The sequence below is a fragment of the Arachis hypogaea genome, chromosome 10, assembly GCF_003086295.3.
Source record: "Arachis hypogaea cultivar Tifrunner chromosome 10, arahy.Tifrunner.gnm2.J5K5, whole genome shotgun sequence".
Classification (NCBI taxonomy): domain Eukaryota; kingdom Viridiplantae; phylum Streptophyta; class Magnoliopsida; order Fabales; family Fabaceae; genus Arachis; species Arachis hypogaea.
Window position 1 is genome coordinate 102,061,820 of NC_092045.1, and position 72,089 is coordinate 102,133,908.

General features: G+C 33.5%; 3 protein-coding genes and 1 long non-coding RNA gene across 4 annotated transcripts; 1 reads left to right on the top strand and 3 right to left on the bottom strand.

Annotated features, from left to right (window-relative positions):
- Positions 1–1,194: 1,194 nt before the first annotated feature.
- LOC112718326 (uncharacterized) lies at positions 1,195–3,425 on the top strand. The gene is made up of 3 exons (XR_003160764.3): positions 1,195–1,767; positions 2,957–3,037; positions 3,204–3,425. It is a non-coding gene; the product is annotated as an uncharacterized lncRNA (long non-coding RNA).
- Positions 3,426–20,547: 17,122 nt separating this feature from the next.
- LOC140175728 (serine/threonine-protein phosphatase 7 long form homolog) lies at positions 20,548–22,116 on the bottom strand. The gene is made up of 3 exons (XM_072204274.1): positions 21,410–22,116; positions 21,227–21,317; positions 20,548–21,129 (listed from the first exon to the last, which is right to left on the bottom strand). Exons 1-3 carry the CDS (start codon positions 22,114–22,116, stop codon positions 20,548–20,550), a joined length of 1,380 nt encoding a protein of 459 aa, XP_072060375.1.
- Positions 22,117–23,879: 1,763 nt separating this feature from the next.
- LOC112716175 (uncharacterized) lies at positions 23,880–35,971 on the bottom strand. Its single transcript, XM_025768037.2, has 21 exons — positions 35,755–35,971; positions 34,716–35,659; positions 33,639–34,290; positions 33,392–33,478; positions 32,232–32,278; positions 31,773–31,882; positions 31,580–31,680; positions 31,078–31,170; positions 29,757–29,840; positions 29,284–29,367; positions 28,960–29,028; positions 28,644–28,703; positions 27,851–27,922; positions 27,620–27,727; positions 27,321–27,397; positions 27,112–27,195; positions 26,069–26,183; positions 25,879–25,968; positions 25,238–25,303; positions 24,866–24,961; positions 23,880–24,440 (listed from the first exon to the last, which is right to left on the bottom strand). The coding sequence occupies exons 1-21, from the start codon at positions 35,851–35,853 to the stop codon at positions 24,309–24,311; spliced, it is 3,270 nt and encodes a 1,089-aa protein (XP_025623822.1). The 5' UTR covers positions 35,854–35,971; the 3' UTR covers positions 23,880–24,308.
- Positions 35,972–42,373: 6,402 nt separating this feature from the next.
- LOC112717841 (uncharacterized) lies at positions 42,374–44,216 on the bottom strand. The gene is made up of 3 exons (XM_025769772.1): positions 43,187–44,216; positions 42,643–42,732; positions 42,374–42,549 (listed from the first exon to the last, which is right to left on the bottom strand). Exons 1-3 carry the CDS (start codon positions 44,214–44,216, stop codon positions 42,374–42,376), a joined length of 1,296 nt encoding a protein of 431 aa, XP_025625557.1.
- Positions 44,217–72,089: the final 27,873 nt, after the last annotated feature.

Consider the following 72,089-nt stretch of genomic DNA (forward strand, 5'->3'; position numbering starts at 1 on the left):
ACCCCTTGCAGGGTGCATCTTCAGCAACAGCTACAAAGTTTGCCAATTTGATGAAATTCATCCCAACGCCAGGAGTTAAGCCACCAAGAAAGAAGAACCGAAGACTTTTGATAAATCTACTTAGGAGTTTCTGTTTTGTGTAATTAGTCTTTTTCATCATACAATGACTATATGGTGAATTCTGATCCAAAGGCGTTTTTGAGATGCATTGCTTTTGATGAAACTACAAATAGCAGCATTCATGGTCCTTGGCTGCCTTTTATCTTTGTCTTTTGTTGTTTTTGATAAACAATGAAATTTATCTTAATACAATATGCTTTGTGGTTTACCAATCACTTTTCTTGCCTTATTCGGCCTTTACTGATGGCGGTTCATTTCATGCACAAACATAAATAACAACAGTTTCATACTTAACAGCATAAATAACAATAGTTTCATAGTCAACAGCATTTTCATTCCATCAACAAGCAGTTTTTTATATCTGTTGCTAATAGATAACCATAAACCACCAACTCATTCATCATTTACAATACAGGATCACCAACAACACTATTAGTACAAACATAGCTAATACTAACAACTGGGTAATCACTTTTTGCATATGGACATCCTCCTCCAACCTCCGAAACCTCCAATTAAAGTTCATCTTTGCTTCATAATCATCACTACAAGATTCTGACTTATCAACATGTTCCTCATTCACAGAATCTGCCCACACAAAAAAGCTTGCACCATCTTTTCCTACTTGTCTATAACCAACAAACAATCAAAGTTCAGAGAGGAAAAATAGAAGAATAGTGAGGGAGAGGACAATCATAACAACACAAGTAATTATTCTAACCCACATTATAAGTTGGGTAGCCATAAAATGGTTTGTTCGGATTCGTATCTGTGCCAAACCATCTGAGAACCGGCTAGCAGCCACAGCCGCACCATTCTGGCAAGACCGATCTTCTGCTCTTCGTTTTCATTCTCGTCCAGTTCCAGCTCGATGGGGAACGGACGGAGCTTCCACCTACAGTGCTATCACCACCCATCATCGACATGAGTAGCGGCTCCAGACATAAATGTATGAACAGAAAGCAGTGTATGAGAAAAAAGAAGAAGAGATGAAGACGAGGAAGAGATGAAGTGTTTGAAAAATTGGGGATTTAGGTTTATATATAATAGGAAGGACCAATATGGATACAAATTGAAAATTAGCCAGCTCAACTAGCCGTTAGACCCTCAAGCGTGGCAAATCGAGTCCACGTCAGCACTTCAGTGATGACTCATCACCAGAAATATGTCCAGGATCACTTTCAGTGCTCAGAGTTCTATCTGGAGAACTACAATGGAGAAATAAAGAATTACATTGGTTATTTGCGCGAATCTCAGGGACGACTAAGGGTATTTACTCGTTTTCTCAAAGGAAAAGAAATACGATGCAGAGAGAAAGGTCTTCGTCCAAATGAGCTTAGTTTCAGTGAAGTGGTGTGGTTGCGATGTCTCCATCGAATGAACTTCCGACACGAATTTCTGAAAATTGAAGCAATTTAAAGTGCCTTATCAACTGTGTGGTGTATTTTCCTTTTGTTTCTCGAGAAAGTGTGTTAGATAGAGGAAGAGAACACGATGGAAAAGATGAACAGAGCCTTCGAGAATGTGAAGATCATGGTAGGAATGGAAGTCGAAGATGAAGAGCAGCGAGCTACTGCATTGGACGACAGCAGCTCTTACGCATTCATGGACGAATTCAACCGTAACTGCACCTTGTCCATCAAACAGGTATTCCTTTCGAGTTTCGATTCAACCGTTTTTTGTTGCTTGTTTTTTGTGTCTGAGATAAAATCATAAAACAACGTATTATGAGCTGAGAAAGGAAAATAGAAGGGAAAAAATCGAGTGAAATTTGCTTATTCGATATTCGAAATGTAAGTGTTAGCTGGATCTGTGCTTCAGTTGTGGAATTTTTGACATTGCGATCTCGTAGCGTGTGATTATGCATCTGTGTCATTTTCAACATTCAGAGGATTTAATATTTTAGCTTAATTTTACTGTTGTTATATTTGGATGTGTGTGTAGTGTTGATTTAGTAGATAGATGCATGGAAATTGTGGATCTGAGTGTCGTTGGACGAGAAATGTTGCTCTAATTAGGGAGTTAATCTCGGTGAAATTTTGGTTGGTCTTCAATGCTTTAATTATGAATGAGCTGGATGCAATATAGAGGTAGAGAATTGCATGGTCAGCGATGATTTAAGGAAGAAGATGTTGCTGTGTTTTTATCCTTGGACAATATCATATTGGGAAATTAATCAAGTGACATGGCGACTGGGTACTTGAGATATCCTTTTTGTTCTAGAAATGTTATGTGTTGAATTTTGTGTTGTTAGAAGATAATTTATGCTGGAGTTTAGGTAATGCGTGAAAATTGTTAGCGGGTCGTTTGTAGAGAAATTATGAATATCTTCACCAAAAATGCTTTGGGAAATATTTCTTAGGAAATCTATGAACTGGATGAGTCATGAATACAGTACTTTTGTTATTGGGTCTACCTTTTGGTTTACATTAGAATGGATTTTGGAGTTCACTTTCTCTATCTCTCTCTTTCTCACTCCTCAGTTAGTGTTTGTGATAGCTTTATGGTTCGTAATGCATTTTTGTGTATACTGCTTTTGTATGCACAGTGCCCACCTTACTTCTGCTTCAAAATGGCAATTCCTTTTGTTCTTATAGACTCCAAAAGAGCCAAAGATAATCATCAATTCTTCATGCAAAATTACTCACTGAAGCTGCTTTTTACTTGGATACTAGTACTTACTTTTATTTAATCTTTTTTTTTGTGGGTAAATAAAATGAAATTATTATTATTATTATTATTATTATTATTATTATTATTATTATTATTGTAAGTAGTTAAGTACTATCTTATGATTTGTTTCTTTTAGTTTTATATGATGTGTTTAAAATTCCAGGGACATAGATTGAAGACTAAATGCATCAGATGAATCTGAAATTTTTAGAAGGGTATACTGTGTTTGAAGCTTGCTAATGAGGTAAACTATTGATGATTTATTATCTATTTTATAGGTATTCTATTTTTGTTATTGTAAGGTTTGTGAGTCACATTTCCAGTTTGGTGTATTACTTAAAGTCTCACTAATTGATTGGGCTTGTAATTGATGATAATTTTTGTGGTGTGACTTGATTTTGAATTGGCAGAGAATCTCACTAATTGTACGGATGTTCAGCTGCAGGAAAACAAAAAACGTATGCAGTCACTGTTATCATCATTACAAAATGTATGCTCTTTGACATAAATTTTGTATTGCTAATATACCATTTCTCTTTAGGATTTTGGAATGTACCTTTACTACCCTATGTTCTGACTTGCATTCTTAGTTATTACTCTAATGAAAAATATAAAGTAAGTAGAGACAACAAGTTTTCTGATTTTGTTTGTAACCAGATAGTCAAGAATGAAACTATAAGCAAGATGATCAGATCCCGAAGATTGTAAATTAAAAAGAACTAGTGTATGAACCCGTGCTCAACACGGAAAAATTTATAAAAGTGAAAAAAATTTATATGTTTAGATATTTAAATAAAAACACAAAATAATTATTATGTTAAGAAATTTATAAAATTATTATCAAAATCAAAGTTTAATTTAAAAATAGCGAGTAACAATTATTTTACATTTTTTAAGTAAAATAATTATACAATATACATTGATACAGAATTTAAAATAAAATTAAAATATTTATATTAGAATCTTATTATTTCAAAGATTTTTCTATAAACAACATTGATGGTTGAATTTGCAGACATTCCTACGTGATTCATAAGTAAAATTTTTAAACCTCTCTTACTCTTAACTCTTGAAAGTGCCACATATAGTTGGCCATGTGTAAAAACTGGTTTGGACAAGTACAATCCAACATGAGATAAAATTTGTCCCTGAGACTTATTAATTGTCATGGCAAATGATACTATTATAAGAAACTGTCTTTGTTGGAATCTAACTGGGACGGTTTCATTTGTTGGTACCATATTCATTCTTGGAATCAAAGTAATATGACCAACATTGTTACCCGTTAAAATTTCACATTCTATGACATGATTTCCAAGTTTCTTAACGTGTAGCCTTGTACCATTACAAAGACCACTGGATTGGTCAATTCCTTAGTAACATCACCGGAACACCAATCTTGAGTATTAATTTATGTGGAGTCAAATCAGAGCAATTTATGCTATTCAGTAATTCAAGACCATAGAGATCTAGTTGACTCTCCATATTTTCTTCATCCATACAAATTGAATCCGAACTAAGATATAATTTTTTTCTCTAGGAATGATAGCCATCAGATGGTTGTTGACATCTTCAACGATGTCCAGCGTGGGAGCCAATATAGTTGTTGCTTTGAAAAAATCCTTTGAGGACATGTTATCTAAAATATTTGGATAAGAAAAATGAACCAACTTATCAAATGCCTGGTCCGAAGAAGGAATAACAATATCTCCTGGAAGACATATCTCATATTCACCATCCATATTGTCACATATTAGACCATCATAAACTTTCAATAAGCACTCACCAAATTGCTCTGTCTCATCTTGATCTGAAATAGTCATTCCTACAGAGAGTCTCATATTTTTGTTAGTTTAAGCACCTGATAAAACTTCCAAAGGTAAGACTAATTTGTCCCGATCCTCGTGAAATGATAGAAAGTCGAATTTGTTTAAGTCTCCACCTAGTACAACCATTCCTCCAAAGGAAAAATCTTTGTTATATGTTGGAGAAAATCTCATGATATCACCTAAGCATTTATCAAGCGCTTTATAGCAGTACCTAATAACTATTGGAGTCTCATCCCAAATTATAAGTTTGGCTTTCAACAGCAACATTACTTGAGGGAAACCAAGTTTGATGTTACATACAAAATTCTTAGTTATATTCAGCGGTATTTTGAACCTTGAGTGTGTCGTTCTTCCATTGGGGAGAAGTAAAGATGCAATACCACTTGAAATAATATTTAACACAATATCACCCCTTGAGCGAATCTCAGCAGACATAAGGTTCTAGAGAAATGTTTTTCCAGTACCCCCATGACCATACACAAAGAAAAAACTCCTTCATCATAATACACAGCTGTAACAATTTCATCATAATATTTCTACTTAGGTGTTGCGATGGCTAACATGTCTGAGGTATTTTTCTTTAAATCATCCCTATTAAAGTTTAGCTCTTCCTTGATAATCCTTTTGGTTAACAAAGAACTATCAACTTCAGTTGCTAAAGACATAGGAGGATAGTCTTTCAAGGTTTTACCAAAGGAATGTAAGATCTTGTCTATATCCATTAAGCACAACTAATTAATCTCATCATCTGACATTGTTAACTCTGCATATTATACGATACTGTAAAAATTCAACCAAACTAAAAATGATCAATAATGAAGAACTTTTATAATTGCAATTATAAAAACTTACCCCTCATGTTCATCATGGTTCTCTATCGATACAAAATATCATTTGAGAGTTCATGCCAACATCTATCCCAGACATGTTCTAGTCTTGAGATATTGTTGGATGTTAATAGAATGACAAATAACCTTCTAACATATGATCCTGAGACTCACGAGCATGCTTCCTTAATTGCATCCATGAATTCTCTGTCATCTTGCAAGAGTCCAAGGACAAAGCATGCATCTCTATACGTAGCATAAATTGTTCCTCCTACTATTCTTATATCTCAAAAATTCATACATCCTCTTTGAGTATTCAAGAGAAGTCGTTGGTAATATTCTTCGGTATTTGCTGCAAAAAACTTGGTTAAAATCTCACTTTTAAATTGCTAAATGGATTAGGCTATGCGATTTTAATTATTATGTAGCTACACATCCGTATAAGATTAATTTTTCTAAAAAATATAGAACAATTCTAAAAGTGTATAATCTACAAATAATAACTGCTGAAAGTTATTTGAACATTTGTTTTCTAGTGTAGATAAATTGAATAAAATGGACGTAGGGTACATGCTGTTAAGATTTTAAATTTAAATCATCAAATAAATAAGATCAAAACTGAATATAAACTTGTCATTACCTGCAGATACATGAGTCAACCTTCCAATTGTGAAGCCTTGCTTTCAAGGAAACCACTTTAAAGCATCGTCCTTCCAAACAAACTTGGTTAGAAACTCAGCATAAGTCAGACTTCGAGCATAGGGATATGACATGTTCGCCGCCATCCATCTCAAAAACATGGACTTAAGATATTGCTCTTTCGACGATATCATTCACATTAGAAGTTTCACTATAGAAAAATGCTACTTGTACAATAAAATTCAGCCTTTGTTCAGTTTTTAATATTATTTAATTATTTTTTTTATTAAAACATATTCCTATTTTTAGGATACATATTTATAGTTAAGATTAATTTATATTTTAAAAATTAAAATTTCTCTAACTTTCTACCCATTTTATAGTTAGTTATTATTTCCTTCTTTCTTCTATTCTACTACAATATTCCAATTTATATCTGCAGAGAAAAAAAAATCAAAGTCAGTGTATTTAGAAAAAAATTAATCCCTTACTTGTTGTACTTTTGATAAAATGCAGGATATGTTTTACGACTTTCTAGTGATAAATGGTCGAATATAATTATATACACAAACTAAAATATTTTCAATTATAGTTTTTTTCAATTGTAAAACATATAAAATTATTAAGTTATACAAAAAATATTTTTGAAACACATCCAAAATCATAAATCTAAAATTTAAATTTAAACATTAAAAAATAATTGTAACACATCTAAAATTATGAAGTTATACAGAAAATATTTTTAAAACACATCCAAAAACATAAATCTAAAATTTAAATTTAAACATTAAAAAATAATTGTAACACATCTAAAATTATGAAGTTACACAAAAATATTTTTGAAACACTTCCAAAATACAGAAATCACACATGCAAAAATAATTTAACATTGCAATATATATGAAAATCTCTTCAGGCCATTTTATTCGATTTTTTATTTCAAAAAAATAAAAAATTTGTACATAATAATAAAAAAGCAATGGTGTCATAGACCCATCCAAACTTTAGGTAAATTTTTGGCATGGACGAACTGCAATGTTGATGTGGACCAACGGTGATCGAGGAGGAGGAAGGCGACGACGAAGATGAGTGTTGACGAAGGAGAATGCGGCATTGTGACTGAGCGCCGAGAAGAAGGCAACGTCGAAGATGAGCGCGGAAGAAGAAGGTGGTGCGGAAGAATGGCGGCGGAGGATGACTTCTCTGGATTTTCGTCTTTCGATGTGCGGCTTGGGATTTTTGATGTGGGGCAAACGTGACTTCTCTGCTTTTTTGAGTGTTTTGTACGGGTTTGATAATTAGATAGTTTAAGATTTATTTAAGAATTTTAAAATCAAAATTTTGAATTTTGAATAATTTAATTTTTAGATATGTATTAAATTTGGAATAGAAATTTAAAATTTAAATTTTAAATTTCAGTTTTATTTAGTTTGTATTTTAAATGTGTATTTAATTTTAAAAAGACACTAAATTTATTCATAATTTTTAGATGTATTTGTTTTAATTTTTTTAAATTATTGTAATAAAAGGCTGAATATTGTACCATTTTTAAAGGATATCTAGTTGAATTGAACCACAGTTACTCATCCTCCAAATGGAATAGAAGTCTAATCACAAATGGTTCTTTCTCTTGGATTTCATATCCAAATAAACCAGACTGCCTCACATGCCAAAATGTACCTACAATCGTAGTAATTCCTAATTTCGTCAACAACTTGTGTGGCTTTTGACGAATCACCAGTGTTGTAGGGTAGTTGTTGCACGGTCATTGTCCTTGTGTATATACTTAAACAAATACTTAATAGAACTTGTTTGCCTTGTGTATTCCACATTTATGTGGCACCCGAACTTGAGCAACAATTCTGGATTATAAGGAATAATGAACTTATTGTCTAGTACACATTCCATTTTCTTCACTGTTCGACCGTTATCAGTATGCCTATATTTGGAAAATCTGGCTTCATCAATGAGTGTTCGCTAACTCTTTGAGATAAAATTTTGAACATGATCTATTCTTCATGCAAGGTGAATTCTTATTGTACAGACCACATAGACCATGTACCATGTAATTTTGAACAGTTCCATGTAGATTTGGCATTTCATTTTAATCAGGAATCTCAGATATTATATGTTTGTCTATGTCATCTGGTATTTGTGGCTTGAACTCGTTATTCATGAATAAAAGGATATGTGCATGCGGAAGCCCTCTCTTTTGAAACTCTATAGTGCAAACATATGTAAATTGAAAAGACAAATGAGCAAAACATTACAGCATAAGATTTTAATAAGGTGTTGTATAAACACAGACTTACATCCCAAAATTTTGCCAAAGATTTTTTCCTCTTTTAGGTCATCAATCAAACCATCAAGTTTGATCTTGAAAACTCGACACAATATATCAAGGCGATCTTCTGCCTTTAATCCAATGGGAGTCACTTTTCTTTTTATCTCATCTTATTCAGGGTTACAGGTCATAGTGATAAAATAGTTAGGATATCCTGCATATCTGCAAATTGCAAATGCATCTTTACAATTATTCATCATGTACTTAGGTCCACCGGTAAAAGTACTGGGAAGAATGATTCTTTTGCCAAGCCTTGCAGCATCTACATTCCCGTTTATAAGACTTTCATGCAGACATTTGTATTTGTCAACCCTCAACTGTGGTTGTTTACACCTAAAGGATTTTAACCTCTCTGATTTTACCATTATGTAGCCATCTACCAGAAACTGTTGGAATAATCTCTTTGATCTTAGAATTAACGGAGATTCACCCATCCTTTTCTGTACGTAGTTGAAAAGCAAAGAATTGTCGCAAAGTGATTGTTTTGTTTTTCTTTGTAGGCCTAGCGGAGATAGAATCTGATGTTGCAATACCCAAACGAAATCCATCCTCCCCATATGAAAACAACAATGGATATTGCAAGGCTAAATAAGATGGGTGAAAAACATCAATCTGTTGGAGCTTTCTAGTTTGACTCTTTATAATAATATCTCTATCTTTGCTTAGTTGTTCGACATCGCCAACAATCAATGCAGCCACTTTAGATGCAGATGGCAAGTTGTATGTCCTGTCATCTGTAGTCCTTTTACTAATCAACTTAAACTTTATGTTTGTGCAATTTTCCTATTGGTACCTATCTCTCGCATAGCGAAAACTCTTTGCCAAACTATTATATTTTTCTAGCATGTTTCTTGCCACAATTTTCTTATCCCACTCATTTATAACTTCATTGGAACTGCAAAAAAAAATTATGTTATTTCTCTCACATATAAAAAATAACTAAAATGTTTGATTGGTTGCATGAAAATTACCGAAGTGTGCCTATCCGATTATCAATCTTATTTTCTGTTCATAGATATATAGCTAGGCAAATGTTGGTCGCAGACTATCCAGAAGATGTAAGCTACCAATGCTATGGTAGTTTTGGCCCAAGGCTTAAAAATTGGAGGAGCAATCCCATTGTTCACCCCACAATCAATTTTTTCGGCCATTGATGTAAAACAAAACATTGAATTAAATGCCCTTATATTTTTTAGGAAATAAATACTTTTTTTATCTCCTCTAGTATGAAACTGAATGAGCTCATCAGGAGGCACAGAAAGTAGAGGAAGCTCGATCTTTCCTTCCATACAACATAATAAAAACTTTGGTTGGGGCGACTATTTGAATTTAGCAAGCGTTTCTTCAGACCACATCTATACTTTACAGTGTTGATATTGATAAATAGGATTTTCTATATCCCACACATTTTCTGAATGAACTCTTTTTAGATACTCAGTTGTCATACCGATACAATTTAGTCCATGATGTACACAAAGATGCAAATAAACATACAGATAAAATTTTTACATACCGTCTAAAGTTTCTGAGGATAGTATAAAATTATCTTCTATATTCACATCCGATATTGAATCATCATAACCATTCAAATGGTTTCAACAGCAGAAACCACATACATTCAACTTTTTCACCATCTCAGTACAGGTTCGTCCGAATAGAGCTGCGATCTCCTTATCGAACACAACAAAAGTTGTTGTAGCAGTACCATCTAAAACCAACAAATTCAACTTATACCTACTTTTTTTATTCAAAAACATCAACTAACACTTGGCCTGTCACCCTTTAGTTACAATAAAATCATAAAAATTATATTCAACACAATTTAAATGCTCAAACATAATTTTTTTAGGCTTATTAGTTTTCTAGATTTTAGTCTAGCAGAGGATACTTTGGTATAAAATTGTTGTAGGTATATAAATTTTTTCTATGCACTCTATCTCATTTTGACTATTTTTTTATGGATAGACAATATTTCCATCAATTAAAGGAGTTTTTGTTTTTAATAAATTGTTCTCTTATTGTCTACTAATTATTGGTATTAAGCTAGATATTGCTAAATAAATTATAAAGAGACATAATCAATTACATAACTATATTGCTTTTTTATGAAAAGATTGCACAAATAAGTCCAATTAGAGTCGTACCTATTAAAAACATTATTCACGTCCTTATTACAGCCATCGCAAAAGTATGTATCCACATTAGCTTCTGCCTTCACGCTGCAAACACAAGATTTATACCACCAACTTAGAACATATTCAACATCAAGAACAGTGGCCAGAATAACATAGAATCCAACCTACATAGGAACAGTTTGAAAGTAAAAAAAAAAAAAACAAATAATGAACCAAACATAAAAAAGTAGTTTTCTATAAGGCACTCACATCCGCAGCCGCACGTAACTCCTTTATTGTCTTCCTCTCAGTAGAATATAAAACTTCATCTTCATTAACATATGCCAGTTTGCCAGAAAACACAGACAGGTATTGCGAGATCTCTCTATAGTACACGCTACTTATCAATCACAACACCATAAAAATACAGTCAATATGCACAACCATAAATAATTCACAATATTTGTACAATACTTTTTTCGAAGCATCACAGCTTCAGGAACATCTGAATTTATTAAGAGTCTGGTACCATACATAATGTTCTGTAAAATATTGGTACCTATGTACAATAATTATTGCTTAAATGAGTTGTATAATTATACATGACAGAAAAATTATTGAATGAAAAGTAACCAAAAGTGTCATTAGATTTAAAAAAACAACTGTAATCTACTATGAAACTAATTAATTAGTAAAATTTTTTATTTTAGCAATGAGCTATATAAAAAATATTTATTGCAAATATAAAATAATAAAAAGTATTATATAATAACAAAAATATAGCTTGAAATTATATATTGATTAATTAATTGTCGAGTAACATAGAATTTACAATAAAAAAACTGGTGATACAATTTATTCACGTGTATATAATAATATTTTTTATCACTTCAAATTTTAGTTTTTAGAATGCCAGCCATTTGTCGGAATTGTTATTACTATTTTCTATAATTTCACTTGTAATTTCACATAATCAAAAGTATTAAAATACAAAATACAGTACTTATAATTTTGCTTCCACGACATGTAGTATCACACTCTAAAATTTAAAAACAAAAATTTTAAAGCATATACGCCGTTCTCCATTGCTGACGTATATGCTTGCTTGCTGGGAGAGAAAAGACCCAAAAAGATTAAAAGAGGACTTTGGGTGCGGGTTGAAATTAATTGTATGAGATCCGGATAGGTTTTCTATCTGCCCAACTTGAAATCGGGATTAGTCTCCGTAGGCCCATGTTTTGTTAAGATGCAATGGAGGCAAGCAAACCAACATGGTGTGAGCCCTACTTTTTTATTCCCTTTTTATCACAATTCACAAGTTCTATGCTTTGTTTGATTATTGTATAAATCATGGATCTACATTGGACCGGCTAGAAAACTAATTTATTTTGCTTACATTTTAGAATGAGTTTAATTAATAATTTGTTATATAAAATTATTTTATATTTTTAATAAATCATATCTAATGATATTAGTTAATAATACATAGAATAATTACGTTTAAAATGAAGAAAGTTTTGCTTTATATTACTTTTGTTTACGAAAATATAAAACTTAAAACTTAACAATCTACGAAATATAAAAGGCTAAGAAAATAAGGTCATTTATAAATTATCTTAATTTATATATAATATAATTAAATTTAATAAATTCAATTAGAATAAACAACAAATTATTTATTTTATTTCAGACTTTATAAATGAATAAACTAATTAACTAATATAAAGAATAACAATTAATATAGTAAAATTAATCAAGTATTATATACTATAATAAATTGCATTGATATTTAAATATCTAATCAAATCAATTAGCTGGTATAATTAAGTCATATCAAAATACTTAAAAATACACCGTTCTTAATTAAATACTATCTATATTGTATAAATCACATTTAAATCCATTTTTTCGTGCATATATAATTTAAAGTAATTTACAATTTATTTGATTGAATATTATAATATAAAATAATTTATAAATTAACATTAATTTATATATAATATATAATTAAATTTAATAAATTTAATTAGAATAAACAATAAATTATTTATTTTATTTTAGACTATATAAAGAAAAAAACCAATTCACTAATATAACGAATTACAATTAATGTAGTGTAATTAATTAAGTAATATAAATTATAATAAATTATATTAATATTTAAATATTTAATCAAATTAATTAGGTAAAATAATTAAGTCATTGTAATAAATTGTATTGAATGAATTAAATTAATTAATTTGAAAAACACTCTCCGAAATATGACACGTCAGCTCCATCATTAAATGCAAACATTCAATTTTTATATAATAGAATAGATGCATCATATATGTAAACTGGGAAATGTGATTTTTGAAGAATAAAACAATTAACCTTAGGCATATATTTTAGGATCTATGCGTTGTGGCCAAATAGTAAATTCAGAGCCAAATTAAAAAAGATTGGAACTCAATTGGTTCTGTAAGAGGAATGAATGCGTTAGATGCTATGTGATTATTAAGGAAAATGATATAATGTAACGGGGTGCTTAATATTAATGATTTTAGAAATAATATAGTGACGTGTGCATGAAAAACATGAACACTAAGAGATTATCACCAGACTGAATTGGTTTTAAAAGTAAAGTGATGTGGTTGGATTTTTTTTTTAGTTGATTCGAATACTGCACTCTATTTAATAGTTAGAAGACTTATTCTTCTAATATATTTTTAATATACAAATTTATCATTTTATTATTAAAAATTTTGAGAATAAAAGGATAATTTATATCATTATGAAATTTATCTTTTTTGTATTTAATAATAGAGATCAGGTATACAAATTTTGAAACTAAATGCTCGAAACTTAAAGCAAGAACAAAGTTACTCAGGGCAATATAAGATATGTTTAAAGTGAACATAAAATCTTAGTATTTTTTTTAATAATTTATCTATTATTGTAAAATTACGTAAATCAAATTATTATAAAAATATTTTATGTATTCTAAAAACTAATTATTATGTATTATATATATTTATATATATTAGTTAATAATTTTTTATTATTTAAATTAATTGAATACTAATTCTATGCCTTACAATTTTAATTAACATACATGGTATATCTAACATTTTTTCATTACTTTTGTATCATGCCTGTGCAACACTCGGATGGATGCACTAGTATAAATGTATAATACATAATTGAGTTAAAATTCAATTAACAAAAAAAATTAATAATAATTAACATATTTCTATCATTAACGTTAATAGAACTCACTCATCATGTTTAGTATTATTTTTCTTCAATACAATACCAACAGCAATCTCAAATATGTTCTAATGGTATGGTATTATAACTAAGGTAGTTTTTATATTCATTCAATTATGTAATCTAATGAGTTATAGTTCAAATAATATAGTCTTTTTATTCTCATTTAAGAAGTTGCGAATTCGAATCTTTCTATCTTTGATAAAATATATATAAATACATTTTATATTAATCACATAAATAATCACTCAAAAACATAAATATAATTTAATAAATACTACTATATATACCCGTACGATGTACAAAACATATTTATTTCTTTGTATTTATATTTAAAATATGCTTCTAAAATTTTTTTATGAATATATTTAACTTATTCAACATATTTTTTATTTATGTGATTATACATGAGCTAATATTCAATTTGACCCCTAAAATTTGAGGTTAGATTCAAGATCCTTAAAATTACAATTAACTCAAATTGGATCTCAAAATTTACAATAGTAACTCACGTTAGCTCTTAAGCTGATTTTCGTGAACAGCGTGTTGATTTTACACGTTAACTTACTAAGATTTAGACTCCTCACTTAGATTCCATATGACTGAGACCTAATTTAGACTTCCTAGATGTAATGACCCAACTTCTAGCATATTATGACCGATGCTAGCCGCCAGATGCTACTTCATGACTTTTCTTAGAGACTCTAGACCTTATATTAAATATATACATACGAGTTTGTAGCGTTAGTCGAGATCGCATGTCAAATATATAGATATAGCGAAACAGATAATAGTTAAATAGATAATATATACATGAAGTATAGAAAATATAGAAAATATAGTAATATCATACATATATGCCCGAAGGCTCATTTAGTACACCATAATTCACACCGAGTCACGTCATTGCTTATTCATGAAAATATTTACAAACTCCATATTAATATTAACAGGCCTCGACTCACAAGAGTCACCCTAGATTGGGACCCGTTCTAACTTGTTTTTATAGATATTTACAAAAGCACCTAACCCTCTAAAAATCTGTACAGAGCGAGGGTAAAGACTACTACGATGACTATTATAACTACTACTGGTCATCGATCCTTGGTAGCTGAAGAAACACGGAACTGCTGTGGGGAAGCAAAAGAAGTTGCTCTGACCCTCTGGTAATGCTACTGCTACTCGCTAGTCCCAAGGCTAAAATCTCAAAGAAGATCTTGCTGATTTGCATCTGTGGAACGGGGAAGTAAGGGGTGAGAACCTAAGGTTCTCAGTAGGGTACTACACAGAAATCTTAAGGGGTTCCACAGCTTAAGTCTAAGACTTCGCGTAGTTAGGTCGGTAAGTCACACAAACAAGTACAAGTACAAGTATATAGCAGAATAGTAAACAAACACAAAGTACAGGAAGTAGAGATAAATCACAATCACAGAGAAATGCAGCAATCAAGTATGATGTATGCCTGGTCCTATGCATGCCATGAGCTCATGCGTCGGTTGACTACCCGCAACCCAACGTTATCTAGGAACTAGTCTTAGATATGGTTTTTCGATTGCGTCCGTCCGTGCATACGTGTCGATGTGATTAAGAATACCACCAGTCCATGACACAGGCAATCGTCGCAAAGTTTGACGCCATAATATACGCACAAAGAGAAAACAAAATTTTAGCCGTCAGTGGGTAATACCCGCCTCCAAACAACCTCAAGCACCTTGGGATTTACAGTTCTTTTTCCGCAGCACATCTCAATAAAATTTATCTCTAAGGGACTTCTCTCCCCTTCTTTTATAAAATCTTGTGCCCGGTCTCTGCTCTTTAAATCTCAAACTTTGTCACATTTACTATTTTTCCCTAATCCTTTTATATATTTTCAATTTTGTCCTTTTATATGTTACTTCTCTTTTACCATTTTCTTTAGGTTTTTAGTGACGCTTTCACCACTATTGTTATTACTTTATCATTCTACCCTCATATTTTTACTAAAAGACCTTCTTACTTTCCATTAAGTTAATCATTTTAATTTACTTTATGCCTAAAATTACTAATATGCCCCTAAGTACTCTAGTTTTACCGTTTAACCTGATTTACTGTCAAAATATTACTGGGTCGATCCTAATATTTTTCTATGACCAAATTATCCATAATAATTTTAGTTAATGTCAATTCTACCTTAGGGACCTACAAGATCATTTTATCCTTTATTAATTTATTTACTTATTCTAGTTACCACTTTTTACTGTTTTACTTCTAATTTTTACTAAAACTTTTATTTAACTCCGAAATTTTATCGTAATTATAATTTAGTTAATTAATTTATATAATTACTAATTTATCCTTGATAACACTAAGTTCAAAATTTTACTTATCTTTCAATTAAATTATATTTTTAACCCTCTTTTTATCCAAAAATAACCATAACACCTTTTTTACTTTTACACCTTTATTTCATAGGATTAAAATCAATTTACTAACCTCTTTTTAACCGTTATACATATGACTTTCATGATCATTTAGTGGATGAATTTTTAATAGTGCAGTTTTTTCATTTTTATTGACTTTTAGTGACTTTTAAGGCTTGAAATTTAAACTCCAAGTGCTCCAAATAATTTCAGTAGTTTCATACAATTTTCAGAGGCAAATAAGCTTCATATATCATTCAAATAACAAGACAAAAATAGAGAAGTACCACTGAATTCACATATTATAAAATTAAGAACAAACTCACCACAAAGTAGCTTATATGAGCACCAAATCAAGCACAAACATATTCTAACTATTCCTAACCCTTACCTCTTATGTAATTCAGTTATTAAACCTTTCACACACTAGAAAACATGCACACAAGGACAGAAGTACTACTGGTGATGGTGCAATTTCGTTTTTGGCCAAAAGTGTCGCAAAAACGTCGAAATTCAACCACTTTGAGCTCGAATCTCTCTAACTCCTTAGGCGTGCTCCATGGGTGCTCCAAGAGGAGTTCTCTATACATGGAGGAGAGTAAGAATTCATCATTGTTACTATTTTTAAAAAAAAAGAAAAGGAAAGGAGAAAGACAAGAGTTTACCTAGCCAAAAATTCAGTATAAATGCAAGAATTAGCGAAAACGGACAAGAGTTTGTGCTTGTATGGTTTGAGTGCTTGAAGAAAACATGAAGAACAATGGAAGAATAGTTGAAATAGGGGATGGGGCGCAAAGAACAAGTGCAAGAATTTTCTCTCTTTCTCTCTTAAGAATTCGGTCAAAAGAGTGTAAAAATATGTAAAGTGTTTTGTGAATTTTGTGGCCAATGCTTCCTTAAATAAAAATCAAAGTCTTGCTGAATTTATGATAGTAAAAGAGGCTAAAATTTTTGTAGTCAAGGACTGAGCTTTAATCAATAAGGGGCGTGAAAACGAGGAAGCTTGGTCAGCGCTTGCATATCGAGCTTATCCACAGTTAACCGCAGGTAAAAATCCGAGATAGTCTCGGCCCAGAGGTTGAGAAGGAGAGGCAAGTTTCTTGGGTGGCAAGTAAGAAGATTTAGAGTCTCTAGAAGTCGTTTGTGGAATACAAGTCAAAAATTCAGTTTGGAGTAAATTTTATCGTGTGGCAAAGTAATTAATGGCTAAGATTTATTCTTAAAGAAATAAATCATGAATAGATGACTAATATTAATCTTGGGACACAATTACCAAGGTAGAAATTATTTTTACCACTGGTTTCAAAGTTTTCCGTTGCAAGAGATTTTCTCGGCACACGTAAAACTGTCACTAAAAGTGAATTCCGGCTCAAAAAGGTCTCTAGTGAAGAAAATAAACTAATGGTAAGCTAATATTTATTATTTACTAGTCAAACTTGACTTAGGAGGATTAATTACCTTCATAAAGTCAATTTTGACCTTATTAATGACTTTTTTCTATTTAATTTTTCATTTTTTTTACCATTGGATCAGCTTCACTATTTCTTATTGGGCCGTGGTTCCGAATTTTGCGAAATAAATTCTAAAATAGCTAGAGAATTCTGTATACCAAAAATCAGGTTCTTACATTAAAAACTTGATTGACTCCCCAACATCCTCACGAAAACGTCAATAACAAGTTTAATTTAAAAATTTTGTGGCTCTAGGAGCAACAATCAAGCTTTTGAAGCTCTAATTAGTCTTGATCACATGGAACCTGAGGAAAAAATTCAAATCGCAATAAGTTAGTATGCCAAATCAACATGTCGTTTACGAAAATCAGTTCAGAAGCTAATGTGAGTTAATATTATAAATTTTGAGATCTAATTTAAGTCAATTTTAACTTTAGGGGTCAATTTGATTTTGACCTCAAATTTCAGGGGTCAAATGAGTATTAACTTGATTATACATATATTTGATTAATTGTTTTGTAAAATTATCACAAAATATGAATTTCAATTTAGATCCACCTCTATAACACATTAAGACAAATTTAAAAATATTTACTATTTTAATTCACTACAACTCATCAAGTTCTATCACAATAAAAATACTACCCTGTTATATTATGCTCTTGATAAAGATGGAAAAAAATGAAGCCAGATCTGATCCTTTAAAAGTTGTAACTCCAACATTGCTACTACTCAATATGTTTGGTAGAATTTTTCATCAATACACAATATCATTCGAGAGATCATGCCAACAGCAGGCTGTTTTTTTTTATATGATTTTAATGTGTGAGTTAGCCTCAGTTATGTTGTTTTGGGGGGATTTACGGTGGTGTGACAGCGTTGAAGTTTTGTTTGGTAGTGTGAAGAAATCAGACCGTCCGATTTCATTGAGTAGAGAGAGGGCACAAATCGGACGGTCCGATTTGTGCCAGGGGAGTACTGAAATCGCTGGGACCGATTTCAGGAGAGAGAAAATGGCTTGAAACTAATCGGACGGTCCGATTAGTCTTGTTAAAAAATTTGAAATGAGAAGACGCGGTCGGACCGTCCGATTTGGTTGTTGCTGCTGTATACATATAAGTTACCTTTAGTACACAGTAGTTCGTCTTCCTCTTCTTCGTGCAGAGAGAAAAACCCAATAAGTTATGTAGCTTCTTTTTTTCTCTGGTTCTCCTTTTTTTTATTGTTGCAGAAATAGAGAAAAAAATATTGTTATTGAGAGTAGCTAGTATATCACTGTTAGTATGGATGATAGAGTTTGTTTGAAAGTGTATTATTTTGGGCAGATTTTATTACAAACGTATGAAGGAGTTCAATTTGTATGTGAAAATCCATTAGATATTATTATTCCATACATATTGTCGTTTGAGGAATTAAAAGGTGTGATTTGTGAGAAGATAGATCCTCGTTTATCTAGGAGAGTGTCGTGTATTTTGTACAGGTATCCTTTATCCGTATTTGGTGGGTTCGTACAATTTCAAACCAAGTACGTAACGGATGAAGCGAGCATGCATGAAATATTTTCAATATATATTGAAAATCATCATCGAATGTCGTGCATCGAGCTGTACATTGAGTTCGAGCAGTCGGAAGCGGACCGAAATATTGAATTGGAAGATTATGATAGTGATAGCGAGGAGGAATTTGAAAGTCATTATGAGATCGTTGGTTTAGGTGAAGAAGAAGATGAAGCTGACGGCACTATGAACGCAGATGTGGCGGAGGTGGCCAATGTATTGGCAAACCAACAACCGTTTCAAGAGCCTTCTTTCATGCGGTCATTGGATTTGGAGGCTATGCATGCACCGGAGTTTCCTCAATACATGAATGCAGGTATGTAAAGAAAGATAGTTATGTGATATGTGAATTACAATTTGTGTAACATGCCTTTGATTAATTTATTAGTTATTAGTTATTTAGTATGGACTATATTTACTAGGTGGTTAGGTAAATAAGATAGCTAACATGTAGACTATAATTATATATGTAAAAATGTAGTCACAATAACATAGTTAACATACTATATACACAGTTTGAAACTATAATAGTCACAATAAGCTAGTTAACATACTCTATACACACATTGAAACCATAATAGTCACAATAACTTAATTAACACACTCGATACAGACATTGAAACCATAATTGTAACAATAACCTAATTAACAAAATAAACCACACCAAACATTATTTTTTCATTGCTGACTTCACATCCTTGAATAACTTTTTGCACTTCTTTGCAACCCTGTTAAAAGCGGATGGGGTATACCGAGTAGCGCTCCTGCGTGGAGGATCGGTTCTAAGGTTGTAGCATTTTCCCTTTTCACTTGTAGCTGTACCTATCAGTTCAACATACATGCATGTTACAAATAAAAACTGAATGACAATAAATATACACAACAATGCTATATGTAATCAAAATTCTAGTAACAACTCACCTGTACTAGGTTCGGGATCATCACCATGGTCTTCATCTTCGTCCTCGTCGTCATCCTCATCCTCATCCTCATCCTCATCCTCATCGCTATCCGGATTATCTACCAGGTACTTATCAGTGTCATTATCAACTGCATTATTGGTCTCCTGAATTAGAGTCATTGAAATACGCCTATCTAGTCCACTTTGTAAGATTCCTCTCGTGGCATCAGCACTCCTAGACGAGTCAACAGACATTCTAGCTCCAGAATTTTCAGAGGAAGTGTGAACTCGAGGCATCGAATCGAATGACATCCTACGTGCAGTAATCCCAGTCGGATGCGCCAACTGGTCCGTGGGTATGTCATGAACATTTCCTGAATGTGAGTACCCTGGCCCTGGAGCCATGAAACCAAGCAGCTGGCTGAATGAGGCTTGCTCCCATGCATCAGCTTGTGGACCACTCCAATATTCTTTGATGTAACGGGACTGACTGTGTAAAATAATCTGATGGATGTGTTTGCGGCACATATTCCATACCACACTGAACCTCCTGTGGGACCGGTGGCGGTGGCGGTGGCGGTGCAGGCGGTTCTTGTTGGTGTTCTTCCTGATTATGAACTGGAGGACCCTCTGGATCCTCTTGAAATACGAGGTCCGATATCTGCAAGTGGGCACCGAATGCTCCACGGTACCAATGCATATAAATCTCCAAAGGATAATGTAAGGGCACTAAGTCATCAGCTAGAACATGACTATACCAATTGGTCCATTGCATAATCCAAAAAGAGTGGGTGTTGGACCAATCTTGATTCTTAGGTCCCGTTAGTACTTCCCCGTGTGATGTGCCTAGGTCCCACTCTTGAGTAGGAACGTCCTGGATCAAACCAAATTGCCTCTTGAATCGATTGGATGAATGCCACTCGATACATTCGAAAGATATAAGCGGCACTGTTGCACTCCAAACAACTGAATGTTGACGGATGTCTAGTGGAACCACGTCCGGCTCAATGAAGTCAATGCCATAAGCCTGCCACACAAACTGGACACATCGAGACTATCAAATGACTACACAACAATTAATTCATGTCTCAAACTAAAGCAACTACTAGTAGTTTACAACATACATGTCCTTCTTGCAAATCATCCAGTAACCTCCTGTAGTGCGCAAGCGTATGATATCGGTAAGCAAAATTCTCACGATCCCAGTTGCGCCACCTGCCGTCAAAAATCCCTTTTTTAATTTATTGTGTAAAAAATAGAATACAAATTCTAGTAGAGAAATCAACGCATACATTAATTCATTTTACCTGTTTGCGATCGGAAACACTCGAGGATTGCCAGGAATCGGGGCAAGAAATGGGAGACGGGTCCAAGCCCAAGTAAGCAAAAGTGTAAGCGGACCATCGATCTCCTTGCAGTTGACACGGGTTGCCCTACACAATGATCTGTTCAAGTGCGCGAGGCATGCAGAACCCCAACTATACTGTATGATCCCCGCAAAGTCACGGAGCAAAGGCAGAAATTTCCAATGCACCGCTGCACCAGACTTATCACCAAACAGAATTGTCCCAAATAACAACATTATGTGACACTTGACATACCTCTGAATCTGAATATCATCAGTCAATACTGTGCGATCCTTCAAACCCCTAAACCACGTCAGTTTTATAAAGCTTCCTCTACAGTCCCTGTTCCTCGGTGCAACTCCAAACTGGTGCAAGCACTCGGCCTCCATGGCCTCGAAACTACTCATCGTTGGTCCTGTAACCGGAACTCCGTTTGTCGGCAGACCAAGAATCATCGCCACATCCTCCAACGACACGGCACACTCACCAATCGAAAAATGGAAGGTGTGAGTCTCTGGACACCATCTCTCGATGAGAGCATTAACCATTGCTGACTGGCATTGAACGACTCCAATCTGAAAAACATGATAAAAACCAGTCTCTTGTAAATACGCCTCAACAATTGGGTTGTACCGGTCCGGCGATAAATAGTGATCACATAACAACATTCGTGAACCCTGCAATATCACATTTTTATTGTAACTATCAATACATAATTATATTAACAATGATCTGATTATACTCCATTATACATATATATATTTGTCTTTACATTACATTACAAAGCATACATATTATTATTATTATTGGTATATATATAATAATAATTATTATTATTATTAATTTTAAAAAGCCGATATTATTAATAATATTCATAAAACAACATATATAAATAAATCTATCTAGATTCGATCTTTTAAAATTGATAAAATTATCCTATTATTATTATCATCAGCGATCAAACCTAATTTATTAATTCTATTTTTAAACTAAAATAATACAGATTTGTATATATTCTAATCTAAAATCCACTTCCAGTTCAATACAATTAAAACAAAAATATATGAATTCAAATTTCCTTCAAACAAATAATAGTAATAAAAATAATAATAACAATAATATCCACAGATTAACAACAACAACAACAACAACAACAACAACAACAATAATAATAATAATAATAATAATTTAATTTCATTCATTCATCCAAACTAGCAAAAACATAATAACTAATCATAATAACAAAAAAATTCAAAATTTTTAAATTAATTATTCTTACTCTATTTCTAAATCCTTTAAATTTAACTAATTAGTTCTACTCTATTATTATTTTTATACTATTATTAAAATCTAATACATTATTCTATTTATTAAATCAAAATTTTAAATAATAAAAACTTACATAATCTGGGTGTCCAAGATAATTAACAATGTGAAGTTCTGGCTGATTCACTTCCTAAATTTTGGGTCTTCTTGGCATTGTCTTCAGTCCAATTTACAACTGCTGTGTGGTCTTTGTAGCCTTCAACAATGGAGATGGTCTGAGTTTGGGGAGCAAATAGAGAGAGTTTTGAGTGTGAGGCTGAAAGGGATGCTATGGAAGGTGGGGATACATTCAATTCAACTTTTGGAAGCGTTGGATTCAACCGGGGGAGCCTGCATGCGTGCCACGTGGAATGGGGAACGAAATCGGACCGATGGTTTTGTGTACCCCCGATTACAGTACTCGGTCCGTCCGATTTTGGTACCTCCATCGGACCGTTCGATTTCTCTTTCCCAGTGATCATCCAGCGGTGATTCACCCAACTCCCCCATAACTCAGCTATACACAACTATTTTCATCATATCAAAAATAAAAATCTCCCAACAACAATCTCAAATATATTTTAATCTTATAGAATTATAAGTAAGGTAGTTTTATATATTCATTCAATTATGTAATCTTATATTATTAAAATATAAATCTATTTTACATTGATCATGTAAATAGTCACTCAAAAAACGAATGTAAATAAATACTAATATATATATCCGTGTGATGTAACAAAAATATTTTTTATATTTAAAATAATGCTTCTAGAGAAATTTTTGTATGAATGTATTTAACTTATTTAACATATTTTCTATTTTTGTGATTATACATATATTTGACGAATTATTTTGCAAAATTCTCACAAAATATGAATTTTAACTTGGATCCATTTCTATAACACATTATGACAAATTTAAAAATATTTTTACAACTATTTCAATTCACCACAACTGGTAAATTCTAGCACAATAAAATTACCACCCTGCTGTATTATGCTCTTGATAAAGATGGAAAAAAAATGAAGCCAGATCTGATCCTTGAAAAATTGTAACTCCAACATTGCTACTACTCAATGCGTTTAGTTTAATTTATACGAATTATAAGCATGTGGAAACTAAATTAAATAAATGCAAAACCATTGATATGCTTTACTGAGTTTATTGTATGAGTCCTCTCATCAGTCATCAGCTTTATACAAAAGCCAACCAAGAGAATATTTTTATAAAGCTATAAACCCTTATGCTTACCAAAATCTCAGCCTTAAGGGTTTAACAAAAATATGTTTGGTACATTAAACAATTATATTTCTATATTTCAAAAATAAATAAATAAGATTGGCCTAAACATTATACAAAAACAAAATTCACTAGTCCAATGACTAATCTACACTTGGCGATCCCTAAAAAAATCTTCCAAAGCTTGTGTTAGAATTGCAAACCCTTGATAGGAAAAATGTTTGGACCCTGCTAGTACTTACTGGCAGATATTGATGTAATTAATCACAAGTACTCTGTGCTCCTTGCTATGTATATTATTATGGTCAAAACTTTAGAAAGCTTCAAGTGCTTCAATTTCATCAACTCTTTTAGGTTTACCTTTAGGTCTACCACATTTTCTAACATCTTTGCCTGATAAGAGCTCAAGAGCTTTTTCAAAGGTGACTTCACTTGGCTTCATATTCTGAATATCAATTAGAAAAAGGAAGGAAAATGAGAATAGAAGAAAAAAGTAAAAAGAAAAAAACACTCAAATTAAAGAACATCATAGGTAAGATGACAATATGCAGATCTTGCAAATGAGAAATTAATGGTAAAGGATAGTACCAACTTCACTACAAGTTAAAAACAGAGAACCAACATTAATTTATATATTGATCATTTTGGGGAAAAAATATATTAAAAACAACTTATAGAAAGGAACACATCTTACATGATACTTCAAGAATAAGAAATAGTTTCTAGTCTGTCAAGTCCTAAAGGATGCTAACTGATTTAAGTTTTAAATTCTCCATCAATTGTTGCAAAGAGCCGAAGACGGAAATGAAACAAAACAAAACCTACCGAAAAAGAAAATAAAGAGAGAAGAGGCTGAAAGTATAACCATACCTTAGGAACAGAAGCAATTGTGTGTCGATGTCTAACGGCAAACCCAACCCTTGCGAGCTTTAGTATTACAGGCTGTCCGTCCTTGGGATGGTTGCCCTAACCAGAAGCGAACATTAATTACTTGAGAGATTAAGCACATCCAGATACAAGGAAAGAGATAGATTTGTGAATTTAATGTGCTGTGTGAAAATCAAAGTCAAATTTTATACTAATGGGAGAAAAAATGTATGTTCAATGTGTCAAAAGTACATGTCAGAATAATTGAATAAACATAGACTATGCTTCTGAAAAAAAAAAAAAAAAGAAAAACCCTAAATTTGATATGCAAGAGCAATACAAATAGGAGAGCTCAAATTGAACCGAGAAGCTTACCAATGTCAATGGGTACTGTAGCAACTCAAGTGCATCTTCAAGGGTGATGGATTTCACATCTTTGATCTGAAACAACCCAAAATCTGTGAATATCTTCCTTTTAAATTTATGCATGCAAAGAAAATTCATTTAACAGCCACATTCAAAATGTGAAAGGGAAAACATAAAGCCAGATTTTTTTTTCTGTACTTATCATCATTATAATTCTATGATTCTATTGCACTTACACTGCCTTATTATCTTCTCCACAGTTTACCATCAACATCATATCTCAATGATCATATCAAATCAAACCCTAAAACCTTAACACCATACCTCCTACACTTCCCCGCTATAACCAGAAGAAGTACTACAAAACATTTTAACTAACATTATTTTCTTAAACCAGCTACATATAGTCACCACAATTCTCAGAAATTTCATCCTTGATTAAGTCAAGTAACATGAACTTTTCACATTGTCATTAGAACATTACATATTACATACTCTCTGAGCTTCCAACTTAGATTGCAAGAAATATAGTAAGTAGAGAAGTCTTTTAGTCACATATAAGCAATTAAAAAACTTAATACAACATCCAGAAAAATAAATATATGTTTTTAAAAAAATGCTCAAAGAGTTGAAATGTAAACAGGACATACATGAGAGACGGATGCTCTTTTAGGTATGTACCCCTTCCTGTCTTCCCCAAGCTGAACATAAAATCCGTAAGGACCACTTTTCAAGAGAACCTAAGGGAAAGTAGAGCCAATAATACACAACCGTTAGCATTCGGTACAAAAATTGAATCATCCCATAGAACATTGACTCAAGATCGGATCTTAAGCATACCTTTTCATTTGAAACACTATTAACACCCAGGACTTTTGGTTCTTCTATACGAGTGTTTAAATGAGGTGAATCTTCCTCCTCCTCCTCTGCACCATATAGTGTTTTAGCAATGTACCTGTTTTCAAAGCACACAAAAAAAAGTACCTGTTTTCAGCAATTGCAATAACCACTCATGATTTCTTCAAATTTCGGGGAACATAATATCACAAAAGGCAAATCCAAATTTGTATGGATATAACAATACTAACATTCTCACAATCTGGTTTAGAAACCATGAGCTCAGTGAGAAACAAGGGGTTTATTTGGTTTGTGAAAACATTTTTTGTTCATTTTCAATGTTTTTTACTTTTAGAATTTTGTAAAAGAAAAATTTGAAAATACATAATGAAAACAAATAACTGGATTTTATTGTGTTCTCTACGAAATCCCAAAACCAAAATCAATGAAAATGAAAACAGAAAATGTTTTTTCCAGCCAAATAGGCCCTAGACTACTGTATATAAAATTAAAATTGTATCCAAAAATCATACAGATTTGTTGGAGGTATACCCAAATGTATACTTTATTTGAATAACCCAAAAATATTAATAGAAGCAACATTGAGATAATGGGCAATCAAAATAGAAGCTCAAATGAACACAGGTAGAAGTTCAAATATCTGCTCCAATATTAAAGATAACTAAATAAATAGCACTAGTAGTAGTAATAATAAAAAATCTTTTAACTTTTCCAAGTTGAAGGGTAGGGTCATTTCCATATCGAAGGGTGTCAGGCAGTCATTAAGTAGAAAACCTTCAGCCATTTATTTATTTGGGTGCCACAATCTTTTGCTTCATGATTTATTTTAAATATATAACAAGAATAAAAAATTGGAATGAAACCATATAATATGCTCACATTGAGAAAAACATACTATTATTACTCATCATTCCTTCAAATCTATAAAGTAGCATAAAATGTGTATGATAACTAAATATGTAGTAAAATCAGTTAAATATTGGAAAATAAAACTTTTAGAAATAAATTTTCAATAAAATACTCACTTGCATCTTGGATGTTGATCACAACCTATAAAGTAGCCAGAACCAAATCTGCTTACTTTAAAAATTAATGTGCCTTCCATACAACTGAAACAAGTTCAGATAAAAAGATATCAAGACAATATCTGACAAGTGAATCTGGCAGCATAAGATGAATATAATGAACAAGGGATATTTTTATTTATTTATTTATTTATTTTTCTCAAACTTACCTTGGACAAACACGGGTCTGATCTGGGAGGGCGGAAAATAAATAGTCCCCAAATTTCTTTTCCAACATCTTCTCAACCTGCACGTATAAAAAACATTTCAATAGTTGATAAACTTAAATAACACAGCAGGTCAAGCATTTTATTTCTAGGCCATCACAGTCACAAACTAGACATGTAGTAATGGTATAATACAAATTACACAGTGCGCCGAAAACTTTGTCAGTAGAGAATATGAGGAAAATCAGAGCTTCAGATCTCCAAATATCAAGTTTTGAGCAGAGATTAGAACAAATTCATACCTGGTGAATATGAACACTAGAAGTACGCTCACAGTACAATTTAAACCGTGTCCAATAATCTCTAAGGAGGCCTTTCCATTCAGTTAATCCAGCAGAAACATTATCAAGCTGAATTCAGAATGAGAGATTGACTAAATAAATATGAAATAGGAGGTTAACACATGGCAAATAGCACGAGCATACAAGTTCATAATTTCTAGAGAAGAAAATAAACTTGAAAATATACAATACCTCTGTTTCCATATCAGCAGTGAAACTGTACTCTGTGACTTCTGAAAAGTGATGGGATAAAAATGCTGAAACCTAACATCACAGAAGCATACATGCACACTAATATATCACATCTCGTGTTATGCTTATACAGAACAAAAAGATAATAGGTAACATGAATTAAGTTCATAGAAAATTTGAAACTGAAAAGGTTAATTTATCCTGTTGTCTGTCACAATAGCAGAAGATATGTTCAGGCATTGAAAAGAAATGACTAATTAATAAAATATCTTCAATTAGAATAAAGATGAGGATAATGACATTCTTTGAAGTCATTCAGATACGCATAGGATGCAGAATTCAGCGTTTTGATATATTTTTTGGTCCACTCCATGTTCTATTTTGAGATATAGTGATATACTTTGTTTTGAAATCTACATTTAGCTTTTAACAACCACCATAATTTATAATATCTTCTATGGTTGATCAAGATATTCTTGATAATCAACTAATTAACACGTGGTTGATACAAATGACAAAAGCACGTTTTGGATGTGAATGGATCCTAACAGGTAAAAGTAGACCTCAGGATAACACATATGATGGGAACCAGAAATCTGATGATTAAACTTGGGAATAATTCACTAGAATTAAAATTCAGCCTAATACTGTGACAAAATTACAATTACAATATTAAATTAGTTTAAAATCTTCATTTTCGTCATAGTATTTGAATGGCACCAACAATGTAGCTACTATTAGCAATTTCATCTGTGACCAATAATAAATTCAAAGCTTAAATTCCAAAACTTACCATGCGGCCACGAAATTCAGGATACAGCACACGGCTTTTTACTGTCACGTAGTTTCTATCCTGAGGCAAGAGACACTTGAGGACTCAGAATCCACTAAAAGTGATATTAAAATTGAACAAATACATGCAGGTAGAGGAAATAAAAGAATTTTTACTATGTTGGAGTAAAAATTGAGCATAATAAATATCTTGAACAACCCAAAAATTGATTGACTAAATCACAAGTTGTAATTCAAATTGTTAGGATAATTGCGATAAAAGATAAATATCCTATAGTTATGGCTTATTGCAATTCACTCTACTGAATGTCACATACCTGTAAAACTTTCAATGTTGTTGCATATGTCGAAGGTCTGCCAATACCAAGCTCTTCAAGCTTCCTAACCTATAATATGAAATACCATAAGAGAATATCCAAAAAGGGGGAAACAAACAGAGAAGCTTGACAATATCATTTTGCAAAGGAATAAATTGAAAAATTACTAAGTGTTTCAAATTGGTCTCAGCACACAAAGGTTGTGTGTTCTTTTTCTTTTGAAAAAAAAAATCTACAATTCTAAACCCTAACAGCAGAACTATTCAAATACTGTACAAATAAACATTTTCGTTTAGTCCTAATTAAAGAAACATGATGACTTACCAATGATGCTTCAGTGTAACGTGGTGGTGGCTGTGTATGATGCTGATTGAGCTCTGTTTGAACAAGATGTAGTGGGTCCCCTGGCTGCAAAATGAATGTCAATGAAGAGCAATTTTTTGTAAAAGCTCTAATATGAAAACATGGGGGTATCTTTTATATAAATATATAGATTATAAAATTATAAACAATAAGGTAGCCAAATCATTAAACAAATGAAATTTTTATAATGCTCAAGTAAAAATATATAAAGGAACTCCAGATAAGAAGGAATAAAGTAATAGCATGATTCATTTAACAGCAAATCAAATAGTTTAGTTACAGATTTGATGTCTTATAAGGGCATTTGAAGTACTTATAATCAAAGACTAACGAGTATTTATAATGAGTATGGTTGCTACAGCAATACAAGTATGGCAGCTATTTAGAAGTAGCCATGCACCACAAAGAAAATATCAAATTTCAAGAAATATTACCTTCAAGGTATTTAGAACCTCAAAAACTTGATCACGATTGGCTCCATCACTCTCTTTATCTTGAACAGCTTCAGTATCAATGTCCTACAAGGGATAAAAGGCTATCCATAAGTTGAGAAACACATCCAGTCTACTGTCCTAGACATATAAAAGTATATGTGAACATTCTACATCACAGATGAAAAGTAATAGTGAAATAAAATCATTTCCGGGCCTGAATAGCAAATAGATGCTCCACACCACTCACAAGGATACAGCAAAGGTCAAATGCAATTGCAAGCTTCATTAAATATTGTTGTGATACCATATGTTATTTCCTTGTATATTTTGTAATTTTGTACAGATTTATTTTAGATATCTACACTTATTGTCGCATATATGATTGGATGTAATTTAGGAAAATTAGTATGCGACAATTATTAGGCAACTCCTGTCAAATTCTCATTATTCTTATATTATCTTCTTACAAGTAATATTTAGAATGGTAGATGTAATTTCCATCTGATTCACAAGCAAAGAATAAACTCTTATCATTTGGTGCACATATAAAACAACATATGCATATAATTATGCCTTTTTTGTCCTGCAACCTTAGATCAGTTCTTATTGACTAGGTTTGCTGGGTTTGGAGGCAGGAAAGTGGGAATATCTTTGTGGCACTGTGCAGTATATGTCACTATTTGGATTACTTGGTCGGAGCGCAATGCACACTCTTTCATTGACAATTTTTTTCTGACAAGTAAGCATTATGGGAGAGATTCGAAAACTATGCTTCATGGACAAGTCTTTTATTTGTTTTGCTTTTGTATACAGGAAGTCCTATCCTCTATATTGTATTATTCTTCTCTTAATGATATATATATAAGACAGAAAATCTTTTGGGGTTCAATATCAAAAAATTCTTTCAAAAGAAATTCTACCTCCAATTTATGGGGTTCAACATCAAAAAATTTCTGTCGAACATATAGTGAACTTTGAAAATTTATTCTTGAAATTTATATCTAGATCTTATTCAAAGTTAAAACAAGATTATTGCCAGCAAACATTCTCTTTAAACCATATAGAAACACTCTAGCAACTCACTAGTATGGAAGAGCCTCAAATTCGTAAACTAACAAAAAGATTTTCACAATTTTATATAACTAACTGGAACCTTAAAACAATACTACTGGGTGACTTATTTGAGAGAAAATATCAATGATAAAAAAATAATTCATTGTTATTTGAAAGCACAATAATGATATATAAAAGATTATAAAACCAAGAAAAAGCTAAGTAGAATCAATTCTCAGTGCCACCAACATGCTGGAAAAAACCATACCGTAAAAACTGCCCGGTATCCAGGAAAGTCAACTCGTGAGCTGGAAGATCGTAACATAATAGACTCATCTGCATTTCCAATATCAAGTTGTATCTGGAATTGAAAAGATGTTAGGTAACATATCTGATTAAAAATAACATCTGGCTTAAGCAGATTAACTTTATATACGGGAAACTATAATTTTCAAAGAATAATGGTAATGACCTTTCTCTAGAACACACACACAAAATTTACCAGAAAGCACCTCAGATATTATCAAAGCAGCCAATGAAGCTAGACTGGAAATCGACCAATCTAGTTCAATTGTGGTTGCTACCAACATGTATATACAATATAGAAGACACTGGCAAGGTGCCACAATTAATAGTATACAACAAAAAGGTAGCAGCAATTCAAATTCTACTTAATCTCCAACAGACAATTAGCCCAGCATAAACTAGAAAGGGAAAGATGTTTAATGTGTACTATAAGGCCAACGATGAAACGAATTCAGTAGTTGAACCTGCTCAAAGATAGCTTGTGTCATCTGACATGAAACTGTCCGTGACCAGATAAGTGTGTATAGCTTCAAGGAATCTTCATCTAGTACCCCAACAAGCATTGCTGACAAGCCATCCAAAAGTTTATTGTTAGCTATCACCCTCAGTTCCATTCACCATTAAAGTAATTATTTATGAAAAAATGCATCATATTACATGGCAACTTGTGAATGTCAGTGGGTCTAATGGCTTCATGAGCCTCTTGTGCATTTTTCACCTTTTTTAAAAACCTTGGTGCACTTTGTGGGACAAAATCTTGTCCATACCTGCATCAAGTAAATTCTAGTCAAGTACATAAAGGCAATCATAAGTGCGCATTCAAATACAAAAAATATAATGTGGCATTAAACATAGTTTATTAAGCAGATGTTCCCATAAATGCCTTCCATATAAAGAAAGATATAAATTTTAACGTGTTAGAAAGCCAGACTATGAGGGAACTAAAGTTTATTAGAATACAATCAATCCTGCATGTGAACTGACCTTTTATGCAATAAATATGTTAACTATTAGCAGGAGTGAAATTGCTATTTTCTACTTCCTATTGAAGTGGTAATAAAATCTAAAGTAATGAAATTGAAAGCAAGAATAAATGTATGGATATGTCGATATCACCTCTCAACAATTAGCGACCGTATATTGGCAACAGCTTCATCAGAAATCTAAGGAAGAAAGTTCAAAGTGAAACATCAAATAAGGAAATGATCATCTGATCTGGACAAAATTATATAACAGACAAAGATACTTTGAATTGTCATCCACATATGCCAAACTATAACTAAAAACAAAATTGTGATCTAATTTAGGAAACACAAGGACAGATTAGTGATCACATTTAAAAATCCAAGATTTATGGCGTTATTTAACCAGAAGCACAGTGATTTGCAAATTCTTTTAAAAAGCCAAAGGGTTCACTGTAGACTTTTATAGGAAAATTTTACCGTGTGCCAACATAAACACTCATGCAGACCAACATGCCCATCTTCTCTTAACAATCAACTTCTAGAACTAAGGGCCAATTTGAATAGGTTCATAAGTGACTTTTTTTTAACTTTTAACTTATGAAAAGTTATAGAAAACTCACTTGTGACTTTCTAAAAAGTCATTTAAAGTGCTTATAGAGAAGTTAAAAAAAATTACTTTTCCTATAATACAAAGCTTTTTATCACTCTTCTTTTAAAATAAATACTTTTGTGACTAAAAAACCAAACACAAAATAACTTATTTATAAGTTATGGCCTAGTTTATCCAAACAGCTTAATTAAGCTCCTTTTGAAAAAAGAGCTTAAACAATAAATACTTATATTAAAAGTAGCTTATAAATAAGTTATTTTGTGTTTGGTTTTTTAGTCCTAAAAGTGCTTATTTTAAAATAGTGATAAAAAAGTTTTTATTATAAGAGAAGTCATTTTTTTAACTTCTCCATAAGCACTTAAATAGCTTTTTAGAAAGTTACAATTTGGTTTTGAAATTGCACCAAACATTAATGCTATAACTTTTCATAAGTTAAAAGTTAAAAAAAGTTACTTATGGACATATCCAAAAGAGCTTATGTTTTAAGCTCTTTTGGAAGCTTAATTAAGTTGTTTATTCAAACTGACCCTAAGTAAACAAAGAATTGTACAACATTAATGGGGGGAATATATCACCATGGCAGAAGCTTTAGATGTTTTGGTCTTTTGGACTATGATATATTGATAATTTGATATATATCTAAAGCATATAGAGCAGCTCGAAGCATTTGACTATAGTCATGCAACCAGAGTGATACATACATGAAGTCCATCAGTTCTGATGTATGTTATCAAACCAACTGCATTACCATCAGACAACTCAACTCCCTCATATAGTTTTTGAGCAAGCTGCATTCATAAGACAAAACAAATTAATGATAGAGGTAATTCTAGAAAAATTCAAAGTTAGGAATGAAGTATTAAATGCACAAGGAAGAAAATTAAAAAACAAAAAATAAAAAATTTCTTAGTCATTACAGCCATAATTATGCCGAGTGGATACTTGTACCTTCATGGTGTAACTTGCTGCGAAATTCAATTTGTTTGCAGCATCTTGCTGAAGTGTGGATGTTATATACGGTGTCGGAGGATTTCTTCGAAATTTGCTCCTTTTCAAGTTAGCAATCTTAAAATCTGCCTTGATTATTTTGTTTTCAATATCTTTTGCCTCTTTATCAGAAGCAATTGAAAATTGATTCAACCTTGCCGAATCAAAATGGGTCAAATGAGCAGGAAAGATAAGATCCTTGTTTGATCCTGACTCTTTCTTCTTTAATTGGGCCGCCACACTCCAATACTCCCTCGGTTTAAATTCATCAATTTCCATCTCTCTATCACATATAATGGAAAGCGCTGCAGATTGAACTCTTCCTGCTGATTGGCATCCTGGTAACTTCCTCCATAGTAATGGAGAGATGTTAAACCCAATCAAATAATCAAGGGCTCGCCGTGCAAGATATGCATGCACTAAATTCACATCCACCTTTCTTGGTGCTTGCATTGCTGCTTTTATAGATTGTTCAGTTATTTCATGAAAGACAACCCTCGCTAAAGAAAGATTATCGTGCAGAGCACCTTGTTGTTGCAACATCTCTATGATGTGCCAAGCGATAGCCTCTCCCTCGCGATCAGGATCTGATGCAAGAATAAGGTTTTCTGCTCTGAGGAACAAGGTCAAATGAATTACGCAGGAGACATGTTGTCAGCCACTCACATATAAACAACATTGCACAGAATTAATCCAATACAAGTAAAAACGACACAAGTGCATCATTCTAAGTCTGATAACTTCATATTGAACAGCCATCTAGAATAAATGCATTTTACATAGGTAGAAGTATTTGTCTTTCATAATCATTAACCACTACCTCAAAAGTCTCAAATACAATAACACATGATCATATCTAAATTAGGGTTTCCTTTGACCACCTCATATATGGTCTTCTTGAATCTTTCTCTACCTTTCGCCCTGTCTACTGCCCAATTGTAATACCATATATATACATTTACATTTTCACAAACAAAACTATGCACTTATGGCGTATGAACCAGTGCTGCTGGAAACAAGAGGTATGGAAGAATTTACCTGCTCAGTGCAACACTGATGGTCTTCAGATGAGTCCAGGCAGGTGACGGAACCTCCCACACCATACTGAAATCTTCATCGGGTCGCACAGATCCAGACCTAGCAGCCAAGTCTCTTACATGACCATAGCTCGGCAATACTTCATACATATCACCAAGGTATCTCTGAATAACCTTCGCTTTCGTGACAGACTCCACAACCACCACACACTTTCCACTTGCAGGATACACCGGCTTATCAGTAAATTTCCCCGGCATTTCCACCTGTTCAATCGCACTACAGCTCTTGCTTTGCTTGTTAGAAGCAGAATCATTTTGCATTTCTTCAATACTACTACTACTACTAATCTCAACCTTCTTCTTCTTCGTTTTACTAGTACTCAATTTCTTCTTCCCTTTGGAAGATTTTTTAGAACCTTCCACAGCATCAACCTCTTTCGGAGAACTGCTAGCAGCAGACTTCTTGCTACTTTTCTTGCTTGTTGATTGCTTCTTCTTCTTAGCACTCACTTTTTCAGATTCCTGCTTATCACTCTCAACGGGCTCCGTCTTCGCCTTCGCCGCCTTTCCCTCTTTCTTATCCTTCTTCTCTTCAACTAAACCTTCTTTCGACGCAGCAGCAACAGCAGCAGCACTAGAACTCAACCTCTTCTTATTACGATTATAATTACTATCCGAAACTTTAGACGAAAACCTCTTACTGAAAACCCCATCACTAATCAAACTCAACGAGAACCTGAATTCACGGCTAGAAACAGAACACCTAGAACCGTTACCAATGCTACCGAAGCAACGAAGGTGCGGCGCAACGCAATTCGCCGCCGCTCGAAAATGTAAACGGAGGAAACAGTTCTGACATTGGAGATTGCTGTTGCTATTTGCAATGCCTATCGGAGAATAAGGAAAGCGAGAAACCGGGGAATTATGAAGAGCCTTGAATTGCAACTGGAAGATGCAAAAATAATAAAAATGAAAATGTTATTGCATAATAAGTATTGGAAATAAAATAAAAACGAAGTAAGGGGATGGTTAGTGATTACCATGAAGTGGCGAAGGGAGAGAGAAGATGAAGAGGGAGAGGTGAGAGAGTAGGAAGGGGCTGAGGAAGTGAAGAGCAAGCTTCTTTGGAGCTGAAACATCGTTAAGAAGCCGCGTTCATTTCAGAAGAAGAGAATGGAGGTGAGTGATAAAGCGCGGCTGTGACTGCTCAAGCTTACTAGAAGGGTAGAGGGTTTAACAACTTATCCTTGTAAACTTAAGATTAAATTAAAACACATAAGTTAATTTAAAAGTATTAATACAAATATTTATTTATCTATTTATTTACTTACTCAATATACTTAATATCTATTAATTTACTTAATTACTTATACTCTGAATTGTGAGAGTAACACGAATTTGTGTTCAAATCCTACTAAATCATGTTATCTCATGTTTAAAAAATAACCGATAACAATGTAAAGACAATCATTTAGTACCATTTTCAAAAAATTTATTTACATGAAATTTCATTATAACATATATAATTAAAACCTATATATAATTAAAGGTGACAACATTATCCGAATATGAGAGTATTTACCTCGTTTTTATCTAGTCATGTTGGATAATTACCTGACCTGATACGAGATAAGTTTTTTAATGAGGAGGATCTTCAACTGGTCAGAAAAGATCGAGTGTAGGAAATACATATTTTTATCCCCCTGTTATATATATAATATATGTAAAAAATTAATAAAATGATTAATAATATTGTTTAAGAGGTAAATACTAAGTCGATAGTCGAAAAATTCTAGCGTTGACAAAGTAGTACCCAATAGATATTATTAATGAAATGGCCTTAAAAGAAATTAAAATTTGACAAGTGTGTCCCTAAGTTCGTCCAAACATTTCTTGTAAAACCCGTATAATTAGCGAATAATTAACTCGTAAATTAAAATATATTCTAGAAAATTAGAAATGAGATTTTTATGGTTTAATATAGTAGAAAAAATTAAAACGATAATTTCGACACTAATTTTAAAAAATTTGGCTCAAGATTAGACATAACGGACCGAACTGACCGAACCGGGTCCAAATCGGACCAGTAGGCCCAACCAAGTTCAACCTAAAACCTTTAAACAGCACTCTCTCTCCTCTTTTAAATCCCAAATGGGCAGCCAAGGAGGAAGAACCTTCTTCCAAAAATCACAAACCACCATTTGTGATTCAAATTGACATAACTTTTGATCCAGAGCTCCGATTGCCGTACCGTTTGCGACCACACGTTCACCACGTCGAACTCTACAAAGTCCACAACTTTGTTTTTGAGGTAAACCACGATTTCCTCTCTGAAATTCCAGCCTTAATTTCGAAATTTTGGGTGAAAAATGTTGAGATTTGTGAGCTCTTGATGTTATAGAATCCAACTAGCTTGAAGGAGAGGCTTAATCTTATCTCCTTGATCCTTGAGTGTGGTAAGATTCTCAATCCTAGTGAAATTTATTGGTTTATGATGTTTGGGTATTGAGTGGGTATGTTTGAATGTGGTATTGTGGTTTGGGTATGTTGGGGCTTGACTGAAGTCTTGGAAAGCTTGGAAAATGGCTTTTGTGTGCTAAAAATGGAGGTGTTGAAGCCTTGAGAGCTTGTGAAAAAGTGGTTTAGAGGTGTTCCAAGTTGAGCGGAGAATCGACCAAGGTATGGTTTCGGTTTCCTATATCTAAAATGTAATGTGGTGTGAAAACTTAGGCTAGAGACCCTAAGATAGCATTTAGACTATTGATGTTATTGATTGGTTGAGATGAATTGTGTTGTTATGTATGTAATTAGTGGATTTTGGATTTTTGATAGTATGATGTATCAGAGACATGCATGTTTTGATATGTGCTTAATGGTTGATTGAGATTGAATTGTGGGTGAAACCATATTGATGGTGAGGATGATATTGATTGTATGTATTGATGGTTGACAGAATTGGTATTGTTGAAAATTAGAATGAGGAAAGATATATGACATGATATTTTGTATGAAATTGAGTTATTTGATTGAGATTGGTTAAAATGGTGGATTGGTGGATTGTGAATTTAATAACAATGTTAACATATGAGTTGAGGAGGCTTGAAGTTGATTTTTGGTAAGTTTTTGTTGGTTTTGAAAGGGGTTGAAATTGGTTTGTTTTGAAAATGGAATTTTGTGGATTTGTATGAAATTGTCATTTTTTGTCTACTTTGATAGAGCACAACTTGGTCTCTGGATTCCCGATTTCTGTCAAACTTATTTAGAAATGAAATTGGATCCGAGATGTTTATGCCGTTCGAAGAACGGATGGAAAATAATTTGAAACGAAAAAGTTATGCCCGTCGAAAGTTTAGGGTTTGAAAATGTAATTCTTCAACTTTTTAAACTAAGTAAAATTTTTGGCAAATCGTACTCTCACGCGCACGCGTGGCCGACGTGCACGCGTCATCACAATTTTTACTCCCCCACGCATGCGCCTGGCCGACGCATATGCGTCCCTGTATGGATGTAGGTGCGTAGTAGAAAATCCAGAGAGTTTGATGGTACTGTATTGGTTTTGTGCGAAGAGCACAAAACGCACTCACGCGTACGCGTGGCTGACGCGCACGCGTCACTCTACCTCTCTGCTTCCCATGCATGCACATGGGCGATGCTCACGTGTCACTTTACTTTTCCGCCTTCCATGCGTGCGCATGGGAAGATGCGCATGGGTGACCACGTTTTCACCAAAAACTGATTTTTGAGTTTTAAAGCCAAATTTTAGACTTTTAAGCCTCCATTCTCACCCTTTATGTCATATATCCTTATAGTATGCCTATTGATGAGAATAAGTTACGAAATATGGTAACTTGTAGATGAAGTAAGAGAAGAATTAATGATGAGTGATGATTAAAGATAATTGTGTGAGATGCGAAGGATGATGCTAGAAGTGTTGTATATGCCATGAGCTGAAGGGCTGTAATTGTTAATAAATTGTGGCTAATTATGGATTGTATTATGAGTTGAATGGATGAGTTATTATTGAATTATGGCTGAGTATGATTGCATATATGCTTATTGAATGAAGTGTGAATGTTGCACTTCCACTATCTGAGATACGAGTTTCACTGGGTGAAAGTAGTGGCTAGCCACCACGTGTTCTAGGTGGAGACTCGATACTCTGCTGACCCTATGTCGTAAGTGTGGCCGAACACTATGAGAGTTCCTGATGAGCTCGCCCCCGTGGATAAACACCATTGTGGGTGTTGTGTATATGTATTGACAATTAAGGTTGAGGATAACTTGAGTTGGGGATGCACGACAGAGGGACAGTCCAATGGTTAGCTACTAGGACTTTTCGGGTTGGCTTTATAACCGACAGAAGAGACTCATCAGCCACTAGGACAGGCATACATCATATGCATTATATGTGATTTGTTTGGAATGCCTAATTGACTGCATAGTTACTGCTAATTGTCTAACTTCTGTATTTGCTTCCTACTTGTGAATTTCTTTGTTTGATATGTAATTGTGTTTGTGATATCAAATTACTGGTGGCGGTTGGGAGGTTCGAAGGATTCGGAAAGGGGAGTTTTAGTTAGACTGAAGATCCTTAGTTAGTTGCCTATTTTCGTTTCTCATGGTTTAGTTATATTTATACGCTTAGATTATGAATTGGGAGTTTTAGGATTGCCTTCGACTTTTCCAGGACATTACATGTTAGATATTTGGGCACTGTTACCATGCTGAGAACCTCCTATTCTCACTCATGCAGATTTTGTGATTTTCAGATGCAGGACGTGAGGCTCCTCGCTGAGGCATGCTGGAGACTTCTGGTTTAGCGAAGATCTTTAACTCTCGGGACTCTATTTTGGTTTTTATGTACTTACTTAGATACTTATTATCTCCATTATATATATATATATATATATATATATATATATATATATATATATATATATATATATATATATTGACTCCTCTTAAAGGTTATTTTGGAAAAACAGGTTTTGTAGCTTGTCCTTTGGGTTTCTTTTGGGTTCCTTGCTTTATATATGTATGTATACTTCTATGCTCGAACCGATTACCTTCGAAAGTCGGGTCTTGAGCTTTGATATCCATATTTTTTGCACTCTCTCGTATATACACTCACGTTAGCTTATCCTTTATCTGTTTCGTTATGTTATCGATCGGAGTGTTGCGCTTTTCAATTTAACAATTTTGTTTTACCCCTTTCTCTACAAAGGCTCCTAGTTATAAATATTGTTCACACTACTATATATACTAAATTTTATTTTAGATGTCATAATACCTCGCTACCTCTGTTTTATGACTTAAGCATAAGACTCTGTGTGGTAGGGTGTTACATTTCTCAATGAGAATGATGCTGAGATGGTCACTGTATTTTGATGATATGGCAACATCTAAACCTAATTACCGAGTTATCTTTTTTAATTAATTAAAAGTAAAGCCTAATTGGAATTTTCATTCCCCAATTTAATTTAATTTTTCCGTAACCCTAATTTTCAGTTCTGCACTCTTATTCCTTCCAAATTGGTATCATTTCTGTTGTAGGCCATGGCTTCTTCTGTGGTGTTGAAGGTTCCGAGCCAAACGAATACCTTGTTTGGGATCACAAATCTTCACCACCCATTTTTTCTATAAACGCTGTCTAATCCCTTTGTAAAGGTTCTTCCTCTGCCTCTTCGTAGGGGGCATGTCGTTCTCCAGATTTTGTTCCCTAGTTGTTTGACAAAAACCACCTTTAGAAAATCCAACCAACAAAAGAAAGAAAGAACGAGAAAATGTGAGAAGAGCACTGACCTGGTGGCAAAGAAATTTGTTGAGAGAGATGTGTTTTGGAGATGATAATGAGAGAAAATCGAAATCAAAGTCATCACCTTGGTTGTTAGAAAATGAGTTAGGCTAGGTTTCAGAGGCAATAAGATGAAGAGAACGATTGTAGGGGATGAACTCAACGATCATGGCATTGTCACACATGCTTAGCTTCTTGTGTTTGATCCTCCTGAACATTATTATTTGTGTTATGCGTATGAAAAAATGAAGATATTTTTTAAGGAAGAGGGTTTTGGGGTTAAGAATGTATTGTGAGTTGTGAGGACCTTCATTCCTGTTAGAACTCCATTGTTGATGATTATTGTTCATAACTAATTTTCAAATTATTCAAGGTTTTAAGAAGCATGAAAAATGAACCAAAGAGACTGAAAAAAAGAGGAACCTATGCCGTCACGGGTTGGTGGTCACAGATCGACAGAGACGCAGTTGCAACAGCAAAGTAAGACGAGACAAGAAAAGGAAGAGGGGAACGAAGACAACGAGAAGTGACGAAAATAGCGAGAAGTGATGTGAGAGTGGTTCAAGATTTTGGCGAGAGCTCCAGCCTCCAGCGAGGGTGAAGGTTAGTATGAATTAGTAATTTTCCAGGTTGGATTTGGCTTTACTAATTAAAAAATCCATCTAAGTATATAGATTAACAAGATTGTCATATCACTAAAATACGGTGGTCAATTCAGCATCATTCTCATCGAAAATAAACTCCAGCAAGCTTAGGAGCACGCTTGTCACATTTTAATTTCTTTTAGAGATCATTTTGTCAAAAACATTTATTAGGTACCATTTTGTTAGCGTCAGAATTTTTTGAGTATAGATTTAGTATTTATCTCGATTGTTTAATATTATATTATTTTTATATTTTTAGTTTAATTTATGTTATGTACGTAATTATGGTTATATAAATTTTAAGATTTAATTTTGTTTGTTGGATTTTAATCATTATAGAATAGGATCTCTAGAAGTAGGTTAAAATTCAGTTTTTTACTATTGTAGAACAGAATGAAATCAGATACACAAAAACTCACTTTTATCTGCTCATTCGTAATGATTATTAAAATATTTCTCATTTAACCTCGTGCAAACCATATAATGAATATACTAAAATAATTTATAGTTGTTATGTACATATTATAACCAGATTTTGTTATTTGGGTGACTCCAAAGGTAATGAGTGTTTGGATTTCAGTTTGTAAACAGGAGTTTGTATAAAATTGATTTTATAAATTTGATTTTAATGAAAAGTAAGTTTGTGTTAATGTAATTTATGTTTGGCCATCTTTATATTAAAATGGATTATAGTAAAATAAATAATGTTTGGATTATATTATTCAAAATCACTTTTAGATGAAAAATTACTAAAAGAGACATCAATTTAAATAATAGTTTATATTATTCTATCATTTTACTTTATATTTGAATAGATCTTATTAAGAAACACTATTTTATAATAAAATTAATATTTACTTACTAAATTAAAATAACATATAAAATTTGACAAAATATATTTTAATACATATATTTTTATCATAGTTGTCAGAATCGAACCGGTGATCAAACCGGTCAGGCTACTGGGTCACTGAGTCACTGGTTCAACCGGTGGGTCACTGGTTGAACCAGTTAACCCAGTCCCACATAAGTAAAACGTATAAAATAGCTAAAAACTTAAAAATTAACAGTTAAAAAACATATCTCCAATAACATCATAATAAACATTAAGTCTCAAATCCTAAAAATAAGTAGTAATACGAAAATAAACATAAAATTTAGTACTATTAGTCTATTACATGAACAACTCAATTTAGCACAATGAAAATAACAATTCATGGATTATATCCAAGGAGTAACTTCAAAGTCTGGATATCTTTCTTCATCTGACAAATCTCGAGCTACATCCTGATTGGTTTCATTCTGATTTGCAATTTCCACAGAAGTATGATTTGCATTTTTCACAGAAGTATTATTAGCTTCGCCATCATCTCGATCATCTTCCAGATTCAATTCATCTTGCATTTCAATAATGTTTCACAAATCATAATCAATAATAAGGCAAAACATTTGGTTAAAGCATTACAAAATCATCCCTAACAACAACATACCCAAATCATCTAAAGCTGATTGAAGAGACATATTTGCAAGATCATTCTGTAAAGCATCAACTTCTTCAGGAGTTAAAAATGGTGGTGAATCTTCCATTATCCATTACGAATGATCCTCAAATGCATCAAGACAAATTGGATCATAACTTTGCTTTCTCATTCGGTTCTTATATTATCAATTAACTTGATTATTCTTTTTATGACTAAAAATTTAAAATAATGTCTTCAAGAAAGAATAATAAAAAGTACCTTTGTTGTAGGCTTAAGTTGTAATGAACATAAACATGATCATTAAGCTTTTGATTCTCTAACCGATTCCTTTTCTTTGAGTGAATGTGTTCGAAAATGCTCCAGTTATGCTCACAACCTGAAGAATTACAAGTTTGACTCAAAACACGAATTGCTAACTTTTGCAGGTTTGGTGCTCCACATCCATAAAATTCCTACCATTGATCTTAACATAAAAAGAAAATAATCACAATCATAAAAATCAAATCTTAAACATATCATAATTATAAAAAACTAATTTTAATAAAAAATTTACCAGGCATCACTGTGCTTCGCTCACGTATTGCAGACTGTCTCCCAAAGTCTCCTTCAGCATTCTTAAAGATTCTCTTCTCACTTGTCAATTTAGTATTCAAATCAGCATCACCGTAAGCATATCTCTCAATCACATCTAGTAGACCAGAAATTGTTTCTTTGTGCTTGTCAAATTCTGCATAATTAAATCGAAAAGCTGGATTTAACCAATAACCAACAGCATGAAGGTTTCTTTTAAATTGTAAATCCCAACGTGAATCTAAAATCTTCAAATAAGGTTCAACAACCCTCTTTCTTTTTTGAAACTTCTTCACCATGTCTTCCCTAGCCTTATACATAGCTTGATAAAGAAAACCAATTGCAGCTCTATCTTCACTATCCACAATACGCAATACATGAACAAGTGACTCCGTAAGCTTAACAATATCAGTACATTGATTCCAAAATTTAGAATCTAAGACTTGATCCACAAACTTTTTTGCTTTGGCTTCTTTAGAGTAAGCTGAACTTGTCCATTCTATAGATGTCACCATAGCTCTCAATGCATCCTTTTGAGCCAAAATACTTTGCAAAGTAATGAAATTAGTGGCGAATCGAGTTGGAGCTGGACGAAGTATTTCTCGGCCGCCTGTGAACTGTCTCATCAAGTACAAAGGATGGCAGTGATTATAGATATACTTCGTAATCATTAGAGCTTGTGACACAGTTTCAGTCACTTCTATAAACTTTCCAATATCCTGCAACATCAGATTAATACAATGTGTCACACAAGGAGACCAATACAATCTAGGAAACTCCGATTCCAACAACCTTCCAGCAGCAACGTAATTTACAGCATTATCTGTCACTACATGTACAACATTCTCAGAACCAACAAATAACACAACATCCCTAAGCAACTTAAACAAAGCCTCAGCAATTTTCGAGATATGAGAAGCATCAACTGACTTTAGGAAAACAGTTCCTTTAGGGCAATAAACCAAGAAATTAATTAAAGTACGCCTACAACGATTAGTCCATCCATCAGCCATGATAGTACATCCAGTTTGTTTCCAAATCACACATAACCTTCAATCATCTTCTTTACATCTTCAACCAATTTACTTAACAAATATCCACGAACTCTTTGGTAATTTGGCCCTTTATACCCTGCACCCATGTTTGCAATAGCATCGATCATCGGCTGATAATAAGCTGAATTAACCGCATTGAATGGCACAGAGGCATCCATCATCCATCTTGCAATAGCAATATCACACTTCTCCACAATTTCTTTGCTTTGGAGAATACTTTTAATACTTAGTTGAGCTCCAGGTGTTGCTGCCGAGGGAAAAAAGGATTGTAATCCCTTGAGTTATTTTCCAACTCCCTTTCTAGAGCTAGGTGCTAGAATTCTTGATGCTTGTTGTTGTCGCATCTCATTACGTTCAATCTCATCAAACTCCCTTTCAACGTCATCACAAGCACCATAACTTTCTGCATATTCTTCTTGAGTTTTTCTTTTCTTGGTTCGAAGATCTTCAATGTTTTGATTGAATTGGTGTCTCACCACAGCTGGCACCTTTCGACATGCCTCAATATCTCCGATTTTTCCAGCCAAATGATGCTTAACCTGGTTAATTCCTCCACCCCTAATAAGCTTCTCGCAATAAATACATACTAGAGCAGTTTTTTCTTTATCCAAAACTTGTTTACAATGGCCCCATGCAGGATCAGTTTTTCCTCTATTACTAGTTTTTTGGGTTCCAATTGTTGGATCAGGAGTTGATCCTTGTTCCTGAGAAGTTGGTGTTTCTGATGGTGTATTTGATGAAGCCATCCTAAATTCCTAATCAACTAGGATCCAGGACTAAATGACTAATCTCCAAGAATAATACACAACAATTCACTAAGGCACTAACTACTAAGAATAATATACAACAGCAACCAACAATGGATAATCAAGTAATCAACAAATGAACAAACTAAACAGAAACAAAAAATATATCAAGAAACAAGACAGATCAAATAGAAAAACATGTGGTCTTGTTCATGTTCTCATCTGCCCGCATACAAAAATCAAACAGAAATCAAAGTATCAAACATATGTGAACAACCAACAATCTAAATTCTAACAGAAATCAAACAGAAACTAACATACATAATTAATCTACAATAATCAATTAACTTCAAAAATTTTAAAAATTAAAAATACTTACCTGGACTGGACGGCTGGACCCTGGACCTGGAGGGATGGAACGACGATCAGAGAAGAGGGCGACCAGAGCGACAAGCAAAGAAGAGTAGAGAAGAGCAGAGAAGAGCGACGAGCAGTAGGCGACGATGGACCGTGGACGTGCTTCTGCCTTCTTGGCGGTGGTGAGTGGCACACTGCTCTAGATGCGGTGGTGAGGTGAGTGCCGCGCTGGTTGAAGCTGAACGGGGCGACAAGGTGGCTGAATGAGTGGCGCACCTCTCTATCTCTCAGCTCTCAACTCTCATGGAGTCATGGTGCATGGTGATGGTGGTCTCTCAAACCGTTTGGGAATGGGAAGGAAAAGTGGGAAACAGGGGATGGAGGCTAGGGTTACAGCGTTTCAGCAGTAGCTTTTGTTTTTTTTTTAATAAAGAAACGACGTCGTTTCTAGCGCAGAAAAAAAATTTTTTCGAACCGGTCCGGGTTAAATGAAACTCGCCAGTTCACCGGTTCTGATCAAACCCGGCCGGTTCAGTACGTGTCTTTCTGGTTCGACTCCTTGTCCGGTTAGATGCCTCACTCGGACCGGTTATGGCACCGGTTCACCGATATTTCGGTCCAACCGGCCAGGTCGGTCCGGTTCTGACAACACTGATTTTTATACAAACATAGTATATAATAATTGCGACCAACAACATATATAATATGAACAAAAAGATTATAATAAGTAAATAAAATTTATATGAATAGAACCAAATAAAAAATAAAAAAATTTATACACAACATAAATATAATATAATAAAGGATAAAAAAGAATTTATATAAATAAAAAATAATAAAAATATCATAAAAATTAATAAAAGTAAGAATTTATATCAATAATAGTTGTCATATGAATAAAAAAATACAATAAAAATATAACATTAGAACACTAAAAAAATGATATAAAAATATTTATCATATAAATAAAAAATACAATAAAAAACATAAAAATCAAAATATGAAAGAGAGTACTAAAAATAATAAAAAACTTAAAATATTTACCTTAGCGTGATTGAAACAAATTTGAAAGATTTTTAGGGAAAAAAATTGGAACGAAGAACATACACAAAGAATTACTGTGAAACAAATCTGAAAGATTTTGAGGGAAAAAAATTGGAACGAAAAACATACACAAAGAATTACTGTGAAAGTTATATAGTTACCTGCATCCTTTTTATAGAAGAAAATAAAGGGTATAGTTGGTAAAAAAGAAATGAATTTCTCATCTAATTTCTCAACCGTAATCAACCTTTCCCAACGTAAACGCAGAAGCTAGGATTTTTTGCTTCACATGAATGTACATTTAGAGGTGAAAGCAATTCTGAGTTCAGAGTTTCACAAAGTTGCCAAACATAAAAAATGGAACGTTCAAGACACTCAAACGGACTTCTCTCTTCCCAACGTAAATCCCAAACATACCCTTAATTTTTGCCGAACAAAAATATTTCAGAAGTTCAGTAAAGGAAGCACTTCCAAGCACCTCTACTTATCATTAAGAACCTCAATCTACATCATCATTATGTCATCACTAAGCAAGAACCTCTACTGAGTTAAGCTCCACGACACGGTTGTGAAAAACCTACTTTTTGAGCTGCGTTGGTTAGAAATTCTAGATTCTGGTTTCCGTAATCAGTCTCAGTTTGACGAGCCAAACTCGATTCGCAAGAGAAGAGAAATTATAATACAATATTATTATTATTATATTAATATTAGAGCTTCTTGAGCAATATTATAATATTATTTGTTAGGCTTTAGTTAAAAACATGAGATAAGTTTAACTGGGCTCAGAGTCTTCTGGTGCATGTTAATGCCAGCACTCTCTAACGACTTTAGCAATGCTATTGTCTAATCGTATACCTTCTATTCTCATGCTTATCATATTATTAGTATCATTTATACTTGTAGCTCAGATGTTTACCTATAGATATTTTACTACTTGTATTCTAATACATCTAATTTTAGTAATTATCCACCTGAGATAATTGTAACAAACGTTTTTACCAACCAATCACCATTAGCCACAGTTTCTCCACTCACAAGGTGACACCTAGCAGCCCTTATCTCTCCTCCAACCGAACTTGAAGAACAAGAAAATAAAAGAGAGAAAACCCCATGGTTTTTTTATCTTCAAAACTTGATTTCTTCCTAATCAAAACTCTAATAAAAATTTCGAACTGATTAAAGTGATCCTCTCTTTTTTCTCTTCAAATCCATGTCACTTTTCATAGTTCAAGTTCAGGTTAGGTGGCTACTCATCTCTTCTCTTTGATTTGGCTATAAACACCATGCTTGAACTTGTGTTTTCTTGATGTTTTTCCATAGATTTCTTGCTTAACATGACTTGTGAGCCAAGGATCTTTCATTTTTAGCAAGTTTAAGGAGAGGAAATCCTCTCTAACTAGCAGCTGCAAATTCGGTTGAGTATGCATCATGAGATTTAAAGTTGTTCTTGGTCAAATTTAGGAGGAAAAGTGAGCTAGGAACACCTGAAAGTGCAGCCGGTTTTTGGAAAAGCAAACTAAGGTAGAATTTGGTAAAATTAATCTTAGTTAATTGTGTTTGAGTTGTGCGATTATTGTATGATTTGGTTATGGTTGAAATTGATTGTTTATATGAGTGATTCTTGTTAAAAATTTGATGAAAATTAGATGAAAATCAAGTTTGTGAGTTTGATTTTATGGCTACTGGAAAAATGAAACTCCAGCCCAGATTTAGCCTCAAATTAATGATGAATTTGTATTCAAATCAAGTGAAAATCATGGAGCTTTAGTGGCTGCAAATTTATTTTGAATTATGGTAAAAATCAGTTATCAAAATGATTAAAAAACTTATTAGAATTGAATAAAGAATTTGACGAATTTACGAAGAACATGAAAAACACTTTGAATATAACCAAAAACACTCAAGAACATTTCTTTGATCCATTTTGGAGTCAAAGTGCAAATATTAAAATATTTTGGGGTGAAAAGTATAAATACTAAAAGTTTAGGGGTTAAAATATAAATATCAAAAGTTAAGGGTGGTTAAGTCCTATTTTTAGGAGAGATTATATCCGAATTTTTATAAAAATATAAAAATTTGACTAAAATGAATTATTTGAACCGAGCCTTAGATGTTTGATTCATGAATTTGAAACTTGATAACTGAAAATGAATATTTAAGGACTTATTTGATGTTGGTTATCGATTGTTTATAAAATTAAAAAGTGGGTATTCTTTTAAAAGTATTAAGGATAGATTTAAAGTGCTTGAAAATGGCTTGAGTTACGATTGCTAAAGTAAAGATTGTGAAAAAGTTTGATGGTTGAGGTTTGAAGAAAAGAATGTTGAAGAAAGATAAAGGAGATTTTAAAGAATGAAAAGAGGATTTAGTTTTAATTGAATGTTTAAATACGGGGAGTACCCACGAACTGAACGATCATTAGTCTTGGAAAAACCTACAGACCATTATTTGTTTTAAATGCGGGAAGTACCCACGGATAGAATGATTGTTGATCTTGAAAAAACCTATGGACTGATTGATTGTTTAAATCTGGGGAGTACCCACAGACTGAATGGTCATTGATCTCGGAAAAACCTATAGACTTTAAATTTGGAGAATACCCACAGACTAAATGATCATGGATCTCAGGGAAACCTATGGAATGATTATGAAATGATCTCGGGGACGCCCACGGATTGAAGATCACTGTTTCTCATTGTACGTATATTTTGGAGTCAAACTTTGCGACGATTGCCTGTTGTCACGGAATGGTGGTATTTTAACCACATCGACGCATATACACGAACTACTGCAATTGGAAAACCATATCTGGGACTTGTTCCTGGGTAATGTTGGGTTGCAGGGTGTAAACCAACACATGAGCTCATGGCTTGCTTAGAACAAGTATGCATCAAATTATTTGCACATTTTATTTTTTGTGATTGTGATGTTTGTCTCATTGCGAATTGTTTGTGTGCTGATATGAATCTCTTACTTGTACTATTAGTTTGTGGATGTATTTGAGTGACTAAGAACTGATGTTGTGATTGAGAATTAATTATGTGGCTGAGAGATAGTTAATATGACTAATTATGTGATTGAAATTTGAGTTTCACAATTAAATCATACTCTAAAGGTTAACCAAGAGCTGGAAAAATGGAAGGAATTATACTTTGTTCTTCTCAGGTTCTTAGTAAAAATATATTATTTCATACTATCGGGTCATTGAGGGCAACCTTGATTAGTAAATTTACTATGACTAATTTACTACTCGCTTAGTATTGAACCTATAGAGTCACACACTAACGAATGTTTTAATCTTTGCTACAGAATTATTTAATTATTATTTTGATTTGATCAAATAAATAATTATATTAATTCAAATAGAATATTATTGTATTCTTTGCTATCATCAAGAATATAATAATAGTATCATAATTGAGAATATTAAATGAGATTTGAAAATAATTAATTATTCTATTTCTAAATTTGATTTCTAAATTTGGATGAGATCCTAACGGATTCTGTTTCAAATTGAATTATGATATAATTCATAAATTTGAAAGATTCAAGTCTAAAATAATAAGATATGATTTCAATTTGAAATGAGATTCAAATATGAAATCAATAACAAATCTCATACTATATATATGTATGCTAAGAGTAGAGGAAATACAAAAAAAATCAACACATGAGTTTTATTCCTTTGCTTCTACACACATAAATGTAAGTGAGTCTAATTCTTGAAAAAGAATTTTATGGTGTACAAAGAGTTGCAAAGAGATTTATCAATTTAGATCAGATATCCATTGGTCAAGGAGTTGATAGCAAAGGTTGGTTTCGGTGTGGATATGCATAGAGTCTTCGTACAATCGAAGAATAAAGTTTTTACTAAAGCGTCCAAAGGTATTTAGATCTGATCTATATATATTATTCTAATAAAATTTAAGCACAAAATAGATCTTTAAAATTATTTTTTTTTTCTTCCACTACGTGTTATAAACACATGGTAATTCTTACAATAGTATCAGAAATTTGACTTTTTGTGTTTAAAATTTTGTTCCTATTTTCTTAAAGTTTTGAATTGATAGGATTAATCCAAATTTTTTTAAGCATGTGATTGAGATTATTTTTTAATAAATTAATAGTTAATTTATTTTAATTTTAATTATTTAATTGTGATTAAATTATCATTTTTTTAATATAATAGATATATTTATAATCAAATATTTTGTTTGATTTTATTTATTTATTAAATTTTATTGTGATTTTGGTCATAAAATATAGGAATAATGCAAAATAGTTTTTGTTTGTTTCTTATATATATTTATAAGTGTATATATAAAATTTAAATTTGATTTGATAATTTTTTAAAACTAAACGTTAGTCTATTATAAATCAAACTTTGTTTTGATTGATGTGTTTTGAATACTATAATTTTAGAAATTAGTTTTTTTTAATGTTCTTGATTATAAAGAGCGGCCTGACAATTAGGAGTTTTATTTTTAAGATAATAATCAGTATATACATTTGATGTATTAGGGATTTAATTTTATATTTTTACCTAGACAACTTGGGAGTATAAAATTTTTAATTCATGAATACTGGTAGAGATTTTCTAACAATGGAGATAAGTCCTAAAAGTTAGGAGATTACCAAAAATAAATTTATCTCTTGTTTACAAGGAGCAGCCTGACAATCAGGAGACTTATACTCACAGATAGAATTTATTCATGCATAAGGAGAATTAATTTTATACTTGAACCTAGACAACATAAGGGTATAAAATATAATTTAGTTAAATAATTGTCTAACAACTAGATAATTATTTGGGATTATAATTGTACAAAATTTAATTTAATCATATTTATTTAGAATAAATATGAGCAACAACTTGACAATCAAGACACTCATTCATAATTTTAAATAATTTAACGCATTTATGCTTTTGTTAATATCTCAAAGGTATATTTAGACCGAAATAAGTGAGTTCTCCATCATCTAAGTCTTTGATTTCTAGACCCAAAAAATAATTAATTTTTTTTTAAATTCTTCAAAGTAAAAACAAAACTAAGTTTGACAATTAATGATTCAATTTCAGCAACCATTGTTTTTCATTACCATAATATCATCAACATAAGCTAACAAATAAATGATAGAATTATAAATTTGTCTAACAAATAATGATGCGTCCGAGTTAAATTAACAAAATTAAATAAAAAAAGAGCAAATTTGAGAGTGAAATGCCATGTGATAAGAGAATTCTTGTATAGTTTAGAATCGATCAAAATAAGAATCAATTCGTTAGTAGCATAATCCAAACCAATAATGAATCCTCATAATTAAATGTTAATTCAAAGGATGTCACAATCAAAACACAATAATCGAAAGTATTTCAACTCCCGGGTCGTTTTCCCTAGAAACTAGTAACAACAAGTGCATACAATTTTGGTTGTGAGAAAGCAAAGGGTGTTGTCAACAATAACAAAGCAAATAATAAAGAGATAAAAGAACAAGCCAAAATTGCAATTAATGAAGTAATAAAGGAATAAGGGAACTAAGTATGTAATATAGACAAGTAAGATTATAAAATGATGAAAATGTGGTTCAAAGCATAAATGAAACCTTGACTTGGGATGAGTCATGGAATCCCTTCCTTGCCATAACCACAACTATGATAATTATGATGGATTAATCTCACTAAGTCAACCCTTAACATCGAAGGATAAGTTAAGTGAGCATAATCGTTATTAATCCACAAATCCCAACTAACTTACCAAATTAATTGGTAAAAAGCTAGAGTTAGTGGAAACAATAACAACTAACAATCCGAGAATGATCACTAAATGTTGGACATTATGGCTCTAGTAATCCATACACTCATCTTTCCCAATCCAAGGGGTGAAAATCTACCCCATAACTAAGGTTGGCCTTTCATCAAACACATAGAAGGCATAAACATAAAACATGGCAAAATTGGAAAATTAATAAAAGTTGTGAATCATAAATGATCAAAATCAATAAAGACAACTCAAACAAACATAAAATAAGCATCAAACATCAAATTCAACAACTAGAAATCTAAAATTGCAAAACTATATATATATATATATATATATATATATATATATATATATATATATATATATATATATATATATATATATATATAGACAAGAGAAATGAAAATATGAGAAAGTGTAGAACAATTGTAGTAATTAAAAGAGAAATTAAAAAAATACTTATAATGAGATAGTAAAATTCAAAGCCAAAATTGAAGTATAAATTGCTACAAACCCTAATTAAACCTAAGGAAACTTGAGAGAAAAAACCTAAGCTAAACTATCCTAAAACTACTCCTAAAACTATTATATGAAGTATGGTATTGTATGGTATGATATATGGTTGATTTTCCCTTCAAATATGCTCCAAAGCCTTCAAAAATGGGCCAAAAAGCCCTCAAAATGCGAGTTCACGTGACTTTTTAATAGAGGCACGCGCTGGTACCTGTGCGTACGCACAGGTCTGTGTATGGACACACTTGCTGATTTTCCTCCTGTGCGTGGGCACAGGTGCTGATTTTCATTTTGCCTTGAGCGTGGGCACAGCCTGTGCATGGGCACAGGTGCTGATTTTGACTCTGCCTTGTGTGTGGGCACAGACCTGTGCGTGGGCACAGGTACTGATTTTGACACTTGTGCGTGGGCACAGGCTGAAATGCTTTTCTCCTTTGTTTTCTTCATACTTTCTCCCTTTTTGCATGTTTTCTTCCACTTCTACCAAACCATTCTTGCCTCTAGGACCTGAAATCACTCAACAAACATATCACGGCATCGAATGAAATAAAAGTGGGATTAAATTGCTCAATTTAAGCACAAAACGCATATTTTCACATTTAGGTTCAATTTAGGGATCAAACACAAAAGTATGCTATTTTAGTGAATAAGTGTGAGTTTATATGATGAAATCCATCCAATTCAAGCTAAAATATATCGTCAAATATAGACTCATCAATTCTCCCGCACTTAAACAATAGTGTGTCCTCATGCTAAACCAAACATGGAGAATGATCAAAGGGAAACAACTTATTGAATGCAACTATCTATATGCATGCAAGTATGTATATACTATATATAACTATATATACTATAGTATCCTATTGAATTAGTGAAAACAAATAATCAAATTCCCAAGCAAGTATATAGACATATAGGGCTAAGCAAAGAATTAATTCAATGCAATCAGAATCTAAAGAATTGATTTACTCATCAAAATAAAGCGACTTGCAAGAATACATGATAAAAAGTATGGAAATATAGAGTTGAGTGATCGAACCCTCACTAGGTGTGTATACACTCTAATTACTCGGTGTTTAGGTTTTAATCACTCAAGTCTTCTCCTAATTATACTTTCAAGGATTTGCCTTTCATCTAACAATCAACAAATATGTTATGCATGAGTGCAAGTATCATGAGGTCTTTAGAGGGTTGTAATGGGGTTAGTGTTAAGGTAGGATAAATATGGCTAAGTGGACTAAGGAATTGGATCTTTGATTAGCTCAAGTGTCCAACTCAACCTACATCAACCAAATCACAAAATATGCAACCTAACCTCCCATAATCACACTTTTTATACACATTCATGCAACTTTTTATCCAAGTCCACATATGCACTTCTTATTCATTTTTTTTCTTTTTCTTTGGGATGGCTTTTGTCCCATCTTATTATTATTTATTTATTTATTTTTATATTTTTTTTATTTTCTAGGACAAATAAATATGGTTAAAGCAAATTGATATATGAATGTGCACCCATTTTCTATTTTTTTTAATGCATACCTAATACAAACTTTTTCATTCACTACCAATGCTTTCCAAAATTCCTCCCACATTTAAATGAAACATACTCTTCAACCTAAGCTAATCAAAGATGCAATTCAAGGTAATTCATGGTTTTCCGCTTAGGGTTGTGATGTGCTAACAATTAAAACAAAGGGGATTAAGAGGCTCAAAAGGGGTTAACAAAGGTAGATGCAAGGGTAGGTCCATATGGGTGAGTGAGTTTAATTCAAAACGGCCTCAATCATACTAAATGCATTCAAAACATCAAACATTGGACATAAAGAATCAAGCAAAACCAAGATTACAATCATAGAAGGAGCATAGCACACAATGAACAAAATTTGTGGTTATAATGTGTAACCACTCATTAAAGGCTCAACAACTCACACGGCTGCTTTGTTCTACCACTCTTCCATGTTCCATAAAAAATCATTCAAGCAAGTTTAAAAATAATTTTTTTCAAATCAATTCCATATAATGCCCTTGAAACAAAATTCTTGAAAATTTTTGTTCTTTTTTACCAAAGTTATTTTCTATATGTATGTATAATGTAATGGATGCAATTTTCAAAATTTTCCTAGTTCTATTCCTAATTTTCAACAACCAAAAATTAACATGAACAATTAGGACAAAATTGAACTAGGCACTATGCTATTCTCAACATCCAATCACAACTTCTATCTATATAAAATATATACCATGCAAAAGATGCAGAATGCAATAGATATAAATTGTGGAGAAAATGCAATGCTACAATAAAAAACACTCCAAATATCTACAAGGAACATAATAAAAGAAAACAAAAAAATAAAGTGCAAAGTTTTTGGAAAAGAAAATTTACGCCCCAAAAATGGTGAATCATCCCCCACACTTAAGCGTTGCACGGTCTTCCATGCATGCACACAATCCAGGGAGAATGTCTCTAAAGTACTCTGCCTTCAGTTGGCGGATGTGGGGGCTCGGGTTGCATGGAAATTACCACGTTCAATGCATTCTCGGCATCTCCATCCTTGGTGTACTCCTCCTCTCCTGGCTCCTTGCCGTTATGTCTCATCCTAAAAAAGAATGAATACAGTATAATTAGGAATCATAGGGCAAGTAGTATAAAAGGGTAAAAGGGGTAAGTAAATAAGCATCTAATTGAGGAAGTTTCCATAGAAGTGTGGTATGATAAAAAAGATTAGCCATGTGTGTATTCCAAGTATGCGCGCGGATAGAACACACACAACGGCCGATTAAAATGGCATCCACACAATCAAAAGTAATAGAATGTGTTCCTCAATTAGATGGCCTAAGTTGCAATTAAAGAATAAGAAAGAGATAAGGCACAAATAAACCTAGGTAAGCACAAAAGTGAATTGAGTATTTGATATTAGATATTGAAATTGTGCAAGTAGAAGCGCAAAATTGATATAAAATAGCACAATAAACAATAACCAATCCATTAATGAAAAGAAAACCACATATTCATCATGAAACATTAAGAAAAAGTCACATGGTAAAGATACTTGTTACAAAAAGTGAGAAGCTTGATAAGAATCAAATTGAGTCACTTAAACAAATGCAAAGCATTAACAAGGAACAAGTACCGGTCATGTGATTAATTTAATATGAAAGATCATGATGAACAAGTAATTTCAACTCAATTCACTCAATTCAATGCACTTATATAATTTATCCTAGTGGTACAATCAAAACATGAGTATTCAAACCCACTAGGTACTAGTAAATTAAACAAAGTATAAGTGCATTGGTGTAATTCGATCAAGAAGCAACCCAATCAATATCAAACAAACACTTGCAACTTATTTAATTAGAAAAAACTACAGTAAAACTAATATAATTACTAAAATGAAAATAAATGCAAGCAAAACTAACAAGAATAAGTAGAAAATAGGACAAAAGGGGGAGAAGAGAGGGATGGAGGGAGTGGAAGTGCTTTAGGGCTTAATTGGAAGAGAAATAAAAATTTTGCCCAAAATAGCACTTGTACGTATGTACAGGTATGTGTGCGCACGCACCCTAGGTGAAAAGTGGAGGGTGTGCGCTCGCACCAAGTGTGCGAGTGCTCTGAATAGAGAGGGAAACAAGACGTGTGCGTACGCACAAACAGGTGCGTACGCACAAAACACTTTTTTACAGACAAGGATCATGTGTACGGGTGCACAAGGGTCCGTGCGCACGCACATAAGCAAAAATAGATGGGGTGTTCACACGCACAAGCTGCGGCAACGCTCCCACCAGAGTGGGTGTAAGTTGGTGTGCGTACGCACAGGTGGGTGCATACGCATACAGCGCGCAAAATGAATGATGCGTGCGTACGCACAAAGACGTGCGCACGCATAAGTTGCAAATCAAAGGGAGATGCACGCGTACAAGACGTGCTAGCGCTCCCAGCAGGAGGCATAACAGCTGGTATACGTACGCACAGCACGCAAAATATAGAGGTTTTGTATGCACGCACAAGTTCATGCGTACGCACAGATGGCCTGTTTTTCAAAAAAATTTTCTTCAAAATCTAAGGCATTAAACCTCAACTCAATCAAACTCAACCCCAAACATCCAAAAACTCAAACATTCATGATCCATATGCAATTTGACCTACTAAACTCAAAATTAAACTAATCTTAAGCTAACCAAGATAAACAAAAATGCAATTAACCAAGACGATAAACAAAGAGAATGGGTAAGAAAAATGTTACCATGGTGGGGTGTCTCCTACCTAGCACTTTAGTTTATAGTCCTTAAGTTGGACTTGTTGAGGAGACTCTTGCTAGGGTGGCTTGTGTTTCCACTCCTCCTTGCACCTCCATCCATGCTTGGTTCTTAAAGCTCCTCCAGGATCCCATATTCGAGTTTCCCGTTCTTCTTGCAAATTTTTATGCTCCAAGTTGGATGGACAAGCTCCTAATTGACCTTTGAAGTACCCCAACACTCTCCGAAAACCACTCAATTGTGCTTCACACCATGCTTGAGCTCCAACTCTTGAATTAATTTTCTTGAAGAGCCTTGGATTCTCTTGACAACCAATACCCATTTCTCCACCATGTACCAACCCAAGAAGGATCTTAAGTTGGTAATCCATCTCCAAGATAGCATATTGATGGGGGCCAATAAAGTTCAATGGTGAAATTGCCACCCACTCAATGTGCTTTTAGAATAAAGTTACTTCCTCACCAACTTCCTCTTTCCCATCACTCAAGTCATACTTGGGAGGTTGTGAAAAATCTACCTCCATGCCTCTCTCAAGCTCAATGGGAAGAAACTCATTAGGATCATTAAGGGGATTGACCAAGGAGGACAAAAAATCATCAATGATGGAATCCTCATCTTGATCAACCTCCCTCAATTCTCCCTTTCTCTCCTCCGATTCAAGTACTTCCTTCTCTTCCTCTTGTTGCATGTCATGTTCTAACTCTTCTTTTCCTTGTGGCTCCATGCTCTCCTCTTCACTACATGCTTTAATTGACCCTCCACATTTTTCAAGGAAAATGTCTTGATTAATTGAGCGTAGTGAGGCTAAGCGGTTCACCGCTTCGGCTATGGTAGCCATGAATTTCCCTTGCTTCCTTCAGAACCCTTCTTACTCTCAGAGAAAGGCATGAAGGTCTTGATGGTCTTGGGTCAAGGGTGGGAAAGCTTCACATTAGGGTGAAGAATGAGGTTCATAAATTGGGAAAAGGTTTGTATGTGTGGGAGGTGACTCATGTTGGTAAGTGTTTAGAGGTGGTATGTAAGAAGGTATTGGTGTGGTGTTTGAAAATCTGGTGATTGAGGATTATGTTGGAGGTTTGGGTCATAGGTATGTGGTGGTGGAGGTGCATAATCAAGATGAAATCCATCATATCCTTGGTTTGGGTATGCAGGAGGTTGCTCTTTCCAAAATAGATGCTCCAATCCCATGATGCAATCCAAAATTGAAATTATCAAACCCTACAAAATGATCACAACCAAACTCCAAACCAAGAGGGTGATAACTCATAGAGAAAATAGAAAATAAAAACTAAAGACATCAATTAACAAAATAAACAAAATCCTAGTTACCAACAAAAGCAAACAAATAACCAAAAAGTATCTATTCACACTATGGACATATTTACAGCAACCAAAATCATAGCATTCACGGCGCTAATTCCCTAGCAACGGTGCCAAAATTGATAAGAAAATTCTTGTATAGTTTAGAATCGATCAAAACAAGAATCAATTCGTTAGTAGCATAGTCCAAACCAACAATGAATCTTCATAATCAAATGTTAATTTAAAGGATGTCACAATCAAAACACAATAACCAAAAGTATTTCGATTCCCAGGTCATTCTCCCTAGGAACTAGTGACAACAAGTGCATAGAATTTTGGTTGTGAAAAAGCAAAGGCTGTTGTCAACAATAAGGAAGCAAATAATAAAGAGATAAAACACCAAGCCAAAATTGCAATTGATGAAGTAATAAAGGAATAAGGGAACTAAGTATGTAATATAGACAAGTAAGACTATAAAATGATGAAAATATGGTTTAAAGCATAAATGAAACCTTGACTTGGGATGAGTTATGGAATCCCTTCCTTGTCATAACCATAACTATGATAATTATGATGGATTAATCTCACTAAGTCAACCCTTAATATCGAAGGATAAGTTAAGTGAGCATAATCGTTATTAATCCACAAATCCTAACTAACTTACCAAATTAATTGGTAAAAAGCTAGCGTTAGTGGAAACAATAACAATTAACAACCTGAGAATTATCACTAAATGTTGGACATTATGGCTCTAGTAATCCATACACTCATTTTTCCCAAGTCAAGGGGTGGAAATCTACCTCATAACTAAGGTTGGTATTTCATCAAACACATAGAGAGCATAAACATAAAACATGGCAAAATTGGAAAATTAATGAAAGCTATGAACCATAAATGATCAAAATAAATAAAGGCAACTCAAACAAACATAAAATAAGTATCAAACATCAAATTTAACAACTAGAGATCCAAAATTGCAATATATATATTGACAAGAGAAATGAAAATATGAGAAAGTGTAGAACAAGTGTAGTAATTAAAAGAGAAATTAAAGAAATACTTACAATGAGATAGCAAAATTCAAAGCCAAAATTGAAGTATAAAATGCTACAAACCCTAATTAAACATAAGAAAACTTGAGAGAAAAACCCTAAGCTAAACTACCCTAAAAGTACTCCTAAAACTATTCTATGAAGTATGGTATTGTATGGTATGATATATGGTTGCTTCCCCTTTCAAATATGCTCCAAAGCCTTCAAAAATGGGCCAAAAAGCCCCCAAGCGCGAGTCTGCGTGACTTTTCAATGGAGGCACGTGCTGGTACCTGTGCGTACTCATAGGTCTGTGCATGGACACACTTACTGATTTTCCTCCTGTGCGTGGGCACAGGTGCTGATTTCAATTCTGCCTTGAACGTGGACACAGCCTGTGCATGGGCACAGGTGCTGATTTTCACCCTGCCTTGTGTATGGGCACAGACCTGTGCGTGGGCACAGGTACTGATTTTGACACTTGTGCGTGGGTATAGACCTGTGCGTGGACACAGGCTAAAATGCTTTTCTCCTTTGTTTTCTTCATACTTTCACCCTTTTTGCATGCTTTCTTCCACTTCTACCAAATTATTGTTGCCTCTAGGACCTAAAATCACTCAATAAATATATCATGGCATTGAATAGAATAAAAATGAGATTAAATTACTCAATTTAAACACAAAAATGCATGTTTTCATATTTAGGTTCAATTTAGGGATCAAACACAAAAGTATGCTATTTTAGCGAATAAGTGTGAGTTTTTATGATGAAATCCATCCAATTCAAGCTAAAATATATCGTCAAATATGGACTCATCACCATGCTTTGTGGGTTTGTTTCAAGCCATAAAAAGCACGATTGAGTTTAGAAACCAGATGAGAATTAATGTGTTCATAGCTTTCGGGTTGGTGCATATAGACTTCTTCATAAAATTTTCTATTAAAAAAAGCATTGCTGAAGTCGAATTGTCTTATCATCCATCTTTAAATGAGAATAATTGTGATGATAAGTAAACCGGTTGAGAAATAAATTACTAGACTATAAATGTGATCATGGTCAACACCTTCTGTTTGATGGAAGTCTTTCCCAACTAGTTTTACTTTGTATCTCATGATGTCACTTCTATTATTTTTCTTTATTACAAAAATCTATTTACAACTTTTGATTGTGACATTTGGTGGTGATTCAACCAAAAATCATGTGTTACACTACATTAAGGCTTTAAATTTTTGGTCTATTGCTGATATCAAATGTGGGTAGTTAATGGCTTGAGAAACATTTTTTGGAATAGATTGAGTCAAATCAGGTGTGGTGGTGGTATTAAGGATTCTAGGTCTGTATGTCCTAGATTTGATCTAGTGATTATGGAATGAGTATTGATGGAATTTCAGGTATTGATGAGGGGCACACCTCAATACCACTAATAGATATAAGATGATTAACACTAGGTGTATTATTTGAAGGTGGTGAATTTGTGTCACATGAGGGTCAATGTCAATTTGAGGAGTCATGATAAGTTGAGATGTAGGTTCAGAATTGGTGATGGGTTATGTTTCATGATGGCTGGTGGAACCATTAATAGGAAGAGTGTAAATTCTGAAAAATTAATAAATAATTAATCAATAAATTAATTATTATTCAAAGAAATCAGGAAATTAAATTTTATAGTTTAGGAAAGTAGAAATATTAAAAATATGAATTTTGACACTAATTTTAAAGATTTTGGCTCAAAATCGGGCCAATAGGCCGAATCGGTTAGACCGAACCCAATCTGGACCCAAATCCCAACCTATAAAACTACTAAACGAGCCTTCTTCCATTCCAATTCAATAAACATACGTTGAAGAGAGGGAGCATGCTGATTTGGGGGAGATGATATTCACTGTAAATTTTCGTCGCCCATAACTTTTCATCTGGAGCTCCGATTGACGAGTCACTAGCTACCACATGTTCGTCTCAGAATTCTCTTCAATTTTATTTGAACAAAGTGGTAAAAAATTTATATTTTTCACTCAATTCTTCTCCTCCTCAATTTCGTAGATTTTGAGTTTGGGTATTGAAGAATTGAATGATTTTGATGGTTTAAGTGTACCCTAAGAGTGGGTAATCACTGAGTTTTGTCCAATTGATCTGTGGATAAGGTAAAAAACTGTTGAACCCTTGTGAATAATTGAATTAGTGAACCCTATGATGATTATAGTGATATTATGTGAATTAGATTGTGTTCTTGTTAATTTGGAGTTTAATTTGGCGGTTTGGAACAAAATTCGGGTGAGTAAGCTTGAGGAATTGATGTTTGGAAGCTTGGAGCCTATGAAAAGAGAGGTTTTTGAGGAGTTCTGGGTTTAGCAAAGAATCGCCAAGGTATGATTTTGGTTTCTCATAGTTAATGTTTAATATCACATGAAAACTTAGACTAGAAGACCTTAAGATAGGAATGAATTGAATGAATTATTGATGGATTGTGGATATGGTTTATGATGCGTGTATAAAGGATGAATGAATTTATATGTGTTGGATTATGTCTTTGATAAGTATAAAAAGATAATGAAGATCATTGATGTGTTGAGGATTGATGGTGAGTTTGTGAAATTGAATTGAATGGATTGGTTGAGAAATGTGTGGTTCAATTTTGTAAGCAATTTGTTATTGGAGTTGGTTGATTTTGAAATAATTTGATATTGAAAATGATTTGAATGACTGAGAAGTGTTTGGTTTGGTGGTTGGGACCCTTGAAGGGTGGCAGAAGTTTGAGTTTTAGAGGAGATACTGCCAAAATTTCTATAAAAATTGAAGAATTGATTTGAAGTGTTATTTTAAAAAGAAAAGAGATTATTATGTGGCTTGTATATTTTGAGATTAATTGTTGACCCTCTGTCACAAGATGTGACCAGACACTTTAACTTCTCGGGTTCCCCTATAGGCATGCATATATATAAATTTGAGTTTGGGATTTTTCCATGGAATTATATTATTGAGCTTGGAGTTTGACTCCATGGAATATTATTGAGCTTGGAGTTTGACTCCATGATATATTATATTTGAGCTTGAAGTTTGACTCCATGGAATATTATATTATTGAGCTTGAAATTTGACTCCATAGAATATTATATTTGAGCTTGGAGTTTGACTCCATGGATATTATTTTTGAGTTTGGGGATGCACGCACAGAGGGACTGTCCAATGGTTAGCTACCAGGACATGTCGGGTTGACTATATAACCAACATATGAGACTCATCAGCCATAGGACAGACATACATCATGTGCATTTGTATGTTTTGCTTGAGTGTGCATTGTTTTGGTTTGCTTAATTGCTTAACTTTGCTTATCTGCTACTTGTTCTACTTGTTGTAATTGCACCTCTATTTGTGTTTTTCTTGCTTGAATTGTATGTGTATATTTTCTAAGAGACCCCTCTTGGCGGAGGTGTGAGAGGGGGGAGGGTTATTCCACCGGTGATTCAGAAGATTGAAGGAGACAGAAAGTGAAGTGTTAGGTTAAAGTTAGATTTAAAACCTGAATACCTTAGATAACTTACTTAATTTCTGGTTTAGTTGGATCTTTAAGCTGAAATTTGAGTGTCGGAGTTCTAGGAACGCATTTGACTTTTTTGGGACCTTTTGTATTAACTATGTGGGAACCTTTACCATGCCGAGAATCTTCGATTCTCATTCCATACATATTTTTATTATTTTTCAATTGCAAGTCGAGAGGCACCTTGCTGAGCGTCTGGAGTTTCCTCCGCAAGCGAAGTTGGGTTAGTTTTGGGATGCTGCATTTTGTATTTATGCTATGTATGTATATATGTATATAAATTCTCCTTTGTATATATTTTATGTTTGTCCCTTTTAAAGGTTGACTTGGAGAAACATGTATTTATTTTGTAGTTTGAGTTATATTTTGGATTGAATAAATGTATATAATTACATAACCGGCCTTAATTTCGCAGGTCGAGTCTAGAGTTTGATATCTGTATTTTGGAACTCCAATCTATATATTTTGTCTTTAGCCTTCTTTTGATCTTACCTATCCGTTTTACGATTATCTATGCGAGTGTGACACAATTTTCTATTTTTTGCTTTTGCTTAATTTCTTTTTCAAGGCTCCTAGTTATAAAATTCTTTTAACTATATTTATATACGTCTTTTCTTTTAGAGGTCGTAATACCACGTCGTTTCTACTTTACAACTTAAGTGTAAGGCTCTGTGTGGTAGGATATTATAAAAATGACTAAAGTGGTGTTATTGGATTGGTGTGGGTTTGAGTTATAAGTAAGGTTGAAAAGATTGTTTATTGTCCAAAAAAAAGGTAGTGTGTCTGCGTAATTAGAGAATTATTATTACATTCAAAGGTGCTAGTAAAAGCTTTAAACATATCACAGTATAAAAATACATATTCATCAAAGGAAAAAAACATATCAAAGTATAAAAAGACATATCATAATATAAACATATCATAGTATAAAAAGACATATCTAGAGACATATATCTTCCCTATTTTGTCCATGCACTTGCAACCACGATAATCATTAGCATGTTCAAAGAATAAGCATTTTTCATATTTATATTCAAATTTGTGCTTGTGATACTGGTCATAAAAAAGGAAAGCAAGTTCAAACAATAATTTTGAGAGTTGTAGTCTGGTTTCTTTTGATAGAATTTTTCAAAGGGTAATATAAATTTGAGTGTTGTAGTAGAAAATCTATTCAACAAATGTACAAGAATAAAAAATGCATCTTCTCAAAATATCATAGGTAAAGAAGCAGTAGTTAAGAGAGATAACTTTATTTTAATTATAGACCTATGTTTTTTTTTTCCAGTCTTTGTTTTTGGAGTGTATATGGTCATGAGAGTCTATGTTAAATTCCATTTTGATTTAGGTAATTAACAAATACATTTGATAAAAATTCTCTTTCATGGTCTGATTGGAAAGAATTTATGTAACATCCTATCACATAAAACTTTACGCCTAGGTCATAAATCAAAGGTAGTGAGGCACCACGACCTATAGATAAGATATAAGGCTCCAGAAAGTCAAAGGCAATCTTAAACTTCTACAACCCAAATCAAAGTCTAGAGTTCTCACTAACCAGAAATATGGTAATTCTACCTAGGAATTTCAATCTATTTCTTTAATTTCAGTTCTCTACAAACCTCCTAATTGTCAGTTTTGAACAACCTTCAGTGTCACCTCAAAGCAAACACATACAAGACATACAAGTAATGCACAATTAAGGAAACAAATACAATATTTAAGTCACGTAGCATATAAATACAAATAATCAAATAGGCAAGCCAAAACACAATATGCATACCCAAACAAATCATACGAATGTACATGATACATGTCTGCCTTATGGCCGATGAGTCTCATCTGTCAGTTATCCAGCCAAACCCGACATGTTTGGTAACAAACCCTGGACAGTTCCTGTGTGCGTACATCCCCAAGAGTCTATGCATATATATAATCATTCATTTGTATCTCATTGGGGGAGATCTTTCGGAAAGGTATAAGTGTTCGGGTACACTTGTGATGCAGGGCCAATAGAATCTAGATTCTCAACCTAGAGTAAGTGGGGGCGAGCCACTGCATTTACCCAAGGAGATTCGTGACTCAGATAAATATCAATTACCAACCTGGAGCAAGTGGGACAAAGTCACAACCGTTGCATCTACCCAAGAAGCTCAAATCATCTTAACCCGGAGCAAGTGGGGAGAACTACACCCTTACATCTACCCGGAGAGCCTTAACAACCAACTTGGAGCAAGTATAGGACGAAACCACAACCCTTGCATATACCTAGGAGGTATGTTCTCATATGTCCAGGAGGAATAAAGGAGAGGATCTTATTCTCCCACCATCTCTCTAGAGGTGATTTTACAATACCAGGAGGAATAAAGAAGGGGACCTCACATTCCACCATCTCGCTGGAGTCGCACTTTCGAGAAAGATAGCTCAAGATGAACAATTATGCCCAAATCAATTTCATAATAAAAATATAATTTTCTAATCAAAATATGCTTCTTTAAACTTATCTCCACTATACTTTGATATGTTCTCTTCAATCCACTCAGTACACTCCACAAGCACTCTGGCTAATCCACTTGTAATATTCTATAATCCTAAGTCACTGGCACTAAATTCATGATAAAAATATCCCTTTTTATTTCACCCAATACTCTCTCGCTCATTCCAAAGTCTAAGCATTAGCTAGAGAATCACAGTGTTTACGGAGGTTTAGAAAGTTAGAGGAAATGTTGAAAGTTCAAAATTACAATTTTTAACAAAATCGAGGTCATGCGTATACGAGCCACCTGCCGCGTACGTGAGATTTTAAAAAAATAGTGTCACGGACACGATATGCGAGATATTTGGGTAGAGCCCAATACTCACGTCGCGTGACACTATCGTGTATGCATGCATGTCAGTTTAACAAAAATGCTGTTAAGTTAAAAAAATTAATTTTTCACACCAAACTACAAACGTGCATAACTTTTTCGTTAAAAATCCTTTTCAATCCACTCTTCGAACGTTATAAACTTCACGGGTCTAATTTTGATTTGAAAAAGTTTCACCAAATTTGGGGGTCTGGAAGTCAAGTATGGCCCGCCAAAATTAGTCAAAATCGATTTTTACTAAAAAGTTATAACAAACTCTCTAGTTTTCCAAAACTCAAAATTCAAAACCAAACCATTCACAACCAAATCAATATCAACCATACCAAATTCAACCCTTCAACACCTAACAAGTATTATTTTTAAATTATCAACCCATTCAACCTAAACATAAACACTCACTTTCAAACCAATTTAATTCATCATTTAAATTCCAACCAAATTTTTCATCAATCATCATTAAGAATCAAAATCATTATCATTTAATAACATCACAATCATTATTCACGAGATCCAATTTCACTTCATCAACTTCATTCAACAATTTCACTAACAAAACCACCAACTTCACAATTTACACATTCAACACCAAATTCAACAATTTTCATTCACCAATTAACCAATTCATGTAATTAAACCTATCTTAAGGCTACTAGCCTAAGTTTCACACAACATTATATATTAACTACAAGAAACCGAAACCATACCTTATCCGATTTCTCCTCAAGCTCAAACACCACCGAAATCTCTTTTTCACACAAGCCTCCAAGTTTTCAATTCGCTAATTTAGCTGGTCCCATCCACCAAGGCTCCAACTCAAGCACCCAAGTTTACCAATTTGACTTCAATTTACACGTATTCAATCTAATTTCATATAAATGACCACAAATCAACATTTGGTTTTTACAAATTCATCAATTCACAAGGATTTAGCAATTTTTTTTTACCTTACCTATAGATGCTTGGGGCGCAACCCAATAATTATCCAATGCTAAATTACACCTAAACCATCAAAATCATGAAAATCTCTTAATACCCAAAACAAATCGGCACAAATAAAAGAAATGGATAACTAGGCACGAAATTCAGAGATCCTTACCACTTTGTTTGTATAAAATTAAAGAGCTCAATAAGACGAACGCGTGGCCCCAAACGATGCGACAATCAGAGCTCTGAATTGAAAGTTATGGAAGATTAAGATTTGAGGTGGAATAGGTTTTGTGTTTCGACGCAAGAATTGAAATGGATCCTCTCAATTGTTAAAAAAATTGAGAGTATAAAGTGTGATCTCTAACCTTTCATTGTTCTCTCTCTCATATTTATTCTTGGTCCCATTTATAAAATTAATGGTGAAAGATCACACTTTACCCCCTCAATTGTTAAAAAAATTGAGAGGATCTATTTCCGTTAAGTGAGTGGGCTTAGACCCATTTGAACTCGGTTTACTAGATTTAGTCCATTGGCCTAATTTCGGACCAAAAATATTTGAAATTAGTGTTTAAATTCGTATTTTAAATATTTTTACTTCTTCAAATTATAAAATTTTATTTTCTAATTTTCTTGGCTCACAATTAATTTACTAGTTAATTATTTATTAATTTACCAAATTTTACACTTTATAGAATGGCCAATTTGATTTTCCATTAAAACTTCCTAAGTTTTAAAAACTGAAAAAGGCATGGAATTTGTTAGTTAAAATAAAAATATAAAAGTATTTTGTAAAAGAATCAACAAATTATTATCATATTCGTAATTTATTCTTGAATATGATCATCTTCTTGGATTTGACAACCAATGATAAGAAGAGATTCTATCTTTTTTTTTATTTTGGCTAGGTAATCTTTAATTGAACTAGTTTTTTTAATCGATTTCAATTGAGATTTTTAGTTTTGCATTTGAATTTTCAAAGTTATAAAGAAGTAATTCTCAATAATATTCTATGCACCACAGAATTTTAAGCAGTAGATCACCTTATTTTTTAATGAAGTTGATATTGATGCAACCAATTATGTAATTGAGACCAGATTATTCTAGCATCATTCCTTAAATGCTTCAATTTCTTTGAGTTCTTGAGGTATTGTGGTCACTACAGTATTAATTTTTATGGCTAAATCAGATGTCGATTTTGTTGTTGAGTTTGCTTTTAAAATTCTTGATAATGAACTTGCATGTTCAAACCAAATTGGAGCATTAGAACCATCCAGTCATGTGAAGTGCTTTCACGTTTTGAAATTGTCTTCATGAAATTTTTCGGCTAGGAGAACAAGCAATAATTTGGTGATAGAAGGAGCTCCAGATAAGAATAGCACCATAATCAATGAGAAAAATAAGATTGATTGGGAAAAAAACAAAAAGGAAGAAAAAAAAGAAAAGGATGAACAAAAGAGTAACGAATGAAGAATAGATGAAAAATATTGTTTAGCAATGAGTGGCTCTGATACTATATTGTGTATGTGGACTAGAATGAAAACAAAGAGAATTGAAAGAAAAATTGAACTTGTATTATTTACTAAATTGTGTTTACATAAAGTAGTAGGAAGCTATTTATACATAAGTTATCTTAATTGACTAACAGAAATTTACTCAAAATAGAAAGATAATCTATTAGAATCAGTTGCACACTCACATGATTGATATAACTAAATTGCATGATCTTTGGACAATTCCTCTTATACGTTTAATAGTTAAAAATAAAATAAAATTAATAAAAAATGTTAAAAATAAAATTAAACAAAATTAAACGTTAGAGATATTCTTAAAAAAATAAAATATTATTTTTGTCCTTAATATTTGAAATAAGCTTCATAGTTGCCTCTAACATTTAAATTTTTCTATTTATGTCTATAATATTTTAAAATGATTCAATGTTATACTACTGTCTACTCTACTAATAGAGAACTAACAGTATTGTCAGCATAGACAATAACATTACTCACTGTAAACGTGACTATTAACACGTCTGTCTCTTTGTTCCCAAAAAAGGTGAACTGAGAAAACAACACAAAGACAAAGACAATAAAAAATCAAAGCAATTTTCATAGCAGCTACTGAAGTTTGATAAGTTGTGAAAGTTTTTTTTATTTTGGATTTCTGTTTTCAATTATTTTGACAGTAAAGATAAGTAAAAGTGTAATTGTCATATATATTATTGTTAAATTAATTCTAAATTTTTTTAAAAAATTTTGTTGTTGAAAATATATTTAATATAAATTAAAAATTTTCAAGATAAAACTAAAACAAAAAAAATTAAGAATATTTTTAAAATTTTTACTAAATTTCTAGGAAAAAAAAAACCTTACTCTAAAATAATAACAAAAGGTAGAAAAAAAAGTGTAATTAATTATGTATCGACCACCTTTAAGATGGATTTTTTATTTTATTAAATAAAATAAATGCAATATTTACCAAAATAAATATTATTACGAATAGTTACCGAAATAAATTTCTTTACCATATCTCGTTTACACTGTAAACGAGATGAATTTTTACGTATCTCGTTTACAGTGTAAACGAGATATGGTAAGTCAGACGGACACGTGTATATCTTGTTTACAGTGTAAACGAGATACACATATCTCGTTTACACTGTAAACGAGATATATGAAAACGTCATTTTGTTTACACTGTAAACGAGATATATATATATATGTCAAATGTTCAGCTTCTATAAAAGGATGTGTAACCCTTGGTATTCTTCACACACATTTCATATCCTTCTTCTGTCTCTTACTTCTCTCAAAAACATAGTTGAATGACCAGTAACAATCCATTCATAGTTGTGCTTCTTTATCGCAATTGTCGCATGAGAAACGGCGACAACAGGGAGACATTTGAGTTTCAGGATCCGATATTGTTTCGCACTCAGCGTGTAGAGTCGTTGTCGGATTTGAAGAGTTTGATATTGAGTAAGGTGGGTGGGACACAAGCGAGGGAAATTGGAAGGGTGGCGTATAGGTTGCTAGCACCTATGAAAAATGGAGTTTTTCGGTTTCGACTATTCCGACTTCACGGAGATGAGCATGTGCGACTGATGTTCGACATTCATGGGAGGATCATGTGTGAACAGGTAATGGAGCTGTCCGCTGAGGTGGGTCACGGTGGTAGTGGCTCGTCCGTACACGAAACCTACGTGCAGGACGATCAACCTCTCGCACTACCTCCCATTCATGTCACGATTTCGGAGCATGAGACAGAGGAGGGTGAGGAGAAGTCGGACGAGGATTACGTAGCGGATATTGCGGATAGTGAGTCTTTCAATGGTGATGATGAGGATGAGTTTATGCCAGAGACACCTGCGGGGGCTGCGCCACGCCATGTGCTACCTCCACCTCATCCAATTTCAGCACTATCGGCTGTGCCAAGTCACTATCACAGTCTACATCTGGACGCCATGCATGAGAGGAACCCGATTTTTGGATCGGACACAGGTTCAAAAGTCGAGAGGCGATGCTTCAAGGTGTGAAGAACTACAGTATTCGCAGGAGTGCTGAGTACCGGGTGATCGACTCCGACCGCTTAAAGTACCATGTGCAGTGCCGTCAAGCCGACAGTAGGTGTCAATAGAGCCTCCATGCGTGGGACCGGATGCATGCTGGTAATCCCCGATCCCAACCTCCCTAACTGAGTGGAATTGCTTGGCTATACGGTCCATAGCCAGCGGCGCGGCGGTGTGAAGATGGAAGGCGTCATCAAGAAGGATCTTATCTAACATCTCATCCTCCTCATGATGGGTACCGGAAGGACTACCCTCATGCCAACCAGGAGGTGATACATCCCAATCTCCCAAAGGTTGTGCACCGCCGCTCCCAGATGAATGCCAAACTTTCTGTGACGGAGGAGGTGGTAGAGGTGAGGCCTCTCTATCCTGTGGGATGTCTACATGCTCCTCCTGGTGGGCGTACTCTGCCTCCTCATCAGACTCAACTCCGACCCCTACCTGTCGTGGACGGGCCCTCTCCCTCCTCACCGGCTTGCCAACCTGACGCTCTCTGTGGCCCCTCTCTCTCCAAGCAGGTCGTCGAGTATCATCCCTACCATCCCTCACACGTCAACATTGATCCGACACACCCTGAGGAAGGGTGAGATCGTCTCTGGGCTGGCTGGCAGTGAGCTGTATGTCAGGGGGCAACTCCGCCAGCCTCGGGTCCTCCAGTACCTCCTGCCCCGATAGATGCCTAACATGGCAAGCCCCACGCCACCAGTCATAGTACTCCAGGGTCGGCCTCGTATCGAACGTGTGGTGCACAATGATCCGGCGATTGGGCTCAAACCTTTGGTGCCATCTATCGTACCACTCCTTCAGCTTGAGCGGCCACCATACATAATCACCTTGACCAGTAGTAGTCATGTACCTGTCAATGAAGATGGTGTGTTAAATACTTCCTTAAGTCTTAATAACTGAAATCTTTTAACAGATAACTAAGTAGAAATATAGCATCAATCTCACCTATCAAGATTTACCGGAGTGTCTGGTACCTGTTGCTTTCCATTGAACTGTTGTTTTTGCCGATCAAGGTGGTGAAAACGGACGATATTGAAGCACAATAGGGGGACGGCTGAGAACCATGTCCCCCACTCCTCCTCCTCACAAAACCAGGGCGGACATAAAGCCTGCAGGGCAGGGTCATCGTAGACTTTCCATGCAAACTGAAGAAAGAAAGTTTTCAATATAACATAAACACAATAAGTTGACGAAATCTCTCGAATTATCCATAGAACAAGTATATTAAAGCATAGGGAAGCTATCTAATTATCCAAAATAAAAAAACGTCCGTATTTTACAACTAACCTCGTCAAATCGTAGCCGGTCAAGAGAAACCCTATAACGCAAGACCCTGACCTCATGCTAATCCCTGCTCTGCTACGGTAATCCAACCAACCTAACACATTGAAGGACAGCATATACGGTTCGTTAAGTAACATACCAAAACATTTGACAAAATTATTTAACTCAAATACATAAAAAGACATTTCTCACCTCGCAGCCAGCGGATATTGGTAGACGCCTCTATCTAGTCGACACCACTGAGGGAATCTCTGATAGATCCAGGACATCAACAACGGAGTGCAGCCAGCGATATCCGTGACACCCCATTGAGCCGCCAAAGATAGCGACTGATACGTCCAGACTAGCACAGCCGAGCCCCAGAAAAACGCTCTACACTCTGCAAAGTCCCACAGTAATGGTAGCCAACGAAGGTGCACTAGATTGTTGGACTTGTCGGTCATCAGATACCCTCCAATCAGTAACATGATATAACACCTGGCGTACTATCGAAGGGTCTCAGGATCGTCTGTCTGGGGCATCTGGCGGACACGATCCCGTAGCCACACAAGCTTCAGCGTGAACGACTCCTTCCTCTGTGCCGCCTGCTGTGCTGCCACAGGAGGCCTGGCGCCGAGGAGCTGCTCCACCAACGC

Bases quoted from the DNA above. Each gene is read 5' to 3' on its own strand.
- LOC140175728 (XM_072204274.1), bottom strand. From the start codon at position 22,116: ATGTTGTTATGTGATCACTATTTATCGCCGGACCGGTACAACCCAATT. The intron at 21,318-21,409 runs GTAAAATGAATT...TTTTGACGGCAG, and splicing joins GTGTTTCCGATCGCAAACAG to GTGGCGCAACTGGGATCGTG. The intron at 21,130-21,226 runs GTATGTTGTAAA...TTTGTGTGGCAG, and splicing joins ATGATTTGCAAGAAGGACAT to GCTTATGGCATTGACTTCAT.
- LOC112716175 (XM_025768037.2), bottom strand. From the start codon at position 35,853: ATGTTTCAGCTCCAAAGAAGCTTGCTCTTCACTTCCTCAGCCCCTTCC. The intron at 31,883-32,231 runs GTGATATCGACA...TACTTGATGCAG, and splicing joins CGGTCGCTAATTGTTGAGAG to GTATGGACAAGATTTTGTCC. The intron at 31,171-31,579 runs GTTCAACTACTG...TTTCAATTCCAG, and splicing joins CACAAGCTATCTTTGAGCAG to ATACAACTTGATATTGGAAA.
- LOC112717841 (XM_025769772.1), bottom strand. From the start codon at position 44,216: ATGGCTGATGGATGGACTAATCGTTGTAGGCGTACTTTAATTAATTTC. The intron at 42,733-43,186 runs GTAAATTTTTTA...GGATAATGGAAG, and splicing joins GCGAAGCACAGTGATGCCTG to ATTCACCACCATTTTTAACT. The intron at 42,550-42,642 runs GTATGTTGTTGT...TTGAAATGCAAG, and splicing joins ATCAGCTTTAGATGATTTGG to ATGAATTGAATCTGGAAGAT.